Genomic DNA, 72089 nt, shown 5'->3' with positions numbered 1-72089 from the left:
ATTCATTTGGATTGGTTAATGGATTCATGTCAAGATTCCAACTATTGACCGATAGCCATTAAATGAGACCAAGCTAGTGAAAAGTTTTTGGGGATACTTTTGGAGGACTTTATGACATTATTGAAACTCCCATCCTCAACTCCTAAATAAGGAAAAATATGGAAAAGATGGCATGATCTTGGGTTGAAGCAAAATCTCAAGAAGTGATGCACTTAATGAGCCATAAGAAACCTACGTGTGCATTGCCCAACTTATCACGAATCATTGGATATAAAGGCTCTATATGCTGGCCCAAAAATGGAAGCCAAGGATGTAACCATGTATGTATTGGCATAGTCTCCTTGCAAGGATCCCAAGTATCTGTTGTTGTTATTAATTTGGGTGTCACTATATGATCCAAAATGTTATGAAGTACTGAAGCATATAGTAACTTCTCCTATGTCTCTAGAAAATGTAGCATAGGTTCAGGGTCCCTTGGCTCCCAAGAATTTGTAGTAGTTGTTCTCATTACTATAAGATTAACTTCAATGAAGAGTTGAGTGTAAGGAGTTGAAGAAGCAAGTTTTACTTCTGTGTAAATGCCAAAATCATGAGGCTCGTTCCCTTGCATAAGTCTTTGCCACAATGACAATATCTTGAAACCATGCAAAGGATGTTGAAGTGGTTCCCAACTTTGAAACACTCTTATAAATAGTGTCAGAGCTAAACATTATGCATAATAGAGAACATCTTATCTAGTGTAGTACAAGATTGAGTAATTCTACTTATAAAATTCTATCTTCTATAAGGTACAACATTGACCAATTGTGCATATAAGGAAATATATGCATTGGAATACATGTGAGTGCCCATTACAATTGGTATTCTATAATGGCAGATTTGACATATGGAATTAATGAAACCTTGAGAATCCTATTAGGCTCTACATCATAACTAAACCTTGGAATTAATGTAATGTATTGTTTTCAGTTTTAGATTTTTTATATGTTTGCAATAATAATTTATGATAAATGTTTAGATGCATAACATAGAAGGTAGACTTTAAACATGAACAAGAAGATCATAAATCAATATGACAATGACATAAATTGCAAATGATAAATTTTTGTATTTAACACTAATAAAGTTTATTGCTGATCAATATTGTATCAAAAATTCAAACTGATTAGGTGTTGAATTAAGCTTGATAAACAAATGATAGAGAAGGAAAACTTTAAACATGAACAAGATCATAAATCATATGACAATGAAATATTGGAAATGATAAACTTATGCTTAAACAGTGATAAAGTTTATTGTTAATCAATATTCTATCAAAGTTTCAAACTGATTAGGTATTGAATTTAATGTCATACATGAACATATATAATTTAATTTCATACACAAACATATCTAATTTAATATCATACATAAACAAACATATAATATAAAATGATAACCAATAATGTCATGTACATTAACAAACACATAATATATTATGATAACCAATAATTTCATACATGAACAAACATATCATATATTAACCAATAATTTCATAAGTCTAATAATGGCATGCATCAAATAAATGTCATACATCAAATATAAAATTTCATATATACATCAAATGTATATCGAGTATGTCCATTGACATAAAATCCAACATATATGTCCATTGATGCCTATACATGTACATGTCTATCAACTATATCTTCTCCTTCCCACGAGGGGAAGGAAACATATCTCTCGAGGTCTTATGTCATTGTGTGGAGGGAGACTGTGGTGATGATGGGGTCTTCCTCACATGCTCGCTCGTCCTCTTGTTGAGGCTCTTCTCTAACTTGAGCTGATACAAACAAAGTAGATATGACTTGTTATGGAAATTATCTCCTACTTATCAAAGTAGATATGAATCAATAATTATTATACATTGAAATCAAATATATGTACACACAAAATTAATTATTTTCTTACCACCATCAAATAGTCACTCTGCAAGTCCACCTCGAAGGCTCATGGATGATCAGGTGTAACAAGACCCTACAACAATTCAATCAATATAATCACTTATAAATAAAATTATAAATTTTGATACTAACTATTATAAACAATTACTAAAACCAAGAAAATTCTTTCACACCTCAATCAATGGTTGTGAACTAGCCATAGCTACAACCACTCCACAATTGACGGAGTGCTGGAGATGAGGAGTGTTTGATGTCAAGAGCTATATGCCATATAATACACATTAAATGTAACATGAAACATGAAACAAATATAATCAAATGAATTAAATTAACATGAAACAAATGTACCTCAACGAAGCTTGTATCACATCTACGCTCTGAGTTCGTAGTGAATGTTGACAGTCTTGTAGAGAATTGATGCACATGTATAATTTTTTTTGTCAATCCTTAATATGATTACTTAATAAATATATGTATTAATTTAAATGATTAAATCAATACATACTTGTGGATGAGACCAAAAATGGGGCCAAGGGATCGCTACTAGGCTTGCCAACACTCTGACCCTGAATTTTGAACAATGTCAATAGATGCTAATTAACTAATCATTCACAATACATATGAAATGTGATCAAATTAATAAATTTTAATTTTAATTTACCTGTGTGTCAATGCCAAATGTGTCATTCAGGAACTTATTAGTGATGAGTCCATCATCCACACCATCTTCAACATGAGTGCCAAATGTGCATAAGGATCCAGATGATGTGTACATGTGACCGTGATGCACATAAGGCTCCCCCTCAACTAATGGACTCATGCAATGAATGAGGGTCTACGTCAAAGCATTAATGGTCCCTAGAGCGTTGGCCTCTATATGTTCCTTCACAACTGAAGGAATAGACACATGCTCACCTTGTGGCTTGACCACAAGTGCCCTAACTACATTAGGGCCATGATGTGTCCCTGGCCTCTCAAATGATGATCCCCCACCTCTACCCTGGGAGTCTAATATATCAAAATAATTAGGGATCTCCCCAAGGATAGACTCACAATATAATTTCTTTAAGAAATACATGGGGAGCTTGTGATTTTTGCAAGGAGGGGCATCAAAAACCATCCACCATCTATCCCAAAAAATAATTTTTAATAGCATCGTGTATGCACCAGTGGATGAGGAACTGTTTAATACTCTCTCTAATAGTATTTTGTTCACTAGGTTTTCTAAATAATGCACATATTATACCTTTTGGTATATCTTTTTTTGTAACATCTTGATATGATAATTTATTTGAATAATATTTGTTTTGTTCTTCCCTCTTAACTTTCCAAACATCTAACTGACCACTAATAGAAGCTATGTGGGTCTTAATGGATTCGAGGGATGATGCCAATTGAGCTCTCATTGGATTGGTTTGTCCACATTCTTTAAATCGACCAATGAGTCTTTCTAATTCAGTTTTGCCTTTCTATTTCATTTTAATATTTTCTTTTGTGCTAGGAGGAGGTCTTGCAATTGGTTCAGGCTACGAAATTTGTTGTTCTTCTTGTGGAGGGTTTTGGTTTTGATTTTCTTGAGGGTTTTCGTTTTGATCTTGTTGAGGGTTTTGAGCTTCGTGGGGATTTGTTGGTTCATTAGTGACATTTCTTGATAAGAAATCAATTGAAATCTAAATAAATAAACAAATCTAAAGAAAAATTTTAAAAAACCTACAAAACAATTTTTAAAAAAGTATCAAACAATGCAAAAAGAAATTTAGATAACATACAACGTACTCATAATTTCGAACTTCGATGGTGAGGAGGCATATTGGCAAGGTGGGTGGTGAAAAATTTGTTTTGTTGCAATCCGTGTATGCACTACAATGAGGAGAAGTAGGAAAAACAAGTGAAAATGAATGTACTATGGGTATGCAACCCATTTATAATATTTCTTATTTTTTCAAAGTATGACTGTGGCTTGGGTTACCCAAGCCATAACGTGTGCACACTATTGAAAATTGAAAAAAATAAAATGTGTCACCTTTATGGCACCACAACTTGGTGCACTTACCCATTAACAATATGAAAGTGACAGTAGCCGACTTGGTAATAGTGACACTAATGTAATGATGTTATGACATTATTAATAACACACCTAAGATAGTACGCAAGTTGAAACTTGAAAGTGATTACTCAGCAGTTAGTACAGTCACTAGCCAATACATGTGCAAATTTCACTTTCAGATTAAACAATTTTTCAGTTTACCACTGAAGATTAGCCAAGACAATTATTATTCATTTTCTTACAAAACAAGTAATTCGCCTCTAACATTATTAATTCATTTTTGGCAAGGGAAAAAATAGCCATCATTTATATATCCCTCAGCAAAAAAAATATTAATTCGCCACATTTAAAATGATTTTTACGAGGGCAAGAAAAAAATCACCAACATATAATATTTTATTTTTCTATATGGAACAAAAAATCATCCTCAACATTAAAATTTTCCTACCCATAAAATGTTGGATTCGCTAGCATTTTAGGCTTTTTTTTCGAGAGGGGTTTCTTAAAGTAATCCCTGATGAGTTTTTAATCAAGTTCCTTTTGTGCCTGAAAGGATAAAAATACTTTTCCACAATGAGCTTGATTTTAAAGATTTTATTATTATTTCCAGTTGTGAAAACTAAATTTTTATGTAATATTTTTGGAGGAACTTTAGATATATTTTGATATATTAAATTTCTACAAGTTCACATGTTTGGAGGATATCGAGGACTAATGTTTACCCTTAAAAAATCATTCTCTTTTTTGGCATATGCTATGAGTTTTTAATCAACTTCCTTTTGTGCCTGAAAGGATAACAATACTTTTCCACATTGAGCTTGATTTTAAAGATTTTATTCCCACTTGTGAAAATTGAAGTTTTATGCAATATTTTTGGAGGAACTTTAGATATATTTTGACAAGTTCACATGTTTGGAGGATATCAAGGGCTATTGGAGATTATAAACCAATCTCTTATTGAATAATACTTTGACATTGTCTTTCTTTCATGGAAAAAACTATTTCATAATAACATTGCTAGAATAGCTTCCACTAACAACATATAAAATTTGAAGTAGGTTGTTTCATGTCACATATTACCTTAAAAATATGGAATGAACTTTTCTTTGTGAAGATTATTTCTATTGGTTATAAGGTACAAAGTCAAAGAGTTGTCCTATGAGTATAGATGAGTCTTCTAGCCACATAGAATGGCAGTGAATGTTTTGTACAGGGATATACATAACCAAGTCTCATATAGTAAATTTAAGTTTCAAACATGTCTAGATGAGCTTGGGTGGCCTATGTGTGTGAATAGGAAGTCCATGTAGACAAAAGGTTTTAATGCATATGTTTATAGTTCCCACAGGTACATTACAGAGTGATTGAAGATTTAACTTAATATTGTTACAAGATAGGGTTTCCTTTGCACCAAAAGATCAACCTTTCAATGTCTAATACAACCACTAGACCTATAGAAAATAGAAGGTAGTTAATCCATCTCACAAATCCTAAAGGGGGACAATAACGGTTTGTCATTAATAATTTCATGTACTCTTTGTAAAGATTAATATGGAATATTATATGTATATTGATAAATATCCATTATTGATACTATATCTTCATATGAATTTCATAGGTTAACTATATGTTTTAGTTAAGATTATTAGAACTAATTATTAGTTTCATAGATTAACTATCAATCTATTCATTGTTATTATTTCTAATATTGGTGATATACTAATAATATTTAAACAAGTATACATATATTGATATGTTTGTGTATATATCAATTATGGGTTTCTAACATTTTTTCTACACAAGAAATGTTATCGTGTGGTCAAACTCCTGTTGCTTATTCAATAGCTTTAGGAAAGGGATCAAAGATACAAATGAAAAAATAGATTATTATTTTAGAAGTTAATTCAATGTGTATGTACTATGAATCATCTCTATGTGATGATGTGATGATGATAAGAGTTGTTAGGTTGATACTATGGTTAAAAAGAATTAGAATTTGTTTTTAACATAATATCTTAACAAATAAGGGTAATAATTTTCTCTCTAAAGTTAATACACACTAGCTGGTTAAAGGGAATGGATGCTCAAATTTGAGTTCAAGTTTAGAAAAATTGGAGTTATTTATATTGTTTATGAAATTAACTTGATACAGTGCCAAAATTATACAACATTAAAATTTAGCAAAGTCCCTAAAAATGTTGGTGAAACATTTACATTAAGTTCAATTCATATTGATCTACTAATGTTTATTCTAGAATACACTAGTCATTACACAAAAATTAATCAAAATTATTATAAAATAACATTTCCCAAAAATCAATCTCTCTCCTATGAGTGTTACCTCCCTACTTCATATTCTGGAGGGAAGTAAACTGTAATGCTCCGCCATGTGACCCAAAACAAGTTAACCTAAAGTTTTACTAAGTTTGTCAAACATTTTTTTTTTTTTAAAGCTAAAGATAATAACCTAACAACAGTTATAGCATAGTGGAAGCAATTAACATTCCCATAAACACATACCATAAAATAGACTACAATTCTTAAGGGCGCCATGACGTTGAATCACATTTAAGTTTAATTAATAATAAATCTAATATATAATAAATCCACATCAGATAATAATATACCAGTATGAATCCATTCAAAACAAATTAGAAAAGTCAAATAGGGATAGGCATTACATAAACAACTTTCTTTTGGCGGTAAATGTATTGAGGAGGACGATGATAAGAAGGCTAATAATGATCGTTGTGGAAGGTGTGTTTCTAATGGGGAGGACATTTGATAAATATAAAATGACCTAGACATTTAGGATAAAAGATCATTCGCGATGGCCCCCATTTTTCTATGTAAGTCATGTACTCTTTGGCTATAACTATGAGCCTTTTGAAGTGGGACAAGGAGAATAACACAAACATTTGTAGGGATGCTACCAAGGAGCTATTTGAATTCCTCAAGGATGATTGGATGCAGTTGATGTTGTTGAAACCAAACATGGATGTGAAGAACAATTGACAATGTGGTGACTCATTTTTGTGTAGGACATTCTGTAGTTTGGTGCTCCAAGGATTTAGAAGTTCTTAATAGATTTTGGTTTTTCTTTCTTAATTTCAGTCGACTTTGGACGAAACCTAAGGATCTCTTTAAAGACTTCACCATGCATGACACCTTTTATAGTTTATTTAGTATTTAGGAGACTAATATATGTATGACTGGCCCTCGGGCTATTGATTTATGCTTACCTCTTTTAAGTCATGTGCATGTTCTACTATATTTACTTGATGTTTTAATGTCTAGATGGGTTAGTAGGAAGAAAGATGAGATTTTGTTAATTTCATCTTCCATTAACTCGTGAGAGGGGTGTTTGTTATTAAGGAAGAGAAATGTTGTTATATTGATAAGAGTGTATTGATTATTCAATATTAGTTTTCTTTATCATCATGTGTTGTAAGTCCTAATCTATAATTCAAAGACTCTGACATTGGTACTTAAAAGACAACCTACTAGATTTTTTGCTCTGCTAGGGTTCTCTTGCTTCATGCGAACTTGCAGTTTTTTTTGCATACGGCCTTTCGCTTGCACTCCCCTTCTGTCGGCACTTGTCATACTACATTTACTACAGGAGCTTTAGGTTAGGATATAATGGCTCCGGCCAGCGCTGAACCAGTTGTTTCTGGTGTTCACGCTGCTGCTTCGGACTGCCATGGCACCGCCACCGAACAAATGCCCGTGCAAGTTTGTCCCAAAGGTTTTCCACGAGGTAAGCCTAATATTGTCCTGCCTTTGCAAGAATTTGATGTCGCGTGTGACTAGTTAGAACAACATACCTTGATAGGGTATTTTGCTGGTAGGACCCCCCCTTGAAGCTATGCTAAGAGAATGGGTTAACAAAAGTTGGACCCCTCATGGCGTCCGCCTTGACGCTGTGCAAAACCTTACCAAAGATTTTTTTTATTTCGCTTTGCTAACCCATTGCAAGCTGACGCAGTTTTTACCAACGGCCATTGGTCTGTGCGTTCCTCTCTCCTTGTTTTTCAAAAATGGTCTCGAGACTTCTCTGTCTCGGATGATAAAAAGCTTAGGGTTCCTATTTGGGTTGAATTCCCAGGTCTACCCTTGCCCTGCTGGCGTTTTATTGAGTCTATTGCCCCAGCCCTTGGCAAAGTTGTTACCAAGGAGCCAAAAAAAAATTTTAATGCTCGCCCTCAATGGTGTGTTTGCATTGAAGTTGATCTTTCTAAAGATCTCAAGGATTCGGTGAAAATCAGAATTGGCGCTCAAACCTTCGCACAGAAGGTGCTTTACTTGAACCTACCTAACACCTGTTATAGGTGCCAGTCTGCGGAACACAAGATTAGGGACTGCCCTTTGGCCACGCCTAGGGTCAAACCCTAGCCTAAAGTGATGCTTGTCAAGCAGGTCGAAGGAAAAAAAGAAGAATGGGTTACTGTTGGGCACAAAGGCAAGCTTGCCTTGAATCCTTTGGCCCCCAAGCCATCCTATGCGGCCGTAACCGCGATTTCTTCTGCTTCCATCGAAGTGTTAGCACCTGCTAGTGTGGAGACACCAGTGGCTTTTGTTGCACCGATTTCGGTTCCACAGGTTTCAAACCCTGCTAGCTTGCAGGGGATTAAGGCAGCCGCCAGGACCTCATCCTTGGCTAGGGCTCGTTCTCCTCTTATAGTCTCTTCAATAGTACCACCAGCAACACGGTGTTCTCGCAGTCCTCCTGGACATGCGGAGATATCAGGGGTCAAACGACAAGCTCTAAGTCCAGAGGATTTCCTGTCTGACTTTCACCTGGTTTCTACCTTTTTGCAGAATAGTTACTCCTCTCTCGAGGATGAGGATGATATGGAAGAGTTTTCATGAACTTCCTCTCTTGGAATGTTCAAGGTCTTATAGACCTCCCCAGAAAATTCTATGTCCGGGATACCCGTCATAGACTTGGGAATTTAGATTTTCTTTGCCGGCAAGAAGTTAAGATTTCTGGTTTCATGCTTTCTGCTACATGCCGCGTCATTTGGCAGGATAGCGTCATGTTTTCTTCTCAGCTTGAAGCTGGCCAAGGTGGTGTAGTTACTCTCCTATCACCTCGCCTTCATTCTGCTATTATTTCACACGGTTCTGACGCCACACACCATATTATTTAGCTTTTGCTTTCCATCAACAATCATTCTTTTGGAGTAATTAATTTTTATGCCTCCAATGATGCTGTGGAAAGGGCACAAATGTGGGTTTGGCTTGCTGACAACCTACCGCCAGCTACTTGGGTCCTGTGTGGGGACTTCATTATAGTTGAAGTGGCCTCTGACAAAGATGGCATTCTACCTTTCCGTTGGACAGATGGGGAAAGACAAGCCTGGTTTTACATGCATCATAAATTGGGCCTCTTTGATCCCAATACTAGCTGTCGTCATGATAATGGGGCTTGGCACACTTGGTCCAATTTTCGAGCCGGTCCTAACCGCATATTGAAATGTCTTGATCGTGCTATGATCTCGACGCAATCTTTTTTTAATTTTTCTGAAGATCGTGATCTACCTGTCATTCCCTTGACAGATGTGACGTTATCAGACCACTATCCCATTTATTTTGGCATTTCTTGGCAAACAGCTGTCCCTAAAGTGGTTAAGTCTCAATTCTTCCTCAACACGTCTGTGTTATTGCATGCCTCCACTATCTCCCACATACAACGTGTCTAGAATTTGGAACCACATCCACATTCCCATCAAGGTTGGATTCAATGGTGGAATGATGCCATTACCAGAACGGCTCATTTTTTGCGCATCTACAGGCATCAGCTAGCAATTTTCAGAAAATGATCTTATGAAGCCAACACCCTTGCCCTCAAAAAAGCCTCTGAAGCGCGCAACTTCAACCCCTTTGATGTGGATCTGCAACTTCAGCTTGCCAAGCTTCGCCATGAAAAGAAAATTGCTGATAACTATGCTGCTCGAGGAGCTCAAATCAAAGCCCGTCTCCACTAGTTGGAGGTTGGCGAAAAAGCCTCGAAGGAGTTCTTCCAGGCTCTCCAAGCCCGTCATACCAATATTGGGATTAAAAAGATAAAACAGGAATTGATGTTCTTTCCAGTCTGCCAGACATCCTACAAGCTTTTTTTCTTCACTATGAGAACATTTTTGCTTCGCAGGGCCATTCGGTTGCTCAGGAGGAGGCTCTCAGAAAGTGTATTTCTGTTATTCCAAACCGCCTCGTGGTTGAGCAACGCGCTTTCTGTGAGCAACTTCTTTCCCTCCAAGACCTTAAAGAGGCAGCTTACTCCATGGCAGATGACAAATCCCCTGGGTGTGATGGATTTCCCTATGAATTTTACAAACATCTTTGGGAGCAAATTGGTCCTGATCTACACAAAGTCTATCTTGAAGCATACCATTCTAAAAGCTTAGGAGCGATCATAAATAAAGGCAATATTAAATTCATACCTAAAGCTGGTGATCCTGAGGACATCTGCAACTGGAGGCCCATCACCCTCCTCAATGTGTCTTATAAGATCATTGCTAAGTTGCTCTCTCTCAAAATCCGCCATATGCTTCCTCTAATTATGTGGCCTGAACAAACTGGCTTCATCAAATCCAAGTATATTCTTGACAACATCATTGCTGTCTGGGAAGGTATGGAATGGGCCCATAAGTCCAAGCAGTAGGCTATCTTTTTAAAGATAGATTTTGCTAAAGCCTATGATCGCATTGAATGGCCTTTCATTTTGGCTATGCTTCAGGCTCTGGGTTTTGGTCCCAATTTCCTTCAGTCCATGGAGATGCTCTTTGGTGACGCTAATGCTTGCATCACCATCAATAATTCACAATTTGAAGCTTTTGGACTTTTTTGTTCCATCAGATAAGGTTGTCCATTAGCTCCTGCGCTTTATGTCCTTGCTGCCGAAGGCTTTGGTTATTTACTTGCTCACTTTGTGTCTTCTGGGCTGGTCCGTGGCATTCCCTTGCCTGATTCTTCCTCCCAGTTAGTCAATGGTAATTTTGCTGATGATTCTTTTCTCACTCTTCTTGAAGATGAAGAAAATATCAAAAATGCGTTAGATTGTCTTGACACTTTTTGTCAAGCCTCTGGCTCTACCATTCACTGGCATAAAACGCTTTGTTACCGACAGTCTTTTTTCCCAGCTCCACCTTGGCTCAGCCAATTCCAATGGAAATGGGTTACTCATGGAGAAACTTTCTACTTTCTTGGCATTCCCTTTGCTTTCCAGGCTTCCCCTGTGGAACTTTGGAATGCTGTGCTTACAAAGATTACCAAAAAACTTGATTATTGGATCACTTAGCCGCTTTCTCTTGCTGGTAAATTCCAGATTTGTTCTAAGATTTTGGCTGCCACCCATGTGTTTTATTCTTCTTGTTGGGCTCCCTCCAAAGCTTCATACCTCAAATTAGAATGTTTGCTCAGAGATTTTCTTTGGGCCTCTAGTTCTGACCATCATGGTTTTCACAGAGTTGCTTGGATTTTATGTTGTCTCCCGAGGGAATTTGGGGGTCTCGGCCTACTTTCCACTCGGAAGCAGGGCCTTGCCCTCTGTGCTAAATGGATCATCAGAGCTATTTCTGGAGATGAAGCTTGGAAAATTCTTGTCAGACATTGCATCTCTTCAGGCTTCCTTGCTAACAGACCGGCCTAGAAGGGAATTGGTTTTCAGACCCTTCTCACTATGCGAGAACTAGTGGTCATACAGGGCTCTTTCATTATAAAGAGCATCTGGAAAGCCTGGGAAGCTGTTAAACCTTGGCTTCGTTGGGCTAGTAATGAGTTCCGCAATGGGCTATCCTTAAATCAGCAGAACATTTGGTGGTCTCCCCTATTTGCCTTCCAGGGTATTCCTCTTGCCAAGACTCAAGGTGCCAGTGCTCTGCGTTTCTATAAACGTGGCATTCGCACTACTAAGGATATTTTTTCAAGACTCACCATGAATTTCAGGTCTTGGGAGGATATGCAAGTTCAATACCACCTTGTACGTGCCGATCGTCTGACTTATGAACTTTTGTTGTCTTCCATCCTTGTGCACTTACTTCATAAAGTGGGGATTCAGTCTGTCCGACCTTGGTGGTATGATTGGAAGTGGTTTCTTGCCACTCCATTTACTAATTATAAGCCCAATATGGGATACAAATGGCTTTCACCCCACCTTCTGATGGTGGACACGCTTAATCAACAGTAGCATTTGCATTCTTCGCTTTCTCAATGGAGAAAACGGTTCGACACCATTTGGAGTGCCATTACAAAAGTTAAGATTGCTCACTTTGCTTGGTGCCTTGCTTTCCAAGGTCTTCCCCTGGGGCCTCGACTCAAGCACATTGGGGTTCCTAATCCCAGATGCCCCTTCTGTGGCCAACCTGAGTCCTTTTTGCATATTTTTTGGTTTTGCAAACGTGCTCAGAATTATTGGCACTGGATCCATGATTTTTTCAAGCCTTTCAGGCCCGAACCTTTTTCATGGCACATGATCCTTCTGGGTGATTCCCCCAGATTTGGCATACTTTCAGGATGGAAATTTTGTTTTTTCTATGGAAAGATAGGAATGCAGTTTTATTCACTCACAGTTTTCCAGATGTTAACGTTGCAATGTACACTAAGGCATGCATTTGTAACAATGTCATTATGCAGATACAGGTGCAAGCTAATAAAGTTGCCCTAGAGGTTGCCCACTTACAAGAATTGTTAAACCACTGGGGCAATGCTCCTTGTACCATTACCAGAGTGCCTCCAGATGCCTCGGCTGATGCTTCCTCATCTCGCGGTCGCTGTTCCAGACGCCAGTCCTCTGGCCGCCATTCGCACACGCCGCACTCCCAGGGTCCCCGCCATCGCTCTCTCAGCGGTGGTCATGGCGGTTGGAGGCACCGCTCTGCTTCCCCACCACGTGGTGGTTCTAGCTGGTCCCTGGCTCCCCCCCGGGCGGGCTTCTGGCTAGTCTCCGACTCCTCCCCCTGGACAGGCGCACTCTGGCAAGTTTCCCTGGCTGGCCTTGGCAATTTCTCCTCCGTGGCCAGACAAGAAGGATGTGGAGATTGCAACTACCTCAGATCCTGCGGATGCTGCTGACGGCTGGACTGTTCCTAGTCCGCTTCACAATCCCACTGATGCGTGGGGATTTCCTGATAAAGATGATCCTCCTACCTCTGCTGGTACTGCCTTGGCAGCATGAGGTTGTTCTAAATATTTTTTTTGATGAATAGTTTATAGTTGCTGGCTGCAGCCATGTTGTTTGCTTCGGCTTCGGCCGATTGAACTCTTTCGCGAGGTGATCCTATATCCCCCGACCCTTTTTTTGTGAATTGTAATCTTAATAAATTTTATTAATTGAAAATGACTATTCATCAAAAAAAAAAAAACAAACAGACAGCCCCTTTTTTACTGCTTTAATATAATAGACATTTCCAAAAGAATCTTTCCTAACCATTTGTACTTACATTCATTATATTTTCAATAAACCCGCATAAAAAAGGCACGATAATGCAATTTCCACATGCAAACGTTCTTCGAAACCGACAAGCTCACATGGGGTGATGCCCAAAATATGGGAGAGAATCCTCGATAAAACAAAAGAACCGCGAGTCAAGGCAGATGCACGTGACACAGATGGACGGATATGAAAGCACAGCATACTGCAAATTTCATTGGAATAAGAGTATAGAGTAAAGGAGAAAGGTCAAAAATTTATAAAATAAACATTAAAATAATTTTAAAGAGGCAATCATCACATGGGCCAGGAAAACAAAAAAGCAAAATGGACTGGGAAAGCTTCTCAGCAATTTCTGCCCACAATGTTATAAATTAACATCTTTCCCTGGAATAGGTACTCACGATCATTGCAGTTTAGGCTCTATTTTCCTTCTGATAGTTCGAATTGCTCAATAGCTCAGTATTACGTTTCAGTTTATCAGTTGTCATCTACAAAATCAATTATGGCATCTGTTGTGGTTGATGTTGTTCTTGGAAAGCTTGGCGGGATGTTGATAGAAGAGACAAACCAGCAGTGTGCACTTGTCTGTAACTTCAGTAGTGACTTTGAATGGCTGAGCAAGAAACTCACAGATATTAAAGAGTATCTCAGAGATGCAGATGCCCACAGTGCGCACAGTGCGGCCATGAGAAGATGGCTGCTGGATGTTGAAGAGATCTCTTGGGATGCAGAGGACATAGTGGACGAATGTGCTCTTCAATCAAAAGGTACGGATGATAATGAAATCTCCCAATCCTCTTGTGTCTGTGCTTTCAGCTATTCTCAATTAGTGTTTCGCTATAAAATTGCACGTCGGATTAAGGATCTGAAAGATAGAATGAGGTCCATTATGGAAAAGGCAACAGAGCTGAAGCTAGTTGGAGATGTGATTCATTCAGACCAACCCTCTACAAGTGCAGCGCAGACTGTAAATCTGAGGGGTTTAAATATAATTGAGAGGGAGTCGCATCCAGTGGCTATTGAGTCCAAGGTTGAAGAAGTCCTCCACCTGCTGAATGACCCCGCCGCGCCTGTCATTGCGGTTGTTGGTATGGGCGGCGTTGGGAAGACTTTTCTGATGCAAAATGTTTTCAGCAGAATAAAGGATAAGTTTGATAAGTCAATATGGCTGGCTATTTCTCAGATTTACTCCCTGAAGAAGTTGCAGGCTGCTCTGGCCATGGAACTCAATCTGAACGAGGTTGTTAATGAGAGGGTGGATGAGGTGAAGGCGGCAGAGCTCATTCATGGCCGTTTGGAAAGCACAAAATTCCTCATTGTGTTGGATGATGTGTGGAGGGCAAAGGAGCAAGACGACTTGGTCCTCACACTTGGCATTCCAAGGGGGAATAACTCTGAGAGCAAGATTGTTGTCACAACAAGAAGCAGACAAGTGAGCAGCAGCATGAATGCTCGTGTTTATGAGTTACAGCCATTGTCAGAAAAAGACAGCTGGAATCTGTTCTGTGTTTTTGCCTTTGAGGGAAACCAACCCCCGCATCATCTTGAACGGATTGCTCGTCAAGTTGAAGGGGAATGTGGGAGATTGCCCTTGGCTGTCAAAACAGTGCCAGCGTCTCTGGCGGGTAAGAGATTGTCAAGAGACTGGGAATTGAAATTGCAGCAGCTAAGAGAAGCATCTTCTACCGAGGATCCTATTATGCGAATTCTCAAACTCAGTTATGATTCTCTCCCTGCTCATCTGAAGCCCTGTTTTGTGTATCTTTCTTTCTTTCCAGAAGACGCGGAAATACAGTGCCAATATCTCATAAACCTGTGGATAGCAGAAGGCTATGTTCCTCATGGAGAGGACCAACTAGATATTGGATGGAATTATGTACGCCATCTTCAAAGTCTATGTCTGGTTGAGAGAGTAGGCGACATGTATGATCTGGATGATAGAATATTCAAAATTCATGATTTATTACTTGATTTAGCCATCAGCATAGCAAGAGAAAGTCAATGTGCATTTAGCGTGGAGGAAGATTTCAAGGAAGATCTCACTGTGCAAACGGGTAGGAGGTATCGCAGAATTTTAATGGGCAAGAGAACCATAGGCGATGGTGACGTAGATGCCATGGCAAGAAACAAGGTATATTCTGCGTCATATCTTCGCACTCTCTCATTTTCGAAAAATGGGGGCATTGAAAATGTTCCAGCAATCTTGCTTAACGGTGCCAGAGTACTGCGCGTACTTGACTTGAGCGGCACTGAAATCTCATCATTGCCAGATTGTGTTGGAAATTTAAAGCTCCTTAGAGTTTTGAATTTAAGGGGGACAGAGATTACAGAGGTACCAGAATGTGTAAGGAGTAATAAGAGCCTTCGCTTCCTCGACATTTCTGATTGCAGCAGTCTACAACAGTTCCCTGAGTGGATTGGTGAACTTAATTGCCTGGAACATCTGGGTATACGTCCACACATTTGGAACACATTTCAAGGACGAATGCCGCATGGAATATGTAGGCTTGTGTCTTTACAGGTACTGAAATTAGATAATGATAACCAGCTATCTGTGGGAAAGAGTGACTTCTTAAAGTTGGAACATTTTGCGAATTTGGTCGACCTCCGTGAAGTGCGGATAAATATCGAGCACGAGGCTGAATTGAAGAGTATTGAAGATGGGATCCTCGCCACGTTGGTGAAGATGCGTAATTTGACAATATTCAACAAGTCTTCTGGTAATCTTCCACCTCTATCGGAGAAAATGTTAGCTATGAAGGATCTTGAATACCTTTACCTAATTAGCTTTGCAGTGCCAAATTGGATCTGTGGCTTCTCAAATCTGATGCAGTTGAGGTTATGGAGATGCCATTGTGCTGAATATCCAGCACTAGAGATGATGCCCAACTTAATAAAGTTGGAATTGTTGGGTAATCATTCTTGCAAGGCGTTGCCAGAAGTGTTCGGTAAGCCTGGGGGATTTCCTCAGTTACGTTATTTCGAAATTGGCGGGTTTCCAGTGTTAGAGGAGTTCCCAGAAGTACAAGATGGAGCAATGCCACGACTTGACATACTAAAAGTAACAGAGAGTTACAGGTTGACTAAAATTCCACGTGGGATGGAGCTCTTGTCAAGTCTGAAAGAGTGTCACTTTTACAATACAGGATTGCCAAATGTGTTTGATGAGAGCGGAGAATTATGGATAAAAATGAAATCCAAAAATCCTAACGTCAAAATTGTGCAGGACTAGTAATTGATTTGTAAGCTAGAATGTTAAATAGTCAAAGTGGGAAATTGTCTCTATATAGTGAGACTGGGAAAATAGTGAAATACTACAGGTATATCTTTTAATTTTTTTAAATAAGATAGATGATAATTTTATTATTATATATATGTTTTTAAAAATAAAATATATTTATAAAATTGTTATAAAGTTTAGAATTCAAAAATAAATGTATAATATTTTAAAAATATATATATCAACAATGAAAGAATTTTGAGTAACTTTGTCCCTACCATCTTCCAAGGAAAAGGTAAAGGTGGGCAATCGGGGAAGGGTCTCATGAGGGTTGTTTAAGCTCTATTTCTAAGGAAGAGGGTGATCCCATGACTCAAATTCTATTCTGCCATGGGATTAATTAAAATCTTTCCCTTTAAAATAGGAGCCACTAGTTTTTAGAAAGCCGGTGGAAAAGGGGTGAGGCTAAAAATTTCTACACTAGCTTAGAAATTATTTTTGTCACTTGTCAAAACATTTAAATTTTAGATTTTCATTGAAAATTTATTTTAGAAAGAAATTAGGTTTTTACTTGTAAATTATGCATGAAAGATAAAAGAGGAGGAAAGTTATTATTTTCATGAGAGAACAACTTCCTTTAATTTTGGAGATTAACACATTTCATGAGACTACTAGCTTTAAAATATCCCTAAACAATAGAAAGAAAATCCAACTCTATTTCATTAAAATTATGAGAGTCACAGCGAAACAAAAGAATATGATAATTAAATGAAAGTTGATTTGAATAATGTCAACACTTAGAAACCTATAAATCCTTCCAATCTACTCTCATATAAATTTGTTTCTTGACCTTCTTTATTCAAAATAATTGCAATTTAGTATTTGAGAGACATAAAAATTTGTATTGAAGAAAGATCAAATAGTAAGAGTTTATACTAGTGGTTTTGGACTTTTTTGGGTCATATCTATAACACCCTTGAAGATGTGACCTTGGGTTGGAAGGATTTTTAATGCATGTTACCTTGTCTATAATATTCTCTCCTATTCTAATATTAAACTGTGCAATGCCTTGGATGCTTTGAAGGTGGATACCTATTAATATTGAAGTTGACTTCTTGGATTAATGATGGAATCATTGAGATGAGGTGTAGCACAATGCACACTTCTTGATGGCTATTTTGGAAATGCAAAGTCAAGGCAAGGTTGTGTATCAATTCGAGGTATTATCTTGTGGCTATGATGTATGATTATTCCCACTAGCATAGTTGTGATGTAGGATATTGTATGGGACATATTCGAGGTATAATTTGGGCTTGGGATGTTGGCAAGGTTGTGGGTATAGAGTATTTTCAGGGATATGATTCGAGGTGTAATATGGGGATATGTCATGGCTAACCCCACGAGCATAGTTGTGGAGTAGGTAAGGCTAGGAGCTAATCCAAGGAGCATTCAAGTGGTTTACGAACAAAAACCTAGGGTTTTGTAGGAGAGATCACATTGATTAAGACAGGGTTTCATTAAATATGCTACCTATAGTCTATGGTACTATTGTGAAGCATTTTTTGATATTGGCGATATTAGGTTGGTTTTTTGATGGGTTCTTCTAAGTCAACAATATGGGTTGAAAAGCTTTAAGAATCTTAATCATGACAATAGTCGTGCTAGTAGGATCTTGGAAGCATGCATTGGAGTAGTGGCTACATTGTAGGTTTCAAGGTCACTTCTCCATTAGCAGTGTCATGTCATCATGCTAAGTCATGCAATGATATCTTAAGAGTCGGGCTTGAGGATATAGATTTAGGTTTAGGTACAGTAAGAAAATGCTACTTGCTAAGGTTCTCATGGGAGAAATCTAGGAAATGTGTTCATAAGGGGTTATTTAATGAAGGGTTCTCAAAGTAGAGCTCATGTGGCATGGAATGCAACCAAGTTTCCATGGTATAACTTGGTGTTATGTTGGTCTCTATGGAATAATCCCTTGTTGCATGGAATGTGACAATGGTCTAGGATTAAAAGTCAGGTGCTTTCCATGATAGATCATCATTGGACTTCATGGTGAGCTTAAATGAGGGTTGTAAGTGTACAAGGAGAAAGAATCCTTATATAGGGTTCTTGAGTGTATCAAGTTTATTGATAGAGCTTAGGTAGTCAAGTTAGTGGACAATGAGCTAATTTAAAAACTACCTTGGACTTTAAGACATATTGGGTGTGAGTTTGTAGGAGGTTTCCATGATATTGGCTTGTGTAGACCAAAAATCCACCCTATACCCAAATCTACCTTGGATTGGCTTGTGAGAGATATCTCAAGGATAAGAAGTCTTGAAGCTGAGTACTTGATTATTTTGTTGTGTTGTAATGGTTTAAGCATCTAGGCTTTTGCATAAGTCTAGTTCATGCTCTCTTGGTGAGATAGAAGCTAGGGATTTAACTAATGTATACTCCTGAAGCTTACGGGTATAGTATAATCATCAGTGCGACATGGTTCATTACTTTGGACCCATGAAATCTAGTATTAGAGCATGTTTTTTTTATAATCAAAGTGATGTGATGATCTAGTATCTGAGTAGTGTTGTGATCAGGAGACAAGATCATGGATCTGGTATATCAAAGAAAGTTTGACTAGGAATATAGAATTGGGCTACACTAACTCATTGAGTTAGTATATGGGAGAAGGTTGCATTTAGTTTATGGGCCATACTAGATTGGTAATCATGTATCAAAGTTAGTCATGTGACTTATCAGTTTGATTTGGTGATCTAGTAATAGAGCATGTTGTGATTGGGATTATCAGTATATGGCTTATCAGTCCATGTGGCCAGAAGGGTACTAGATTAGAGATCTTTTTTGATGCATTTTTTGTTACTTGTCAAATCTATGTTGGTGATTAGATAGGTGACCGTTCATTCTTGGGTGATGTATAATGTTGGTGAGAGATTAATTTGAGAAGTGAAAGAGAGTTGCAAGATGATCATGGAGTGGTCTATTCTCTTGGTACTAGAGAGGTACATCCAAGTAGACTAGATTGAAACATTCTCTCATATGTAGATTATTCCTTATCTAGAGTAATTGAATTTAAGTATTAGCACAAGGTGGAATTTTTTGCTAATGATTTTGGTAGAAAGTAATACTGGACATCTCACTGCTTAGCCATCTAGGGTTCTTTGGTATAGCTCTTATCTTGAGAAATGAGTTTGAGGTGTTGAGTTGCTCGTAGGAGATATTAAGTTTTTCTAGTCATTCTTATGGGGGGATGTAAAAAAGAAGAGATTCATTATTTTTATTATGACCTATCCAATTTGAGCATCTCCTTCTCTACGTTGTCTACTCTTGTTCTTCACTGTTGCTTATATTTTACATGAGTTCTTCATATTGGGGTAGTGGAAACTGTAATCTTTAAAAGGAGACTTTGAGGGTAGCAATCTGGTGATCCACCATCAGATCTCAATGTGTAGTGTTAAGCTCAATTTATTCTTTGATGGGGCTTAAGGACCAAAGCTACAAAGCAGGTATACCTTCATTAATTTTATGTTGGTGGGTTTAGTTAGTGCCTTAATTGGTGTTTGATGGTTATCGATGATGGATTCATTTGGTATAGTTCTCAATTGAGGTATTAGATGAGTACTAGATACTTGTTCTTGTCCTAATGCAGGTTTGTGCTATGTCGATGAAGATGTATGTCCCAATATGTTGTAATTGTGATGCACTTAGGTTCAGTGTAAATCAACTTGGAGTTTAATGTTTCCCTAATATAGCCATAGTTACAAATTTTTAGATCTCATTGCAACCTAGTGCATCAAGTTTTGCACAAATGAACTGACTCTTAAAATGACTAAAATCTAGAAATATGGAGGAATATTTAGTAAGTAAATATTGAAGTTGGGCCACATAAAATAGTGGGATACTTTATGATTTGGGGTCATTCAAAATTGATGTGTAATGCATTTGGAAGGTAATCTTGATTTACTAGTTGCAACTTAAGATCAGTTCAAAAAAAAATTTAGAGGCATGTTGCCAATGGTTAAGCTATATCATTGAGCTTGGTGGTTGTCTCATTTGTTGGTGCTTTATTCAGCTAGTTATTGAGCTAGGTGGTGGGCTCATTTTCTTGTGCATGATAATTGTGTTAGCCTTAGAAGTATAAAGCATCCTTTCCATACTCCATTATTGGTTGGAAAAGTTTATATGGGGTATTTGGGTATGCTATCTCTATGGTCTTTTAGCCACAATGGAAAGTAATCACTATGCTTCATGCCAAGTCTTATGACTTGATGTAAGGTGTTTTGGTGAGATTTGTGTCTAGGATGCAAGTTCCAGGAATTTACTCAGTGCCAAAATACTCTCATGTAAGTTTCTTTGGTGCATATAAATAAGATGATTAATAATGGTTCAGTTATTAGTGATCTCTTTGACATGGTGATATATTTTGGTGTTACGAAAGACACACTCAGATTCCATGTTGGTGTCATTCTTGAAGATTTCATTAGTTATAGAATCCTAAGAGGAAGGTTGGGCTTCATACTCTATCAACCTAAGGTTGTACACATCTTTCTCCTTTAAGGATGTCAAATTCCTAGTGAAGTCACTTATGCAGGTGTGACATAATTATGAAAAGAGGCTGAAATTATTGCTTACATGGGTTTGTTGTACAAATATGATTTTGGATTAATGTAGGATTCTTTGTACAGTATTGGTGCATCAATCTAGGATCTTTATTGAGTAGGGTTCTATCTATTAGAAACAATAGTCCACCAAGATAATTGAGAGAGGGAGGTGAATTAGTTAACCAATAATTAAAACATATATCTTCATTAACCAAAATTAACCATTCAACCAAAGTATACATCATCCATAATAAAGTGCACATAGACAATTACACTAGATATGTTAACTAGGGAAACCCTTGATCAAAGGGAAAACCCTAGTGGGAATGATGCCCACAAGATGATGTACTAATATAAATATTCCTTGTTAGAGGATGGACCCTATTAGGAGTCTATTACAACATTTAGTTAGAGTCCCTATTAGGAGACTTTGAATCCTTGTTAGGAGATTCTAATCCTATTAGGAGTTATGGTATAATGTATGCAAGAAGAGCCCATTGCCCAAACATGTAATTTCAACTACAAGAAGAGCTCACTGCTCAACCAATTAATTTACTGCTATGTTCCTCTCTCCTCTTCTCTTTCCTCTATCCTGTCAACTGAACTAATCACTATTAGACCTTGTAGACTAGGTTACAAACCTCATAACCAAATACCAAACCTTGGGTCACTTAGCAAAACCTTGGCAATGAAGTTTCCTTCACTTTCGCATTGCTCTGCTCAAATTCGCATTTTGTACCCTCTGCCACTTATCAATCATTCATAATCCACATTTACATACACCATGATAAAGGAAAATGTCTGTCCTTTATACCAAGTCCATAAAACAATTCCCTAAGTCGATTGTTAGACCTTCTCAATTAATTATTACATGACCACATTAAGATCACATTACACTTAGCGATAACATAAATCTTCTGCCTTGAAATTTGAATAACTTTCTGTACATGCAATATTATGATGAGAAAGCTTAGCAATGTCATCATCAACATGTCTTCTCCATGTCCTCAACCCTTGTCCTCAAGATATCAACTCTGCTAAGAGGTATAACAAGTTTACTAGAACATGCCTCTGTAAACTCTATCTCAGAACATACATCACCAAAATTTACATAACTTCTTCTAGACTTATCCTTTCTCCTTCTGGCATCAATTGCATATACCGGATACTCAAAAGTATCTTCCATAACCTTGGGTGGTTATAATACTCAACTAACCATCCATACCAACTTGATCTTTTCGTTCAATGACAAACACAATCATGAATGCAACATATCATCATAGTAGTACTCCCCCATAGGAATATCATGAACATTCATGCTTCCAACCAATCTTCCAACAATCACCCAAATCTTCCAACAAACTCCCCCTTTTGCATTGATTGAAATATAGATGAAAAACATCTAGTTCCAAGAATACCAACAAAAGATTGTTCATCTTCAAATCTACTTCATCAACCATTCTCCCCCATTGATATACCTCAGTGTTCTCTATACGAAATTGTTATTCCACATACTGTGCTTATGCCAAACATATTCCTTGGCATAATTTTTTTCACACCAAACTTCTCCCTCATTGACATCAATGTCAAAGGTTTTAGCAACCAACATCACTGCATCAAACTCTACAACAACTAATACTTACTTAGCTTGAGTGTCAAAAGACATCGTTCAAAACAACAACAAAATTAACAAGAGTCATAAATGACTCTATCCATCACATATACTCCCCCATATAGGAAGCGTCAACATTCAGTCTAGACAAGAAATGGTGCTCTGTTACCCTATACTAATGCACTTTTGCATCTTCTACTATGATGTAGGAAGGGGCATAACCCCAAGCATACCTTGCAAATACTCAAAAGTCTCTTTGGGAAGAGGCTTAGTGAATATATCTACAATCTACTCTTTAGTGCTCACATACACCAATCTAATTTCCTTTTCTACAACTTTTTCTCTCAACATATGATACTTAATAGAAATGTGCTTATTCCTTGAATGCAACATTGGATTCTTAGACATATTTATTGTGCTTGTATTGTCCCAATGTATAACAACAGGTTCACTAATTTCTATCATTATATCCTTTAGCATCTACATCATCCAAATGACTTGATTGCAATTATTTGTTGCTGCAACATACTCTACTTCTGCTATACTTTGTGATGTACAATCCTACTTCTTTCTTAACCAAGAAACCAATCTTCCTCAAAGAAAGAAAGCTCATCCACTGGTGCTATTTCTATCATCCATACTGCCTGCCCAATCTGCATCAATATAAGTACATAGAGTAAAATCATTGGTTTTGTCATACTATAATCCAAACTTAGATGTTCCCTTCAGATATCTAAATATCCTCTTGACTGATGCATAATGTACTTCATTGGGATTAGCCTTGCAACAATTCCAACTGCATTCGTTATATCTGACCTTGTGTGATTCAGATATTGCAAACCTCTGATCATAGATCTATACTTTTTCTCCTCAATAGTAGGTGTCTCATCCTTTGTAGATAACTTGTGTCCAGTTACCAAAGGTGTTCTAATGGGTTTACATGTTTCCAAACCAAACCTTTTCAGTAAATGCTTCAACTAATTAGTTTGAGAAATAAAGATTCCTTCTTTATTTTGTACAATCTGCAACCCTAGAAAATAGTTCATCTCTCCTATCATACTCATTTCAAATTCTTTCTTCATCTCTTCTGCAAACTTCTCATTTTCTTCATCATTGCCTCCAAATATGATGTCATTAACAAATATTACCTAAAATCATTAAACCATCATTAGTTTCTTTCCAATACAAATTACTATCTGCCATAACTTTTCTATATCCAAGTTTGGTCAAATGTTTGTCCAACCTTGCATACCAGGTTTTGGGTGCTTGCTTCAATCCATACAATGTTTTCCTTAGTTTGCATACTATGTCCTTGTCATCAATCAAAGGACATCCTTCAGGTTGCTCAATTTACACTTCTTCAAGTTCTCCATTTAGAAATGTTGACTTGACATCCATTTAATACACTTTGAATTTCTTTTGTGCTGTATAGGCCAAGAATAATGTCACTACTTCTATTCTAGCTATTGGAGCATAAGTCTCCTCATAATCTATTCCTTCTTGCTATGAGTAACCTTTACATACTAATCATGCTTTGTTTCTTACAACTTTGCCTTGTTCATTCATCTTGTTCCTGAATATCCATTTATTTCCTATCACATTCTTGTCTACTAGTCTAGGGACCAATTCCCATGTCTCATTCTTTAATATCTAATCTAATTCCTCTTTCATAGCTTGTTTTCAATAGTCATATTTACATGCTTCATCTACACATTCTTAGGCTCAACTTGAGATATCAAGCATAGTTCTTTATTTACTCTTCTTCTTGTCATCACACCTTTATCTTTGCTTCTGATGATCTGCTTAGATGAGTGAATATTTATCATATTCTTTCCTAAAGTAGGAGTTGCTATTTCAACTCTTGGCTCTACTGAAGGTTTCGAGCTTTGTTCCCACCTTGGCTATCCTTCATTTTGCAAATCTTTGTTAGTCTCAAGAAATATCTCATCATTCCTTGGCTTAGTAACAACATCATCATCAGAATTGTAATCAACTATTCTCTATTGTATCGTGAATTTCTCATCAATTCTAACATCATAACAGTGTTAGTTATCTGATTATAACATCTATAAGCTTTTCTTTTCAATGAATAACCAAGAAACATACCTTCATCACTTCTAGCATCAAACTTACCAATATCATCATCTCTTTTGATATAACACTTGCTCCCAAAAATTTTGAAATACTTAACTGTAGGTGAGTGACCAAATCACAGTTCATAAGGTGTCTTGTTTGTGTCTTTCCTGATTTGCACTCTGTTCATAGTGTAGACTTCTCCAAAATGTCTTGGATATATCATTCTCTACTAACATAGCTCTAGCTGCTTATGTAACTGACTTTTTCCTTCTCTCTGCAATACCATTATATTTAGGGGTTCTCAGAGCTGATAGCTCTCTTTTAATTCCATTTTCTTCACAAAACATGTTAAACTCATTTGAAGTAAATTCTCCTCCTCTATCTGATCTTAAACATTTAATCTTCATACCAGATTCATTCTCAACTCTATTTTTGAATATCTTAAATTTGTCAAATGCCTAAGATTTCTCATTAAGAAATGCAACCCACATCATTCCAGAAAAGTCATCAACTAGAATCATTAAATACCTTTCACCATAGAATCCTTTAGTCTTTGTAGGACCACTGAGATCTATGTGTATGTAATCTCCAACTTTTCTGTAGTGGTGAACCTCTTACTTGGAAAAGAAGTTCTGTTATGCTTAGCCAAAACACATTCCTTGCAAATTGTGTTTGTAGGCTTTACAATCTTTAGTAAATCTCTAACCACAAAGACTCTACTAGTCCTCACAATACTATCAAATTTTATATGAAATAATATCTTATGCCATAACCAACTGAAATATATTACCAATAAATTAGGTTCTTATTCCAATTACCTTTCCATCTTTATCTCTGATCATGCATGTCTTTTCTATGAACTACAATTGATAACCTCTATCTACTGGTTGTCCAACACTCAAAAGATTGTGCTTTAAACCATCAACAAAGTATACATCATCAGTGTTAGTTTTACCATTAAGAGTTATAGATCCAATACATTTAACTTGGAATGCTACATTGTTTCCAACTCTGACAATTCCTTCCTCCTAACTTTTGAAGTGAACAAACTTGTTCATGTCACCAGTCATATGATGTGAACAACCACTTTCAATTATCCAATTATATTTATCTCAACCTATGATACCAGAGCTACCTTCTCTGGGATTTCTTCTTTAATTGCCACAAATCTAATTTCATCGTCACTAGCACTTAATGCTTGTTCATCGAAATCATTATCTTCATTTACATACGAACAGTCTCTATCTTTTCTAGATTTGTGATTTCCCTTATACTTTTTCTCTCTTTTAGGAAACTTAGATGCATAATGACCATGTATTCATCACAAGTCCAACATTTAAAGATTTTCTTACCTCCTTTTTCCCTTCTTACCAGAAGGGCTACTCCTTCGATCTTTCTGTCTTCCTCAGATCTATTGTTGTTAGAAAAATATCCTCTAGTACTTGTGCTCCTTAATAAATTAGGTCAAATGTTCAAGGCACTGAAAGTTGTCTCTATTCTAGTCAATTCTCCAAACTATCTAAGTTCATTCTCAACTACTTCAAGTCTTCCAAGTAATGTCTCCTTTGTGAAATCTTTGGTACAAGATATTAACAACTGTATCATTTGAACTATTGACTTAAATGGTGGTGTTAGAGTCTTTAATATCTTCCATATAACCTCATCATCTTCTTTAGTTCCTCCTTGAGCTTTAATACCTACAGTAATTTTTGATATCCTGCCTATATATGTTCTTACAGATTCATCTTCCATCATTTTAGCATCTTGAAATGCACAAATCCAACTTTGTAGCCTCAACTTCTTAGAATGTGCATCACCTTCAAAAATATTTTCCAAAGTTTTCCAAATCAAATGTGAAGTAGCAAATGATTTTACCTAATTGTACTCAATTTTAGGAAGTGTAGTCAATAGTGCTTCTCTAGCTCTCATGTCACACATGAAAAGATCTCTTTCTGCCTCGGTACAAGTTTCCAAATCTTCTTCAGTAATGATTGTTTTCTCAAATTTTGTCAAGATCCAATATCCTAGACCCATTCACAACAAACATGTCTTCATCTTTTCCTTCCAGTTGTCATAATTTATTCCATCAAACTTTGGACTATCTTTCCTGAACATATTCGCCATGGATCTCCCAAAGCTAAACTTTTTCTTCAAGGAGCTAATGCTCTAATACCAATTGTTAGAAATAATAGTCCACCAAGATAACTTAGAGGGGGGTGGGGGTGTGGGTGAATCAATTATCAAATCAATTATCCAATAGTTAAAACATATATCTTCATTAACCAAACTTAACCATTCAACCAAAGTAAATAATAACCAGATATGTTGACTAGGGAAACCCTTGATCAGAGGGAAAATCCCAGTGGGAATTATGCCCACAAGATGATATACTAATATAAATATCCCTTTTTAGAGGATGGACCCTATTAGGAGTCTATTACAACATTTAGTATAGAGTCCCTGTTAGGAGACTTTGAATCCCTATTAGGAGTTGTGGTATAATGTATGCAAGAAGAGCCCATTGCCCAAACATGTAATTTCAACTACAAGAATAGCTCACTGCTCAACCAAGTATTTTACTATTATGTTAATCTTTTCCTCTGTTCTTTCCTCTGTCCTATCAACCAGACCAATCACTATTAGACCTTGTAGACTAGGTCACAAATCTCATATCCAAATACCAAACCTTGGATCACTCAGCAAAACTTTGACATTGAAGTTTCCTTCACTTTCATACTGCTTTGCTCAACTTTGCATTTGGTACTTTCTGCTTCTTATTGATCATTAACAATCCACATTCACACACACTATGATAAAGGAAAATGTCCTTCCTTTATACCAAGTCCATAAAACAATTCCTTGAGTTGGTTATTAGACCTCCTCAATTAATTATTATAGGACCACATTAAGAACACGTTACACTTAGCGATAACATAAATCTTCTGCCTTGCAACTTGAATAACTTTTCGTACACGCAATATTATGACAACCGAGCTTAGCCATGTCATCACCAACATGCATTCTCCATGTCCTCAACCTTGATTTTCAAGATATCAATTCTGCTAAGAGATATAAAAGTTTACCAGAACATGCCTCTGTAAACTCTATCTCAGAACAAACAACACCAAAAATTACATAACTTCTTCTAGACTTATCCTTTCTCTTTCTAACGTTAATTGCATATACCAGATACTCAAAAGTATCTCCCATAACCTCGGATGGTTATAGTACTCAACTGATTGTCTGTACCAACTTGATCTTTCCACTGTTCTTCTGTTAGAGACCACAAAAAACTACTATATTGACATCAATGATAAACATAGTCATGAATGTAACATATCATCATAGTTGTACTCCCCCATAGGAATATCATCAACATTCATGCTTCCAACCAATCTTCCAACACTATCCATTGCTAAATTTCTTCTAAGTTTGGAAAAATATTATAAATAGAATAGATTTGTATTTTGTGTATGCATGATGTTAGGGAATGACTATAAGGGTTAGTGTGGTTGCTTCGCAGTTATCTTGTGTAGCTTTTTTTTTAATTAGTGCATTGAGGATACAAAATTCAATGTGTAATACTTGTTAAGTGGTGTACCTAAGAAAGGGTATCCTCATGAGTTGGAATCGTATTATCAATGTTAATGTGGAAAAATATTTTAAAGAGATTGGTTGGGAGCTCCAGTCATGATTTGAGGTAAGACTTTAAAAATACTTTATTTGATGAAGCTTTCTTCTTAAGCTTTTTTATATCACACAACTGGCCTAGGGTAATGGGATTAAATGACTTGAGCTAGTGAAAAGTATGGTGGATCCAAATCTTGAAACTTACTTTGGTTGTTAATATAATGGTTATCTAGGATAACTAGTTGCATGGATTGGAGCTAAGTCTTTTGGTGTCTTTGGTCCTACCCTAAACCCCAAGATAGTGATAAGTAATGTCCAACTTAAAGAGCTAGACCATTCAAAAATTATTTGAATAAGTGGTTATTTGTGATATTATCAATTCAAATTACATTTGATGATTAACTTGTATAGTTCTTGGATGATATTTTGCTATCGCTACATTCGCAAAGTAGCCACTAGGACTATTGCTTGGTGATAGGTCATCTCAAGACTACTACAAGGGTCCCGACATGGATTGTGAAAGTGTAGATGATAACTAAGAGTTTGTTTCAATGGTATACATGTTTTAATTTCTAACGCGAGCCATAACATTGTTGGTTTATTAATGTATGCATGGATGAAACCAAATCTCTAGGTGTGTGTACCAAGATAGTGTGAAAAAAGGGGGGTAAATATGGACACTTTTTTTAAAATCAAGTAAACCTAATCTTGGAAGACCCATTTGAGGGCCATGCACTCAAAAAGTGAAAATGTGTAGAACACAAATAATCGTACTACTTTGAATCTATTTTCTAAAATAATAAGGTTTTTGAAAAATGAATAAGATTAAGAGGGTCAAACCTCGTGCACATAAAAAATTATTCTTTTTTTGTTGAAAAACATGGCATAGTTGTTTATGTGCCCTCAACAAAACATATAGTTGTATTTAGTATTTTGAATAAACCTTTGGTAGGGTGATAGGTAAGAGTGAGATCTAAAATTTGTGTACTTTTTCATAAATCTTTGATTAGTAGTATTTTTCTATGATTTTTTAAAGTGACTCCATCCTTAATTATGGTACCTCTTCGTGCACTAGGCATAACTTGCATCAAAATACTCTAAAATCTACACTTAAAAAAAAGTGTATAGAATCAATTGTAGAACAATAATATGTAATTCATTTTGCATTTGATTAATTGGATCAAAAGTTATTAAAAAAATGGTAGATATATGTTTGAGAGGACTATCAAGACACTAACATAGAAAAATCAACTTCACAATGTTAATCTTGTCCAAAAGTTAAGAAAATTATATGGTTAGAAACATCAAAAAATGTGTGAGATTATGATGGTAATTTTAGAGCTACACGCTTCACCATTTGCAAACTTGATGAAGTCAAAGATGAGAATTGATCTTAGAAGTTGAAAAACGTCTAAAGCTACTAAAAGTTGAGGGAAAGCTTCAACCCAAGCCTTTGAGTAGTTCAATAGGCCTATACCGAGCCTAAATATGATCGTGTATTTATGTTGATAAAATATTATTGTGTTATTCTTCATATGACTAAATTTTCATACTAGTTATAATGTGATCATGTTATGTCTTGTATGTCTATAATAGACATAACACGATAAAGTTATGTGGCCAATCAACTTAATACCTTAGTAACAAAGGATTGGACACCCTTTCACTGTGATTTTATGGTTAGACAACATCATGTATTTTACTTAAAATAGTACACTAACTTCATTTAATTTGTCAACCTGTAAGTGTAAATTTGAGAAGATGATTACAAAATATATGCTCTAATTCATATTTAAGTCATTAAAACTAAAGTAAAGGAAATGTTGAAGGAAACCTATAATAGAATTATTATCCCCACTATCAAAAACAAAGAGAAAATAAAATCGACAGTAATAAAGCGAAAGTGATTTCAGTAACTTTGTCCCTACCATGTTCAAGGCAAAGGGAAAGGTGAAGAAGAGAATAATTAAAGAAAAGGTGATTAAATAACTTCTGCCCTTGGAAACCTGGGAATCCTTCCAATCTGCTTTCTTATAAATTTGTTTCTTGACCTGCTGTATTCACATTCATTGCAGTTTAGTGTTTGGGCGACATAAAACTATCTGTGTTAAAGAGTCATCAAACTGTAAGAGTTCATAGCAGTGTTTGAGAGTTCATCAAGTCATATCCGTGTAGTCTGTAGGAATATCTGAGAGTGCTTCTAAAGTGTTAGAAACGCCGAATTATTTCTGTCTAGTCCATACTCCATAGTAATATTTTCTTAGAGTCCAAGTTTAATCTGATTATTGGTCAAATTTTCAGAGTTGGTAATAGCGTTTGATTGTGCTTCAAGTTTTATCTGTGTAGTCCGCCATAGTATTTGAGAGTGCTTAAGTTTCTCAGTTGTTATTTACAAAATCAATTATGGCATCTGTTGTGGTTGATTTTGTTCTTGAGAAGCTTAGCGGGATGTTGGTAGATGAGATAAGGGCGCAGGTTTCGCTTGTTTGCAACTTCAGAAGTTACTTTGAATGGCTGAGCAATAAGCTTACAAAAATAAGAGGGTATCTCAGAGATGCAGATGCCCAGAGTGCACACAGTTCGTCGGTGAGAAGCTGGCTGTTGGATGTTGCAGAGATCGCCATGGATGCAGAGGACATCGTGGACGAATGTGTTCTTCAATTAAAAGGTACGGATGATAATGAGAACTCCCAAGCCTCTTGTGTATGTGCTTTTAGCTATTCTCAATTAGTGTTTCGCTATAAAATGGCACGCCGTATTAAGGATGTGAAAGATAGACTGAGGTCTATAATGAAAGATGATGGAAAGGAGCTCAAGCTTGTTAGGGATGTCACTCATTCAGACCAACCCTCTACAAGTACAGTACAGACTGTAAACTTGAGGGGTTTAAATATAATGGAGAGGGACTCGCATCCAGTGGCTATTGAGGCCAAGGTTGAAGAAGTCCTCCACCTGCTGAATGACCCTGCCGTGCCTGTCATTGCCGTTGTTGGTATGGGCGGCGTTGGGAAGACATTTCTGATGCAAAATGTTTTCAACAAAATAAAGGATAAGTTTCAGAAGTCAATATGGCTGGCTATTTCTCAGACTTACTCCCTGAAGAAGTCGCAGGCTGGTCCGGCCATGGAACTGGGTTTGAACGAGGTTGTTAATGAGAGGGTGGATGAGGTGAAGACGGCAGAGCTCATTCATGGCCGTTTGGAAAGCACAAGATTCCTCATTGTGTTGGATGATGTGTGGAGGGCAAAGGAGCAAGACGACTTGGTCCTCGCACTTGGCCTTCCAAGGAGGAATAACTCTGAGAGCAAGATTGTTGTCACAACAAGAAGCAGACAAGTGAGCAGCAGCATGAATGCTCGTGTCTATGAGTTACAGCCATTGTCAGAAAAAGACAGCTGGAATCTGTTCTGTGTTTTTGCCTTTGAGGGAAATCAACCCCCGCATCATCTTGAACGGATTGCTCCTCAAGTTGAAGGGGAATGTCGGAGATTGCCCTTGGCTGTCAAAACAGTGGCAGCGTCTCTGGCGGGTGAGAGATTGTCAAGAGACTGGGAATTGAAATTGCAGCAGCTAAGAGAAGCATCTTCTACCGAGGATCCTATTATGCAAATTCTCAAGCTCAGTTATGATTCTCTCCCTGCTCATCCGAAGCCCTGTTTTGTGTATCTTTCTTTCTTTCCCGAAGACGCGAAAATACACTACCAATATCTCATAAACCTGTGGATAGCAGAAGGCTATGTTCCTCATGGAGAGGACCAGCTAGATATTGGATGGAAATATGTACGCCATCTTCAAAGTCTATGTCTGGTTGAGAGAGTAGAGGACATGTATGATCTGGATTATAGAATATTCAAAATTCACGATTTATTACTTGATTTAGCCATCAGCATAGCAAGAGAAAGTCAATGTGCATTTAGAGTGGAGGAAGATTTCAAGGAAGATCTCACTGTGCAAACGGGTAGGAGGTATCGCAGAATTTTAATGGGCAAGAGAAGCATAGGCGATGGTGACGTAGATGCCATGGCAACAAACAAGGTATATTCTGCGTCGTGTCTTCGCACTCTCTCATTTTCAGAAAATTGGGGCATTGAAAATATTCCAGCAATCTTGCTAAACGGTGCCAGAGTACTGCGCGTACTTGACTTGAGCGGCACTGAAATCTCATCATTGCCAGATTGTGTTGGAAATTTAAAGCTCCTTAGAGTTTTGAATTTAAGGGGGACAGAGATTACAGAGGTACCAGAATGTGTAGGGAGTAATAAGAGCCTTCGCTTCCTCGACATTTCTGATTGCAGCAGTCTACAACAGTTCCCTGAGTGGATTGGTGAACTTAATTGCCTGGAACATCTGGGTATACGTCCACACATTTGGAACACATTTCAAGGACGAATGCCGCATGGAATATGTAGGCTTGTGTCTTTACAGGTACTGAAATTAGATAATGATAACCAGCTATCTGTGGGAGAGAGTGACTTCTTAAAGTTGGAGCATTTTGCGAATTTGGTCAACCTCCGTGAAGTGCGGATAAATATCGAGCACGAGGCTGAATTGAAGAGTATTGAAGATGGGATCCTCGCCACGTTGGTGAAGATGCGTAATTTGACAATATTCAACAAGTCTTCTGGTAATCTTCCACCTCTATCGGAGAAAATGTTAGCTATGAAGGATCTTGAATACCTTTGCGTAGAAAGCTTTGTAGTGCCAAATTGGATCTGTGGCTTCTCAAATCTGATGCAGTTGCAGTTATGGAGATGTCATTGTGCTGAATATCCAGCACTAGAGATGATGCCCAACTTAATAAAGTTGGAATTGTTGGGTAATGATTCTTGCAAGGCGTTGCCAGAAGTATTCGGTAAGCCTGGGGGATTCCCTCGGTTACGTTATTTCGAAATACTATAAAGCAATAGAAAAACAACTTGACCAGAATGAGATACCTGCACTTCTTTTTAGGAAAAAAAATTAAGAGGGTTGACAAAAGAATCACATTCCATATAGGTTTATCTACATACATTTGCAAGTTAAACGAAAAGAGGACCATGGGGATGCTAAATGAATTGGTGCAAAAACTTATAAGATAAGCAACCTATATTGTAGAGTGCTTTGCATTTTACATTAGGAACCATATACTACACTGATAGGTTAAAACCTACAATAGGTTCATCGAATAAGAGGGGTCTACCATGTGGTGTCAAACTAAAGTTTGGAAATAATTTATAGTCCAAATTTATTACACATGGTATAAAAAATAAAGAGAAAATCAACAATGAAAGTAATTTGAGTAACTTTGTTCTTACCATCTTCCAAGGAAAAGGTAAAGGTGGGGAATAAGCAAAGGATCTCATGACAATTGTTTAAGCTCTATTTCTAACGAAGAGGGTGATCCCGTGACCCAAATTCTATTCTTCTGTGGGATTAATTAAAATCTTTCCCTTAAAAATAGAAGGCCCTAGTTTTTAGAATGTAGTGGAAAAGGGGTGAGGCTAAAAATTTCTACATTAGCTTAGAAATTGTTTTTTCCACTTGTCAAAACATTTAGATTTTAGATTTTCATTGAAATTTTATTTTAGAAAGAAATTAGGTTTGTACTTGTAAATTATGCATGAAAGATAAAAGAGGAGAAAAGTTATTACTTTCATAAGAGAACAACTTCCTTTAATTTTGGAGCTTAACACACTTCCTGAGACTGCTAGCTTTAAAATATCCTTCAAAAATAGAAAGAAACTCTAGCTCTATTTCATTAAAATTATGAGAGTCACAGTGAAACAAAAGAATATGATAATTAAATGAGATGAAAGTAATTGCTGACAAGAGAATACTAAAATTCTTTAGAGTAACTGAGAGGGGGATGAATTAGTTATCTAAGGTCCAGATGTATAAATAAAAATTTTCATAGCTTAGTGAGCCCATATCCATAAATGTGTAAGTTACTATAAAATTAATTTTGTAGAAATGTGAGCATGAAGCATAATAGATTCAATAACACATTTGACATAATAATTTAAAATAGAAACCCAATTTGGGAAAAACCACCAGTCACATGCACCTCATTCTCACTCTTTTGAAGTGATGCCTTGTGAAAGGCCAACCTTGTTAAAGGTTACAATGTACACTGTTAAATATGACCTGGTTAGAGGATTTCAATCACCCTGTTAGGACTGAGCTTTTTTAGAGGACTTTAGATCATTCACTTGGAATGTCACCCGGTTAAAGGATTTATAAATGACTGTTAGGTAAACCTTAATCCAAAGGATTTACCCTAGACTGATACAATGATTAGAAAGTAATAGTAAGGCTTGATCTGATAACAAATTACAACTTACTTTGTAGATTACAAATCTCTATTTTAGTCCTCTATTTCACTTGGCTTTCACAACACTTCAGCTCTGATAACTTGTTCATCCTTCAAGCATCCATACCCTTAAGCCTTCTTTCTTTGCTTTCCAATCGCAATCTCTTCTATTTGGTCACTAAATGAAGCAATACCCTAGATTCCTTGTCTTTCTTAGGTTTTCACACATGACAACCTTTGCTTCTAACCGACCATCTCTATGATTATAAAATTAAGATATTTTTCCATTCAATCTCTATTTTCCCTTTTAGGATTAGGTAGGATTAGGTAGGATTCAATAAATCTAACCATCTTTTCATTTTATTCCCTTCTAAAAACTTCTATTCAATCCTCTTTGAATTCATCTAAAATGTTTTACCATGAATTTTGTGCCACCAACTCATCATAGTTATCTTTCACACACTTCACAAAACTCAAGAAAACAAAATAGTTAGATCAAACTCATCAAATCCATGATTTAAAATGAATACTGGCACTCGATATCAATATGCTATCACTCAGTTTCCATAATTTTCTTCCACTCGTCATCAACTAGATCACTCAGCAAACACTAAAGTTTACTAGTGCTCGACATCAACTAAAATTTACTCAAATTACACTATATCACTCTACATACACTAGAATTTGACTTTGCTCAGCTCTAACTAATTTTCTTCTCAGCTTGCACTAACTTTATTCGACACTTACTATCTACTCGGTCAAGCTTGGAAGACTCAATTCTTCTTATTTTCTCTTCTAGACTTTGTCAGTGTATCCAACCTTTGCAACCTTAAGAAAATAATCAATGCACTGTAACATCACTGTCTTAAATGATCTTTGTATTCCTTTTTCATAGGTACATAACTCAACCTTTTCCCTAGGTGCTATTGTTATCTCATTTGATCAAATCCTCTTCATTAATCAAGCAAATGATAGCACTCAAATCATCTAAGTAGTTGTCTTACCAGTAAGTAGCAGGCTTGACATTAGTGAAAAAATAATGATTGAAATACATTCTCATACTTGTATAAATCTATTTTCACCAATCTCCTTATTTGGCATTGATGGCAGACTAATTCAACCAGTACAACCAACAATAATATCAAAATGGAAATAATTCCTTGTATTGAAATCTCTCCCTCTATCAACAACTTTCATCTTCTCTATAGGTTACAAAGTTCTGTTATAATCAACAAATAATCAACTCATCCTTATGACTCCCTCTTGATCAATTCTTATATCTCCCTCTTACTAGGTAGGTGTAATCATTTCTTACTTTGTAGTAATCAGTAGGTACACTATCTCCTTCTGAGTAGATATTCCATGTTCCTTCTATCAGTATAATATTTCCACTAATATCTCCCTCTTTAACGAAAATGTCAAAGAATTGTCATCTTATCGTGTAGATATGAAAATTTATAGTTTCTCTCTTTGTCACCTATCTTGTGATTAATTTTTAGCTCCAACTCTTTGATTACTTTAGGCAGCTCCTAAAGTAAGATCCACTACATCAATGTGTAACATATGTCAATCATCTCGTTTGATGTTGGGAACTTCTCATGCTTCTTAAATAGACTTGGATAGGGGTATCACCCCTAGATTACCTCTTAAATACTCATTAGCATCTTTAGCTAATGCTTTTGTGAAGATATCCACTATTTTTTCATTAGTATTCACATATTCCATCTCCACCTCTTTGTCTTGAACTAATTCTCTCAAGTAATGATTCTTGATTGCAATGTGCTTAGTCTTTGTATGTATCACATGATCCTTTGATATATTTATAGCACTTGTGTTATCACAATAAAGTATCATAGGTTCAATGATTTCCTCCTTCATAACTTTGAGTAGATGTTTGATCCATACAATATTTGTATGATTTTACTGCAACAGTAACATATTGAGCTTTAGCAGTAGATTGAGATATGTAGTTTTGTTTCTTACTAGTCCATGCAACTAGCCTTTTTTCTAACAAAAATCTCCTCTAGTAGTGCTCTTTTTGTCATCAATATTTCTAGCCCAATCACCATCAGTGTAGGCTTTCAACTCAAATTTTTCATTTTTCTTGTATTATGTTCCTTTTAGATATCTCATTAGTCTCTTAACAACAATCAAATGACTCCCCCTGGGTTTAGCAGAGAATCTTGCAACTATCTCAACAGATAATGCAATATTAGGTTTGTTATGTACTACATATCATAATTTTCCAATCATAGACCTGTACAATATTTGATTCACCTCAGCCGAATCATCATTCTTTGACAATTTATGTCCTATCACCATAGGTGTGCTTACTGGCTTGGAATCTTCCAATCCAAAAGTTTTTAATATCTCCTTTACATATTTTGACTGAGTGATGTATATACCATATTACATCTGATTGCAAACCCACAAAGAACTTGATCTCTCCAAACATAGACATCTCAAATTCTTTCTTCATTTCATTTGCAAAAGCTTCACATAAAGTATCCTAACCTCCAAATATGATATCATCAACAAAATATTTAGATAGTAAAATACCTTTGCCTTTCTATGTCTTTAAGTACAAATTACTATTATCATCATTCCTCTCAAATCTAATTTTCACAATATAATTGTGAATCCTTTCATACCGTGCTCTTGGTGCTTGTTTCAAACCATATAAAGCTTTGTGTAGTCTACATACCATGTTTTTGTTGTTAGCATTAGAAAATTCTTCTAGCCATTCAAAATAAACCTCTTCTTCCAATATGCTATTCAAAAATGCAAATTTAACATTCACTTGATAATTTTTGAAACATTTGTATGTAGAGTAAGTAGGTAGAGTTCTTACCCCTTCCAATCTTGCAACAGGAGTAAATGTTTCTCTATAGTCTATCCCTTCTTGTGCATACCCCTTGCAAACTAATCTTGCTTTATTCCTTGTGACTTTGCCATTTTCATCTAACTTGTTTTTGTAAACCCACTGTTGAAATAATTATTTAATTTTGTATTGTCTTTGATGTTACACAAAATGTCATATTTTTATCAATCAGAATATACTGAGGTCACTCGGGCATTGAAGATAGTTTTTTGTGGTGATCGAGCATTCCAGAGTTTGCATAGTTTAGAAGATAGTATAGATACTAAGTTCACTTGAGTGCCAAAGGAAATTTTGCAGAAGTTGAGTGTTAACGGAGCTCACTCGGTTAATGAAGTGTTGGATGAAACCCGTGGTAACCGAGCTTACTCGGTTACCTAAAGAAATTTATGAGTATGCAGTGTTGACTGAGTTCACTTTGTTAACACAAGAAAATCAATTCTGAGTTAGTGTCTACCAAGTAGGGTTGCCTAACAAAGGATTTTCTTGTTTTGGCATATTGAGTTCAATTGATTTATTTGTGGGTTGTAGCTGACTAAGAAGATGAATATTAATTATTCTAAGTTTTATTCTAGCTGACTTGACAATATGAAAGATATAAGGTCAAGTTGTGGATTAGAAGTGTGTGTGCATGGAAGACAAATAAAGATTTGAAGATGTTAAGAGGAAGTGAATTAGAACGATAAGCCGAATATCCTTGAGATGCTAAAAATATATATTCAATTAGGAAGGATCAAGTATAAGCCAAAATTGAGATCTATAATAAAAAATTTAGTTGCCTCCAAATTAGGTCATCTCATTGATTTGTAAATTAGGATTTAAAATTTCACAACTTAATCCAAATTATAGATTTAATTCCCAATCCAAGCAGTAATTGCATGGCTATGTTTCTTAACCATTGAAATTACAAGAATATTTATGCTTAAAACACTTAATTAAATAATGTGTTTAATGCATATAAAAGAGAATAATAATGGATGAGAGAATAAGAAAGGGAATAAGGAGACACAAACAATTTGATACGGAGTCCGTTCAGGTAGGACTATGTCTTCGGGTCTACTTCTCAATCAAGGGACTGCTTTATTAATTATGCCAAGCAAAACACTTTGTTATAGAATCCAAGCTTTGAGCCTTCACAGTCTCTCCTATGCACTTGAAGACAAAACACAATGCCTTCGTACTTACAAATCCTCTCACAAGGAAAAGTTATTCCTTTACAAAAATGCTCTCTCCAAAATTTCTCCAAGACTATTATTTTTCCCAAGGACTAATTCCCGAAATTTAATTTCTTGCCACAAACTAATTCCACTTCTAAGTGAAAATAATCCCCCTTTTATACAAGTTTATTTGCCTATTATGGTGAAAACCATAATAGTTGCATATCTCCCATTTTTATATAATAATGTTCCCGTTAAAATAATATCTTACAAAAATATACTTTCAAAGGAATGAATGATTTATAAGTTGATCCTAAAATCCTTCTTGGAATTTATCTAAAAAAATTATAAATCATTTTAATATTTGTTTGGCTCTCCTTAAAAATAGCTTTAATATTTTAAAGATTTGTATCCTTAATTATAGTGGGGAATAAAGCTTGCTCATTGAATGATAAATATGGCACATCGACTAGATCTTTTACATTCTTTATATATTTTTGCATAACCTTAATGTTAGGTAATAAAAAAGCTTGAATCTCATTTAGTTCAACTCTCATCAGATCTTCTTCTTTCTTAAATCATGTTGGACCCCTAGAAAGTATTTCACCCTAGAATAATGAACTTGAAATGAAATTGGGTCAACAATCAGATCATCTGCACTATTCATAAGATCTTCTACTATTTTCCTCATCTTCTTTATTATATCCTCAAAAAAGAATGAAATATTACACAATTTATGAAATAGATTAAGTGCAAATTTTGTGAGCTCTTCCAACTCGATTACTATTATGGATAGTTTAACTTGTTGGATAGCAATAGACTATCAAACCTTCTCCACAACTCTATGTTCAAGTTTCTTCTATGTATTCTCTGTCAACTTCTCTTGTGCGTCTATGTAAGGTGCATTCACCTTTTTCACAAGTAATGCCACTTGTTCCAAGGTAGAGACCAATACATAGTAGTAAAAAGACCCTAATTTAGGGACTTTATGTTTCTTAGACTAAGACCTCCCATTTTTTGTTTTGCATAAAAGCCTTATCCTAGGCTATCAATGACATCATTTTCTTGTCATTCACACCTAGCCACAAAAATTACTCCAAAATCTTTTCAATAGAGCTAGCAAATTTATTAGGAATTATGAATAAGCTAAGAGCATAAAGAGTAATCACTATAGATATTTCTTGAGGAGTTAAACTTTACCATCTTGACTTAAAAGAGAACCTCTCCACCTAGCAAGTTTCCTACAGAATCTTTCTACTAGACTATTCCAAAAAATTTATGGAGGTTTCTAATATAGTGAGAGGCCCGAGTAGATAGAAGGAAACAACCTGATTTGATAGCCTAAACACCTTTTCCTCTCCTTTGGGGTATTTATGAGGAAAAAAGAACTTTTCTCCCAATTAATCAACCAGCCTTGAGAAAGCCTGTAATGTTTTAGAGCATATTTGAGACTTATAGATTCCATATAATGGCAAAAGAACTAATTAAAATAGTGTCATCAATAAATTTCTAGAGGAAGGAAATGAGGTTAGAAGTTGAAGGATAAACACTAGAGAGGTCACCCTTAGAGACAAAGTTATAAATAAATATTCTAAGTTACTCTATCATGGTTTTTAAAAAATTAGGGAAATAAGATCGCATTGTTTGATGCCTATCAAGGTTAAAAAAAGAAGGGGTACTAAGATAACCATTAACGATGATTGACAAAAAAGGGGGCATAAATTATCTAGGATATGTACACTAAGTAACTTCACAGTCAAATCCAAAAGGCAAGAGAACCCTCAAAAGGAATGACTAATTAACTTTTTTTTTAGGCCTTAGATAGATCTGACTTTATAAAAGAAAAATCTTTTTTAGAAGACACATCTAAAAATTGAGTATTTTCATGCACGATAATGATAGAATTAGGATCTATCTTCTAAGCACAAACCCATTTTTTTGTAGAGAAATAATATTTGGGAGAAAGGGAAAAAAATCTAATAGTGAGGAGTTTGGAGATGATTTTATATAGGAGTTGCAAAGGTTGATTGGTCTAAAGAGACCCATAGAGTTAGAACTTAAAACCTTCGGGATAAAGGCAAAAAAGTAGTATTCAATTCCTTGAGAATTTATCTTGAACCAAAAATATCTTGTTCACTCTTAATCACATCTTAATGAAAAAAATGCTAGAAGGACTAAAAGAAGAACATCAGGAAACATATGGGCCATGATACTTATTACTTTCAAAAGGAAAGATAACTCTTTTAATTGTGTCTTAGGATGTGACAGCTAAAAGAAAAAATTTCTACTCAAAATTAGTAGGGGAAGCAATGTAAGCAATGAGAGACTTCCGATCCTTACCATTCAAGTTGTTGTTACTAGAAAGAAGTATAGATAAAAATTGTCTAGATTCCTTACAAAGTACCCATCAACTTGAATTTACTCATAGAATATAGTCTTCAACTCTTCTTGAATGGTAGACTTGATGTTCTACAATGTTTCATCTACTTCTACTATATGTTAGCATTCTTTTATCTATTTCAATTCAAGGTTAAATTTGTCAATTAGAGCTTGAATGAGGCAAGCTCCTCCAAACCAAAAAAAAATCCCCCTCTTATGTATGGGTGTAGGTTTATAGGTTTTTAGATCAAATTTGTGCATCTAGGGTTTCAAAATTTTATCAACTTTTTGGATTTTAGAATTCTATGTAGAGCATGTTGAGGATAATTGTGACATTGACCTAGGTCGACATTGATCTTAAGTGGACCTTACAAAAAAATTTCCCCCTGTTGTGTATAGGTGTACGTTTATAGGTTTTTAGATCAAATTTGTGGATCTAGGGTTTCAAAATTTTATCAACTTTTTATATTTTATAATTCTATGTAGAGAATGTTGAGGATAATTGTGACATCGACCTAGGTCGACCTTGATCTTAAGTGGACCTTAATCCATCATCTTAACCTAGGTCCTCCAAGTTGACCATGACCTGAAGCCCCCAAATTTTTAGTATTTATATATTCCAGCTTACAGATTTCATACCTTTCATGGTTGTGATTTCTTTTGCAGTTTGATAGTTTGTATTCCTATCTAAATTGACATTCTCTACTATTAATTAAGTAGATTATATTCCCCTCTTTTTTATTTCATAGCATTTAGTTTCATTACATTATGATTCATTCTCTTGGGGAAAGGAGGAACAAAACCCTAAGGACTATCACATTGATAAGATCACGCATTAACACTTCCTTTTGTTCCAATCAAATTCCTTTGTACTAGAACCTTAGACCTCTTCCTACATTTGTGATTGTGTATCAAAATTTTATTATTATTGTCTATAAAATAATTATAGATTGTCAACACAATATAAAATGATAACATAAAAATTCAATATCATTAATATTATATATATCTTTAAAAATATTTAAAGTATTAATAAAAAATTAAAATTAAAATGAATGGAAGAAATTAAATAATTTTTATTATTAAATAAGTAAAAAGCTACACTTACTCATTCCCCCAAAGAAAAAAAAAAGCATAAAAAAATAAGAATGAGAACAAAACATGAAAAATAAAGTTTATGGAGCCATACAAGCATAAGATTAACTTTTGAGAAGAGGTGAAGTTTGTAGAAGATGAGAAACAAAATGTGAAAGACAAAGTTTATGGAGTCATACAAGCATAAGAACAACTTTTGAGAAGAGGTGAAGTTTGTAGAAGATGAGAAGTAATGGAGAATAATTTAAATGACTTGCTATTTACTCGTTCAATTTTGTCTTTAGTCTCTGAGATGCTTGATCATTTTGTTCGCCTCTTTCTTAATTTAAAAAAAGGCACAATGAAAAATCCAATAATAATATTAGTTACAACTAAAGTTCTAAGTTGGGAAATAATTTAAAGAAGCCATAATTATTACAAGTGTTGTGAAAAGGTTATTAAAGTGAAAATGATTCGATTATCATTGTCTCTACAATGTTCTAAGGCAAAACTAAAGCTGGGGAATAATTCTAAATCAAGAATTATTTGAGTCCTCATGAAAGAGAGGATAAAATAATTAAATGAAAGGTGTTTTGAATAACTTATGTCCTTGGAAATCTGTGAATTCTTCTAATCTATTTTCTTATAAATTTATTTCTTGATTTGTTGTATTCATATTCATTGTAGCTTTTTGAGTGGCATAAAACTCCCAGTATTAAAGAGCCATCAAGTGCAAGAGATTATAGTAGTGTTTGAGATTTTTAAAGGAAAAATGAATGGAAGAAAATAAACAAATATTAAATTATTTAAATGTGAAAAAGGCTATACTTGTTCATTTCCTAAAAGAAAGAAATCATAACAATAAGAAGGAAATTTGAACATATGAAATTGATGAAGTTACTTAAGCATAAGAATAACTTTTAAGAAGAGGTGAAGTTTGTAAGAGAATAAAGACGAATAACTTACATCACTTTGCTATTCATTCCCTAAAATGCTTTGTTATTTTGCTCCCCTCTCTTCAAAGCACTTGAGGGGTCTATCATGTGATGTACAAATAATATTATCACCCTCACTGTCAAAAACAAAGAGAAAACAAGGTCACATAGCGTCAAGTTCCTGCCACTGAAGAATAAATATAGTATTTTATAGGAAAATTGATAATCAAATTAGAAAGTATTTGCAAATTTTTTATGAACATAGTTTTTGAAAAAGAATTCTTAGATTATTAAGCTTTATTTTTAAAACCATTATTTCTTTTCTTCTATCATTGTGTGGTCAATTAACTAAAATATGATTGAATTAGCTTATTTTGTTGTATGTTGAAGTGACTAGATCCCAATATATTTTGTTTGGAAGAATCTATTTTCTTTAACATTGTTTTATTTTGACTAAACTTTATGTATTATAATATTTTTCAAAATATTAAATAATATGTAATTAAAACCTACAGTATACAAATAATAAAATTTGTGGTGATATTATAAGAATTGCAATATTTATTATTATCATTATATAATTTTATTGAATATATTTATATATTTGTAGTTTCATGTGAAAAACATATTAATATTATCAAGCTTATCATAATAAATGAAATTGAAAGGTTATAGGTGAAGATTCACCCAAATTCATGTAAATCAATCCTTTTTATTTTGTCAATCAATTTTGTATTAAATAACATGTACAAGATATTTATAGTTATTGTTAGATTGGTTGACATCATTTATTATTTTATTTGATCTCCAAGAGTAAAATGTATAAAGTTTACAAAATCATTTAAAAACTAATCAAATCTCAAATAAATAATTTCTTTTCAATCATTAAAAATGCACCATATATTAGTACTTTATAGATGGAAAAAAGTAGTTGAAAAATAAATTGATATGATTAGATAACTAAAAATTCAAAATTCAAAAGTTGCATTTTAACAAACGCTACAGTATCTGCCTATGCAGGAACTAACAAGGACGCATCGTGTCAAGTTCCTACCATTGAAGAATAAATATAGTGTTTTATAAACAATTAATAACCAAATTAGAAACTATTTGCAAATTTTTTATGAATATAGTTTTTGAGAAAGATTTTTTAGATTATTAAGCTTTGTTTTGCTTAACTCTTTTTTTTTCTTCTACCATTGTGCGGTCAATTAACTAAAATATGATTGAATTAGCTTATTTTGTTGTACGATGAAGTGGCTAGATCCCAATATGTTTTGTTTGAAAGAATCTATTTTCTTTAACATTGTTTTATTTTAACTAAATTCGATGTATTATAATATTGTTCAAAATATTAAATAATATGTAATAAAAATATATACTGTACAAATAATAAAATTTGCGATGATATTATAAGAATTGTAATATTTATTATTATCATTATATAACTTTATTGAATATATTTGTATATTTGTAGTTTCATGTGAAAAATGTATTAATATTAACAATTAATATTAGCTAGGTTATCATAATAAATGAAATTGAAAGGCTATAGGTGAAGTGTCAACGAAATTCCAAGGTTATCATAATAAATGAAATTGAAAGATTATAGATGAAGTGTCACCCAAATTCATTTAAATCAATCCTTTTCATTTTGTCAATCAATTTTTTATTAAATAACATGTACAAAATATTTATAGTTATTTCCTTTTCATTTTGTCAATCAATTTTATAGAAGGCAAGGAACTAATGTTTTTGTTCCACCCCCTTTCATTTCTTTTTAAAGATTTTAACAAACATATTTCTAAAGTTTGTGGCTATATATTTTTAAATTCGTTTATGGGAACTAAATTCCTTTTTTCTCATTGGTTGAAGCCAATTTTCCTGGGCATAAAATCTTTTTTCCCAATTAGAAAAAAAAAAAAATAGAAAGGATAAGAACTTAATTAATGATTCTATCAGAGAATTTCCTATTGACTTTTTTCAGTATCAAATTTTTAAAAAGGACACGATTTAATGCATATTTAATATAGAAAAGTTACATAGTGTTTTCATTCCACCACCACAGTAAACTTTATTTCAAAACAGAACTACCAAAACCATTGGTGGAAAATTGTAAAATTCTATTTTCCCAAACTTATTCCAGCTAGAAATTCTATTTCGTAATCTTATTGCAGACCTCAACAACATTAAAAAATGGGGTGTGTATTTCCCTTTTGATTTTACGTAAAAGGTTTGTTTATTATATATCAAGAATTCTGGATGCACTGACGTTGATTCTAATTTTTAATTACTTAATGAATATATTAATATTTTATTTTTCAATAGATATTGTTGCGTGATTTAAAGCCAACTATGGTAATTTGTTTCGTACGTACACCATATACATTTTAAATAATTTAATTTTATACAAGTATATTTATTTAAATAAGTTAAATTGGTGAGTTTCATTTTTATTTTTTGCTGAATTGGATGATTTTAATAGATCTCTATCATTAAAATACAAAATCACACAAAAATTATGGATCTAAATAGAAGTTTTTTGAAGGATAATATTAGATGTAATGTGTGACACCTAATATTTGACATTGATTGTGTTAAACATCCAATTTGAAAACTACATATACATGTTGAAGTCTAAGAAACCTTTACTGACACAATAATTTTAAATTAAAATAATTTTTTTCAAACAATTATTAAATGTTTTCATTTAAAATTAATATTTTACTTAAAATTTATAATTATACATTTATGAGATCAATGTAACATTTTCACAAGCTATTTTAGCAATTTGTACAATAGATTTAATGTTTTTCCTACATTCTCAACAATTGGTCATAGCTACAATCCTCACTATGAGTCCTCATAGCTACAATCTCCACTATGAGTCCAAAAGGTAGGGACTCCGCTCCCAAAGAGCTCTTGTTAGATTAGTTGGTATTATTTATTATTTTGCTTAATTTCTAAGAGTGCAATGTATAAAGTTTGAAAAATTATTTATTGAATTTTGTGCACAAAAAGTTAAAAAGTTAAAATAACAATCAAATTTTAAATAAATAATTTCTTTTCAATTGCTAAAAATATATCATATATTAGAACTTTATAGATGGAAAAAAGGTAGTTGAAAAATAAACTGATATGATTGAACAATTAAAAATTAAAACTTACAAAGTTCCTAGTATCGTCCCTATGGTAGGAATCGACGATAATAAAGCAAAAGTGATTTCCGTAACTTTGTCCCTACCATTTAACTATGAGTCGCCGTGAAAGAAAAGAACACATTAATTAAAGAAAAAGGTAAATGAATAACTTGTGCCCTTGGAAACCTGGTAATCCTTCCAATCCGCTTTTTTCTTGATCTGCTGTATTCACATTCATTGCAGTTTAGTGTTTGGGTGACATAAAACTATCTGTGTTAAAGACTCATCAAATTGTAAGACTTCATAGCAGTGTTTGAGAGTTCATCGAGTCATATCTGTGTAGTCTGTAGGAATATCTGAGAGTGCTTCTAAATTGTTAGAAACATCGAGTTATTTCTGTCTAGTCCATACTCCATAGTAATATCTTCTTAGAGTCCAAGTTTAATCTGATTATTGGTCAAATTTTCAGAGTTGGTAATAGCGTTTGATTGTGCTTCATGTCTTATCAGTGTAGTCCACCATAGTATTTGAGAGTGCTTCAGTTTCTTAGTTGTTTACAAAACCAATTATGGCATCCGTTGTGGTTGATGTTGTTCTTGAGAAGTTTGGTGGGATGTTGCTAGATGAGATAAGCACGCAGATTTCACTTGTTTGCAACTTCAAAAGTGACTTTGAATGGCTGAGCAATAAGCTTACAAAAATAAGAGGTTATCTCAGAGATGCAGATGGCCAGAGTGCACACAGTTCGTCGGTGAGAAGCTGGCTGTTGGATGTTGCAGAGATCGCCATGGATGCAGAGGACATAGTGGACGAATGTGCTCTTCAATTCAAACGTACGGATGATAATGAGAACTCACAACCCTCCTGTGTATATGCTTTTAGCTATTCTCAATTAGTGTTTCACTGTAAAATGGCACGCCGGATTAAGGACGTGAAAGATAGATCGAGGTCCATAATGAAAGATGGAAAGGAGATGAAGCTTGTTGGGGATGTGACTCATTTAGACCAACCCTCTACAAGTTCAGCGCAGACTGTAAATCTGAGGGGTTTAAATATAATTGAGAGGGAGTCGCATCCAATGGCTATTGAGTCCAAGGTTGAACAAGTCCTTCACCTACTGAATGACTCTGCCGCGCCTGTCATTGCAGTTGTTGGTATGGGCGGCGTTGGGAAGACATTTCTGATGCAAAATGTTTTCAACAGAATAAAGGATAAGTTTGAGAAGTCAATATGGTTGGCTATTTCTCAGAGTTACTCCTTGAAGAAGTTGCAGGCTACTCTGGCCATGGAACTGGATTTGAACGAGGTTGTTAATGAGAGGGTGGATGAGGTGAAGGCGGCAGAGCTGATTCCAAATGTTCGTGTAGGAGAAAACAATTTTCTTTTTGAGAACCATTTTTTAAAAAGATGGTGCCCTGTTTTAGCAATGGTAGCATCTCTAACCCAATTCCCTCTATCATATAGCCCATCTACAATCTTGAGTCTAGGGTTTACAAAAATTAGCTTTTTCATTTGGGCAAACTTGTTTGTGGACTCAGGCAATAATTCAAGAAGGTCATCCTGTAAATTTTTGTTAGCATAATCTAATTGTCCCAAGAATACTTTCATTGGAGGCATGATGGATATAAATTGTAGAATACTAGAATACTTTGATATATATGGTGAATTGAGAAACTTACTTGGCTCTTCGCTACTCTTTCACTGCAATTCTACAACACACTGTGAATACTAGAAATCCTTTCACATTTTAATCACACAAGGCACAATTCTTCAATGGCTTTGAGCTCTCTGAAAGCCTGAAATTTGTTTGCGTAGAGAAGAAATGGTGAGATCTTTGCAATATACTCTATTTATGGTTCACACGAGGAGCCTTCAATCTTTTTAAATGAATTGTAAGGAGAGATAGGGTGGCATCGCCTTTTATTTTCAAAACACACCATCGATTTCAAAAAATTCAATGATCCGAGAACAAAATCGTGAATGACTGACTTTCCACTTGCCAAGTTGGTAGTCAACCCAATAAAATTTCTCAATGTAAGCCTTTCTCTCTACTATTGGCAACTCGATCTAGAACCACTAGCACTCATGAACATGTGTTGCACTCTCGGTATGCTGCTATGCCTAAACATCGAGCAACTTCCACATGCGACATAGCAACCATCATTGATTCTTCCCATATCTGACGATGTGTATTTTACAAGTGTTTTAATTTAACTGTGGTGGGTCCCTTTGATTTTCCTTTGGTCACCATGTCAAATGAATTAAACATCAAGTAGGTTTCCATAGTGACAAGATGACCACCATTGATGCATCTTCAATCTAACGGCTTTAATCAACATGTACCTTTTTATGAGTGCAGGTCCACGTAGCATGTGACATTAGATTTCCCTTGACACACTGCCATAGTCATTTATAGCTATCAATCCTTTTGGTGCTACTGTTTCGAAATCAAGTCCCACCGTGTTTTATTTCATGGGAAGTTGCTATGTCATTACCGACATAAATCCCACATATCTTGGTCGTGACATAATGACCACAACATTCTTTGAAAGAATCTAGCACATAAAATATGCACATTCTCATTACTGTTACTCCATTCATTGCTTCTAACATTCCATAATAATCATGCGGCTCATTGATGACGAGAAAACCTTTCGATGCCCTCTTTTCAATGTAAACCTCATCATGTTCCATTTTCCTAGTAAGTCACCATGTCGCAACTAGTGAAACTCTTACACATTCTAGTGGTGACATAGCGACCACCTTAAACCTTAAAAATCATGGCGCTATGAAATAACACACATTCCTATTATGACACTTTATTTATTGCATCTTTGACATATCCGTCAGTCCGTTGAGTTGACATGGTTTGTTAATGATAGGTAGATTTTTCGATGCCATATTCACTTTTGGCCCGCCATGTTTTCCTTTTGTGGGAGGTCACTATGTTGCTACTAGCAGAACTCTTACTTTTTCCAGTGGTGACATAGTGACCACCGTGACTTTATAAATATCGGTGTCATAAAATAGAGCATTTTCCAACCAGTACCTTTTATGGTGTCTAAGATTTTTGACATCCCATTGTGTCATTGAAATTAAAATTCCGGTGCCCATCTTTTGGAATTTTATCTCACCATGTTTTTGTTTTGTGATGGTCATCATGTCGCAAAGGATAAAAACCTTACAACTTTCCATAGTGACATGATGACCACCATAGATTTGAAGGAGGATTTGATGGTAGGAAACAATTTCAGGAAAAACGAAACCAAAAATGAAAATTTTGAAAAGCTTCCTAAAAGCATATACCTGTCTCAAAATGATTCTCCTACTCAATTTTCAAAGTAAAGGCATAAGACCTAAAAGGTCCACTGAGGACACAAATTTGGTTTTTAATAGGGTTTTCCCTAGGGTTCACAAACTTTTAAAAGACCAAAACCCTAATTTGCAGGATACATATAGATCTATCTGATTTTCATACACATTTTTAGAAAAATTTTGCATTGTGGAAAATTAGACCATCATGTGTTATTTGAGAAGAGTATATCATGTTACAATAACCATGATCATGGTAGATCTAATGTTGGAAAGACAACTTTGTGAATTTTTTGCATTATTCTTTAAAGGGTACTAACTCAATGGAACAACACTTGCTTTATAAGAAGGAGGATGGTGGTTCAATTCCATCATGCCCTAATATGACTAAATTAATGATTAAATAAACTACCAATATACTACCAAATATACTATCAAATAAACTACCAAAATTACCAAATAAACTACCAAGTAACAACAATAAATGACTAAATCAATGACCTAATAAATTATTAAAATAGTTTAGTCATAAATTTGGTTGGGAGTTAAATGTTCGGCAATAAACTACCATTGGTCATGTGATCAAAATTAGTTACATATCTACAATTTTTAGTAGTTTCTTTAGTAATTTATTATTGTTTTTGTACTAGTGAGACATTATTGTCACACTTCTATGAATCTGTAGAAAGACATAATACTTAAGTACATAGCTCATACAAAATTAAATGTTAGTAAACCATACAACTAATAGGAAGCTTAAAGCAAGATTGAGATACCCCAAATGCTCATGCATAATGCCACAATGACATTTACTATCTTTACAACACCAAAATATGATCGCATTCTTAAGATCTAATTAATTAAATAAAATTATTTGTCAAATATGTGGCCCCAATACTCTCTTTTTTCCTCATCAATTTTATTTACAAGTTTCAAAGTCTAGTAGACTTAACCAAAAGTCGATTTCCACATAGGAATGAAAACCATCCATCCATGTAGTTTATGTTGTTCATTCTTTTGTTATCGTGAATCTGTAGGTGCTCATACACTATGTAAGAAAATATGTTCTGCATTCAATGTTAGGCTTCAGATTCAAAAAGATCCCATTACACTTGAGAATCTTTGCTCTCATCTCTATTGCTTGCCTCCAAGTTTCTTGTCTCTGTTCAATTGATTTTTTGTCTTTCTCCTTTGCTTTCCTTTGGTCATTTATGTCAATAAGCTTTCATAAAGGGTATGTAAATCTGTTGAAAAATGAAATATTATATTAGTAGTTCTATGAGATACCCCCTTAACCAACCTACTCCTCTTGCCAAATCCAAGTTTTTAAACCATGCATTGAGGTATATTTGTATTAATATTCACTTTCAATACAAAAATCTTAAATTGCTTGGAATTAAACTTATCATCACAAATAAACTCAGTACATACTAGGGCCCTAACATCATTTTCTTCATCCCCTTCTAACATTAGATTATGGCTAATCTATTCTTAGGTTTCCACTAAATTTGCACTCTCTCAGGAGAAGGTATGATCTGATATATGACAAAATCCTCAATCACAAAAGATTTCCCATCTAAAGCTACCTCATTTTTATCTTGAACCTGATGTTGGATTGACAACTCCATCTTAAACCAGTAAGAGATGTGTACCACAACAAGATCAGGTTATATCTATAATATTATCTTAATAAGGGTATTTAACATTTCAAATTGGATCGAATGTGGAAGGTCCTTTAAGTATAGCCTTTGTATGTCTGGCTTCATCTCTTGTTGATGTTGCTCATTCAAACAATAATGTTATAATTTCATTACAGTGAAAAATAAGGCAGAGTATTGGTCAAACAAAAAGCATGCCTTACAGCATAAATAATCACAATGGTATTTTAGGTCATTTGAGAAGTTACTCGCCTCAACAAATGGAAATGCTACAGTATCAACGACCACTTCATCTAGTATTTTAGCTTCTAGAACAAATATTTCAAGACTTCCCCAATAATAGTATAGCTCAATTGGTTAAGTTCATGGGTACAACACATGATCCCAGATGCCAATAGGGCCAAGACCACAACCAGTACAAAAAATTGGTGTTTAGTGGTAGCCCTAACAATCGACATCTCAACAAAAGTGACAACATCAACAAAAAACTCACAATGGGATACAAAGTTATATTCGTAATAGTTTAGGAAATGGATATATTGACCCTCCATCTTTTGGACCATTGTACATGAGAGTGGGAGCGGTATCGAGCTTCTATATCAAGGAAGTTCTTTATCTAAGATAGGTGATCTACATTGTAGCCCTATGCATATGCACCATATTGCATAACTAAGGCTAGCACATGTTCAACATTTTCTTTGGAGGTGTTCACAAGCATCAATTATCAGATCTTCTACATGCAATATTTTTAGGATTTTTTGCAATTACAAAATGTTGTATTTTGTCATTCTTTGTATTTTAAGTTGAAATTAATTTGGTCAAATAAGAATTGTGTAAAGATGCACCTTTTTCATAAAGTTGTATTCTCGATTGGATGCAAATTGCATCAAGCTAGGTGATTTAGTGGGATTTTGTTTTAGAAAAAATAAAAAACATTAGTCTATGTAAAATTATACATCAACAATCACACTAGTGCAGAAAAAAAGTTTCCATATTTAGAGGGAGTCAGGATTCCTTTGTTGGGCTATAGTGCACACTTCTATCAAAATATGATTTAAAGCTAAACTTGTGTGAACTAATTATAATGATGGCATTATTGGGTTCTGAGTCAATTAAACCCACCTTTTTGGTCAATGTGTTTGGATCCCAACAACTAGCAAATGCATATCACAATCCTTGGCACATATTGTTGACATTTAGATGTGCACTCTTGTGAAAACCTATGCTAACATGGGAAGCCTACAAGTATAGATGTGACTTATAGAGTAACCTCTGGAATATTGGAAATAGGATTTTTGTAGGATATTCAATAAGCTATTTTCTAACTAATTTTAATAAAAAAATGTTAGAAATAACACTAAAATGAATACCTACTTTAATTTGGTAATATGTCAAACCAATTTCATCTATCTACATAGGTTTTAGTAGTTGATGAAAAAAATAGTCCACAGTCTATAGTTGATGAAGTACAAAGTTTGCATGGTCATTGATTTGCAATAGGTCATGCAGCATCAAAGATATGAATCAAGGCCATAGATGCAAATAATAGGTAGATTGAATATCAACATATGTATAAAACGGTACATCTTTTAGATATGGTTAACATAAATGGGACAGTGTGAGGCATCAGGAGACTTTCCCAAAATTTCTCATCAGTATTTCCATTTTGTCCCTTGTGGCCCCTATAAATGGAAGGTAAACCATTAAAGATTCAAAGGAGGAGAACTCAATGAAAATAGTTTTCAAAATAATAATAAATGATCTTTGCAAAACTCTATGGTTCAGTTAGTAAATCAGTAAGAGTCTTAGTATTTTCTTAGGCTTACAATAATGTCTTTTTGAAGACCATTCATTATGAATGCTTGAGCATTGAATCGAGATTGTGTTGGTTTTGGGAACAACCCACTCTGATACTGTGTTAAATTCTAGTAGTGCTCGTTAACCACAGGAAAACCATCAGATCTCTTACCTTCCCAACCATAAATATTAAGGAATCGTGATGCCGAAATAGCATTTTCCCTATTGAAAATGTTGCATCCAAACAACATTGAGACAGGAATCAATTTAATTTAATTAAGAACATATAACTCCCTTAATAAATTTTAAAATAACTAAGAAAACATCAAGGCACAAAAAAGTGGAGGATGTTATCAAATTCCAAAGCCATTAGGAAAAATCAAAGTAAAGGAGCATGTATAGACCAAAGTGTTTCTATTTAGGAACATTATGCTATCACAACTTGTTTTTCTGATTTTTTAAAATATTAATTATTAAAAAATACTACGATCGTCTTTGATCAGTTTTAATTGTAAGATCTGAATTTTAAAAATAACTTCCTTACATAAAAAACTTGATACCAGATAGAAAGTCATACCTGAATAAGCATTGACAATGCAAGGTAAATTCAGAAGCAAAATCATGCCCTGTTGAACAGTAGATTAAAAGAGGTGAGAATCTTGTGACAACAGTTTGAAATGATCATCAAGTACATTGTTTTTTTTCTTTCTTCAATCACTGGCAATTAAAATTTCAACTTACATATATAACCTTGAACCGCAGCATGGTCTCTCACATATCTTTGTAACTCTCACTTAGTGCGAAAAATCCCAAAAGGAGTTAAAGGACAGTTGGTATGAGGGTTAACATAAGAATAGGCTTATTCACATCAGGTCACAAAAACACTTCATAAACCTGCAGAAAAAGAAATTCAGTGTCTAATTCAAATCCTGCAAGTGCAACAAAGAAAAGTTGAAAGAACAAAGTATGAACCAAACGTCAATATGCTTTCTATAATTATATGTGGAATGAAGTCCAAAAGAAAAGGCACGTGTTCACCCAAGAATGATGAGAAACAAAGAAAAATGAAAGTTTAAATTGTATAGATATGACAATGGATCAGAATTAACTTTTTAATAAGTCAGATCAAAACGATGGCCAAATTTTTGTTAGTGAATATATCAACAGGAAGAATGAACCGTAGGCAAGCATTGAAGGAAATATTTTTTACCTAAAATCGGTGCAGAGAAGAATTGGAAATGATGCAGTAAAAATGCTCAGAAAAATTAATCAAAAACTGCTCTTAATGAATTTATACATGAAATCATTAAATAGTATTTAATATTATTTTAGGCTTTAGCATTTTTCATAATTTTTTAATTTACAATACTTTACCACTTCTCTAAACGTCCTTCATTAAAAGTTGTTCAGAGCAACATGATTCTTACAGTCATAAACATGGCACCACTTAATCCAAGTTGAGAATTTAGTATGATTTCTATAATCTTCCACATGCAATAAAGACCCAAAATTAGTATTATAGTCGGGGGAAATATGCATCATATGTTTTTAGTCCATGCAGGCTTCCATGCAATAAAAACCATGTCTTGTCAATGGAGAAGATCACTAAACTGATGTATCAGACTGCAAGAGCAGACAACTCTCGGGTTGAGGTATGTATTCAATCAAAGTGAGTGCTTGCAAAGGAAGTAATGGACTTAGAATGCCATTTAAAAAAATAATTGAAATAAATAAATAGTGGGGTTTTAGTGATCCCCAAACACTTATATGATGATCTCTGTCACTAATTACAAACCGTGGATGGATTTTATTGTCATCATCATTATGGCTATTATTAACACGATAGGCATTCTCATCTGCATCTTCCTTACATAATTTATCTGAGTCAAAAGCAACTGGCCCAAAACAGGGGACTTTGCTCTTGTTTCTCTCTTGTCTCAAACTTTCTTCATACCTCTCATTCCAAACTTCTTTGGAATTGAATGCTGACCTCTGTCATCCATTGCCACTTGTGGATGTTTTTTAGTGCTATCATCATTATGATTATCAACACAATCTGTCTCCTTCTCGACATCTTCCTTACAGAATTTCTTAGGATCAAAAGCAGTTGATCCAAAATAAGGTATGGTTTTCTTTTTTTCTCTCATCTCAAGCTTTCTTCATACAGTCCATTGTTCTGTGTACTGGAATGTTGACCTCTATCATTGTTTGCAAGTTGTGGGTAACTTTCATTGCCATCATTATTATGGCTGTTATGGAGAAGAGGATGTATACACACACTTTTCTGAGGTTTGAAGAGAGCCATAAAATAGGTGCTAGTCAAAGATGGAGCTTAATCTGAGGATCCAAGAATGAAGCCTTCTTTGATAAAAATATAGAATCTGGTTTTAATTTCCTGTAAACTCTTCAAATTTTATACTATTTTCCCTATAATTGGATGACTTTTCATAAGGACTTACTTCTTACATGATTATTCAGATGGGCTGCATAATTTTTTCTGTGGTTGAGATCAAGGAATTTACGAGGAAAGAGCATGATGTTTATCATTCAAAACTGATCTGTTCCAAATAAAATAGAATTTTGTTAGTTTTGGACTTCTTTCTTGAAACTAAGTGCTCCTGATCAGCAATGTGCTTCACACATTTATTAAAATGAATAGGTTCACCTCTAAGAGAGTGGAGAGTCTTCTTGTTGTTCATGGTACCTTTGTGTCTTATAGACTGTGAAATGACTCAATATAGAAAGAGCCCGGCAACATGGCAAATGTTGAGCCAGAGTAGATGATACAATTTAATGAGAACCAAGATGTGGTCCATTGCAAGAGACAACTGAATCTATAACTTTTAGTGATGATTAGTAGCATTCAATATATAAATTGATGGCAATTTTACCTTAGTTTATTCATTCTTTTGAGGTATGGGTATGTCATATTTGTTCATATAACTACATTTGCTAAGCTTGTGGTGGATTGATGAGTTAGTTACAATGATTTTTTAAAGGTATAATCCATAGAGGAGACCTAATTACAGAGGAGAAGTAATAGGACACCACATTACTATGTTTTTGTTATAGATGTGTTGTTTATTTAGGGGATTATGAGATGAATGAGAGGTTGCAAAAGTTACATGTCTGCTGGCATGCCTTTCACTTTGAATGCATTGATCACTTGCTTGTGAACAACATCACATGCCCACTTTGTGGAGGTTCACTTCTCTATGCTAGTAAAGTTGTTCCTTTGGATCCACAAGCACATATTATAACACTCCAGCAGATGCATGACTTTATAACAACTTCATCTTTACATCAAGGGTTTCCTCTTCAGGAAGAAGCTGATATGCTCAGTTTACCAGTTTCAACTTCACAACAAGTGTTTCCTCTTCAAGAAGGACCTGATATGCTCAGAGTACCAGCTTCATCTTCACAGCAAGTCTTTCCTCTTCACAAAGGGCCTGATATGCTTGATGTTCCAGTAGAGGAACATAATAGAACCATTATTGGTAGGTTGTCTGGTGAAACAAATTTGAGCTCTTCGGACATTCATGAAGGTAAAATTCATGTTTTGGTACCCCAACATGATCATATATTGTTTAGAGTAGATGTTCCGATAAATGCAGAGTCTAAAGAAACATGATTCTACAATGGGGTTTGCCATATCATTTTCTCATCGTGTTGGTTGTTATTGTGAATGGGAATCACCTATAGTTTTGTTCTCACTAACTGTACAAAAATCCAACCAAACAAAAGTAGCAATTTTTTTACTAAAAATTGATGGGAGAAACATAAATATATATAACAGAGCTGAATATGTTGCTTGTGATATGATATAAATCATTTGCATCAGAATTAGGGAAACCTGGGTGATGCATCTATGATTCTTGGTTTCTTTTCAAGGTTTTCTTAGTCATTTTCTCTTCAGAAAGAATGATATTGGTACATTCAGCGCCATCAAATATGTTTTGGGTGCCTCTTAAAAGGAAGAAATAAAGATTAAGCTCTCCTAAGCTTGCCTCAAAGGGATTGTATAGCAGGGGGAGGCTCTGTGGTAGGGATGGCCATGCTTAGTTATAAAGACCTCCAAAGAATACAATATCTTGTAGACGCTGAGTTGTTTGAGAGAATACCTCATTGAAAGCTTCGTCAGCATAACAATTCTGGAATCATCGACAGCGAACATAAACTGTTTGACAGAATGCCAAAGGGGATATCATCTCACAGAATATCAAGATTGATTGAGAAAGAAGCCTACCAGAACTTTTGAGTCAATGGAATCCATAATGAATACATTAATGACTTGCAATAATTAGATATGCATTCACACATATGGAATACAGAGCTTAACCAATACATACAATTTGTTTGCTAAAATGAAGGAAAACATGTGTAAGATACATATTTGTGTAGAAATATATGCAAGAAAACTTCTTGACAATAAGATCTTACACAACACATATGAGCAATGACGATTTACCTTCTGTAATACCTACTCGAAGGCTGGTTTCTGATTAAATGTCACTTTTTTTTTGCCGATTGGATACAGAGGTGACGAATATCTCCTCCCTTGCTCATTCAATGTTAATTGGACTTCATTTCCTTCACTAAATTACTGAGATCTTCGTGTCTCAATGTCCTTCACTTAGATAAATGAAGATGTTGATCCTTCTAATCATTCTGTTGAACATTTGATATATATACATGATTGTTCATGTGGATGCCACAATAGATTTCTATGATGCGAAGCCCAAATAATTGCAACACTATATATTGATCATCCTGTCTCTCATTCCATATTCATTCTCCATTTGTATCTTATTTGTTCAAAATGTGTATTCGTATCCTCTTCTTCTTTATTCGTTCCTATTTCGCATTCTCCCTCCTTCCCATATTCAGTACTAATGATGATATGGGTCGATTGATGGTCGCTTTCCTCCTAGTTGCGACTCTCGGTCTCTAAAAGCTATTTTTATCATTTAATATAAATATTATGATCTAAACATTTAAAAGTTTCATTGATCCATTTAAACCACTAAATAATTCCATTAGTTACCTCTAGGAATTAATAATTTTTTTTTAATATGTTATAAATATAGTATATAATAGATATTTATATAATATCTTAATAAGATATATCTTATTGGTGTTATCTTTGTATATATATATATATATATTCATTTTTACTATTTTTTAGTGAAATTGGTTTTAGAAAGGAGACATTGCAATAAACCATTTCTCTATTGCATAGTAGAAGATTGTTAATGTATGGTTAGAGAAACAATAAGTATTGAAATATAGGATGTTAACAAACATCTTTGAAAACACTCCCAAAATTGCACATAGATGTTTTTATTACCTTATATACTACTTTTATCAAGGATGTATTTGCATTTGGTCCAATTTCATAATCTCAATTACTTGGTCAGCTCAACATTATTTTTTTGGCTAGCAGTAAATAAAACAAATGTTTTGATTTATATTTGGGGTCTTCAAAACATAGATACCACCATCTATCAAAACATTTTAAACTATTGAATTCTATTAAATTGGAAATGTGAAGGTTGTATACAGATGTAGTTGATATTCATGTTAACATGGATTGTCCCAAGTCCTTTTTTTGATAAGTGCATTATGCCTCACCTAGTGTTCTTTGTTTTGCAAAGTAGAAATTACAACTCTAATTAGTATTATAAATAGTCACAGCATAAATGAATCACACTAAAACTAATAATCAAATGCATTGATTAATCTACCTCTTAGAGATGTGGTTTGCTGGCATTGATAAAAATGTAGAAATGGTGAGTATAAGTGTCGAACATAATGAAAAAAAACACAAAATGAAAATGAAAGAGATGAATAATGTGGTAGCTGAAGAACATACATTTAGGGCTTGATCACTTGGCACATACTTGGTGAACTGAGCTAAAGGCAAGAATGCAAGGGTTTGATGTCACAAATATCCAAAATGTTGAAAGATTTTTCCCCTAATTTTACAAACACAAAATAAAAAAGGATACCAAGAAAAGGGTGGGTGACGAATTAGAAGGAAAATTATAAAAATGGAATATTTATTTAAAGAGATATTTTTTTACATAAGATGAGATGAATAAGGTGATCTCAGCTATAAATATATTTAGTAGGCATATTTTTATGTTGGATAAGGTCTATTAATAAGCCATTTGTTAGATCATGTTTCTTTGTCAAACAAATATGTCATTGGAGAAATGAGAGCTTGAATGTAACAATAATAACTTTAAATTAATTATGAATCCATATATAGAAATCAAAATATTAATATATTTGAGGAAGAGAGAGAAAGAGAAATAGAGAAAGGAAATATTATAGATAAAGAGAAAGAGACTGATACATGAAGATATGGAGATCAATCTCTTGCACTCTTAATTTAAACTATTGTACTTATATATGTTCATTTAATTTCGACTCTAAAATACTTAATTATTATTTATAATCATTTTTATTTCCTTTCAATATTTTGTCATTGTGTATAATATTTAACAGTGTGTATATAAAAAAGGAATTATATTATATATAATATATTTTGAATTAAAATAAATATATATTATATATTAGTGTTGATTGTATCTAGTACAACAATGTTCAATATTGTTATTACAAAACCTTCTTAAGACATTGATCTTTATTTGAATCCCTATAACCCATGTACATATGCAAGTAAATACTTTCAAAGGAGAAAATCATGCTCACACAAGACACATGTTGATTGAGTTATACTGTAACCACACAATCTTAGGTGCAATGATTTACCAAAGGCTTGGTGGATGCCTTCATTACAAATTGGACATGGAAATCAAAGGTAGTGGTTGCTCATGCAACCATACGAGGTTGACATAGATGTTATTCAAGGGTCCATATCACTTGATGTATATTTAGAGATACTAAGAAGCCCCTAACTAAATTAGCATAATTAGATCAGTTGAGTCATAAGAAGTTTTAAAAAATGGAGAGACAAGATTTAGAGAGAGAAGAAGAAATAGAGAAATAAGGGATCAAAAGAGATGAAGACATATGGATAGATAAATATGAATGGGAGGCATAAGGAATGGAGAGACAAGGAGGTCTTAATACATAATGAAAATATTAAAGCTATTTTGTATCTTGGTACAATTTCTAGGGGAAGAGACCCAATAGCTTTCCAGGCTAACTTTGAACACCTAGAACTCTTAACCCATACATCAAATTTTGCCATTTTTTTGGGTGAATCTCTATAGTGACTAAAGAGCTTAAAGCTAATGTTTAAAGGCATTTCTACATTTCTAGAGCTCTCTATTGAAGTTATAGAGTGCAAAGTGGTTGAAAAGTACCATATTGAAATATTTACCAAGAACCTATTATGTTCATCCCCTAATGCTCACTAAAAAAATTAGTACTTTTTGCACAAATGGAACAATCAGTAACCAAGAAAGCCAATAAATGATCAACTATTAATACATGTGTGATCACCTATTAGTACATGTTTAATTGAATATTAGTATATGTGTTATCATTTTTTGGGGCTTTTTAAAAGTGGTAATTTGTAATAACCCCAACACTTTATAACTTCTTCAAACACTAAGATCTTCTCTAGTTTAGTTGTTCAACATTTTATCAAACACTTTTCAAGCAAGCTTTGTTACCAATGTGATATCCTCTTACAAGGGACTAATATGCAAGTGCAATTCTTTTGGTATTTTCAATACAAATACATGGAAGCTAGATATGAAATGTAAAACAATTGACGTACAATAATGAATATAGTAATGCCAAGATTTTATTCTGAATTATCACAGAAAAATCATATGTTGATGAAGTACAACAATAACTACTAATAGTTACAAGAGGAACTTGACAATAGTGATGCCCAAGAATGGAAATGAATCAAACATAGATACTGCAGTGTGGCATCGTTCATGTGTAATGTAGCAGCCAAAATCTATTCTCCAATTTAAGCACAAGTAAAACTCCTAAATTGAAGCTCTCCTGAATACCAAATTCAATGGATATTTCACCACCTCAAATGGTTGCAACACGGAAGAGTTGATGTTCTCCAATGGCTGACTGAAATTGGAAACCTTAGTTTCTTCTCCAAACTTAATATCAAATGCAATTCACAATAATCAGACGATAAACAATGAAGCTCTCACCTCTATTTATACTTTTCTTTCACCCTTCTAGAAGGAAATAAAATACTTAATAATTGCATTCTCTAGAAGTTTCTTCCATTCCAATAATTAATAAAATATTTAATAATTAAAATCACTAGAAGTTCCCCCCTTCCAATAATTAATACACTCTCAATTAACTAAATTAATTAAATATAAAGTCATTTTTTAAATTTAATTTATTTAATGACTCTATAAGAAATTAATTTAATGAATCTCTCCTTATTTCTCCACTTAGCCTTCAAAGAATGTCAAGGCTAAGAACTCCACTGAGATGCTAAAATGATGGGGACATTACATAATTGGTGGGATTTATAATGATATTGTATTAGTCATTGGATACTTGAGCAGTTGTTGGGTATCTTTCCCTAGTTAATAGTCAAAATTATATTTGTAATAAAATATGTTAAGTAGAAACAATTTATAGGAAATTATTAAATTTATAATTTATAATAATATATCATTAAAATTTGACCTTAAAATTAATAAAGCACAATAATAGAAAAAAGTCAAATTAATAAAATAATATTATAATTATTAAAAATTAATTATTAGTTAAATATATATATATAAATAAATAATATTATTATTATAAATTTTTAAATATTATTTATCTATATCATAATCATTATTATAATATATTGAATAATTTATTCAAATATTATTAAACATATAATGGATTAGTTGTATATTAGAATATTTTTTGTAAGTAAAATATATTGATTTATTTTACTATAATAATAATTTAAAAATTTGATAAGTAATTGGTTGAAGCCTAGATTATTTATTATTTATTTATTTATTGTTGTTAATATTAATTATTATTCTGCATTAATCTTGGATAAATTTGAACATAAGACCTCCCTAATGAGAGGTTCACAATTTACTGATATGTTGTAGGCTCTTGCCTAATAAAATGTTTATTTTAGAAAATGAAAAAATGTAGAAAAAAAAATCAATTCTCTTCTTATCCTAGGGAAAAAAATCTTCATTTCTAGTTCAATATCAATTGAGAGGACATTTAAGAAAGTTAATTGATAATCATGCATTGATGTGACAAAAACCACTTTAATGAGTAATAAAAGTTATACAAAACTTAAAAGAATGTATTAATACAATAATTTTTTAATCTATCATCAAGTAATTTATTTGGGTGACCATTTTTATTTTTTTTGATCGGTAAATTGCCAAGGCGTTGATTATTTTATTAATAAAATAGATAATTTACAGTAGCGTTTCTCCATTCAAACATGCACTAATAAGAAAGAACGGAGAAGAAAACATCCAGTCTAGCTCGAGACCAAAGTCCTTTATTATTACATCATAAAAGGGGCATACCCCAGTCAAATTGCTTCATATTTTATGATTACAAAAGAGGAGATTGTAATACAAATTAATACAATCATCGAAGATACTGAAATGCCGCTAAGACCAATAAAGTTGAGCCATTCCAGTCATTGTATTTTAAACCCTTCCATTACTAAGCTGAGCTCTCAACCCTGCCTTCTTGTCTTAACAATCAGATGGTTAGTTATAGAAATGCATACATCTTTTTAGGTAATGGATCCTTGGTAAAAAAAAGAAGTTGTTACTTTCCTTTAATTGTTTGAGCAATTTCCTACAATACTAAAAAAGGCATATGGTGCAGGAGCACCCTTTCAAGGCTCCCACCATATCAAATTTTGGTGTGATGAACTTCTTCTAAGAATTATGTAGATAGAATAAGAGTTTCTATCTCATTTGGTGTGTTTTGCTCTAGTTTAGGCTCTTGGTCTAAGTGATTGACAATGTATCGTCATGTTGTGATGTTTTGATTTCTACTGCATAGGGTGTTCCTAAAACATTGGAATGGTGTATTGGGGGAAGTTTGAATCCCAAGAGTTCCTTGAGAAGACCCAAAAATGGTCTTGGTGACAAAATTGCAAAGAGAAAAAAAAAGAACTAAAAATTGCTAAGTTGCTGGTCACTTATGTAAAGTGTTAAGCAACTTGTGTTAGAGAGCAAGCTAACTTGTTTAAGTGGCTAAAAATGCCCTAACTCAATCCATACACCATGGGATATCCTATTTAAGTTTGGAAAAACACGAATCAAGGGTTGGAAGTCATTTTTTTGTATTGCATTGTGCTGCTACAGCAAACTGTGACTAGTTTTTAATACATTTTGACTGGTTTTTGGTGTTGTTTGGCAGCAAATCACATTTTTAATGTCATTTTTTTGCATGTTCTAGTTATTATCTTGTATATTCTCCATTATCCATGCATTATATTATATTTCTAAACACGTTTTGGAAGGTTTTTTTAAATTTCTTTAAAAGTAAGAGTTTGCTGTCCAGTTTTGAGTTGTCAACAATGAATGGGCTGTAGCTCTTGTTTCCATCGTGGGATTTCCATGGCCATTTGGATTCCAATACTAAAGACCCTAATGTGTAACATATTGCAAGAAAGGGCCTAGAAAATGTGTGCAAGCATTTGTTTGACAAAGCCCTAGGCGAGCTAGGCAATGCCTGGCTAGGAGCAAGCATTAAAAAATTTGTTCTCAAGAGAAAAGCATAAAGATTCAAGACTTTCCCTTTGGATGGATTCAAGATGGATATAAGAAGGTTCTTTTTTGTATAGGAGAAGTTTCTATGAGTTGAATAAGGTGTTTGAAAGTTGAGGACAGCAGACAGCTCTCAAAACCCTTCAAAACCCTCATTTTTACCATTATTGTTGTACGGCTTTTTGGTGGCTTAAAAACTCAAAAATATTTGAGTATGTGATGTATGAAACAAATTTTATTAAGGCAAGGTCTGATGAATCCTTAAGGGTAATAAGTTACTAGCCCTACAAATCCGGGTGGAGGTCTAATTTGGGGCTCTTCCAGTAGCCTTTTTGTGAAGAAACCAAGAAATCAGGTATGAACCCATTGTTACCATCTATTCAAGCATACTAAAAGTGTTAATAGCACCTTAAAACTCATCAAAACCTTAGTTGGATTAGGTATTACCGTGGAACCCTGGTAGACCTACATATGCATTTTGGAAGAATTGCACTCCTAGGAGGATAAGTGAGTCATGGAGCAAGATTTGATTATTTCACCTGGTGGGAAGGTTAGGGAAGGTCAGGGGATGTTCTAAGTTGCAAGAAATCCTATAGACCATATAGGTGTAGTGAAAACACCAAGATCCTATTGTTGGATGAGAAGCATAGACTAGCTAGTCTATCCTAGCCTTCCCCATCAGCATACATCATAATAATTATTTTTATTCCTATGCTAACATAATCCTTAAAACATCAAAATTATTAATATTGAAAGCATGCCAAGTGGTATCTTTAACCTTTTATTTTAAAAGAAGATTTTTAACTTTTGACTACTGTACTATGTTATTTTAGTTCCATACACTCATTAAAATTCCTTTGATATTCAAGTACCAAAATGAAAACCTACATTCCTCTGAAAAGCCAAATGAGTTAGTCTCAATCTAGCATGAAGACACAAACAACACCAGCTAATCTTGAAAAGAATCATCAAACTTAAATATAATTAAACAAAGACATTACTACTTAATACCAATCGACACCACTGAACACAACACCTCAGACCCAAATGCCATTCCTAAATTATGACATTTTTGCTGACCTAGCTTCTGAATCCTAACCTGAAAGATACATTCAATTATGTCTAATAGGCTTAAACATCGGGATTAGTAGTTTTAATACTATATTCATTCAACTTAAAAGAAAATGACTATATTATTACCTTTTCCTATTGTAGTATTGCTCCCTTCTTCAATACTAAAATAAAATTTATTGATTTATCTAAATGAATAATTCCCCTACTTTATAAACTAAATCCATAATGTCATCAATAAAAGTATCAAAAACATTTAAGAGTTCTAAATTATGATTTTATCTAAAATCTACCTTATTATACTGAGCTAAATCTTAATTTTAAATTTGAGGTCTCATGACCATTCATATGGAGATCAAAAACCATTATAATACCTAAGCTGCCTCTTGTAATCCACATGATAGAGTTTTAACCAAAAATGATAAACACCTAAAACAAGGTTGGCTCAAATGCTATTAATGCCCTCCAAGCCCTCAAAAACACAAATCATATGCTCATTATACCTTTCTCAAGCAACCAGAAATCAAAATGAGATGATATAGAAATCCAAACCAGCCAATCCCCTCAAATTAAGCGTTTTAAAGCCTAAAGCCCTACCGAGTGTATAGACTCATTTTACCATGGTGCTAGGTAGTTTTGAGTAAAATATGTAATCTATAATTAGGAAACCGAATGCCATACTAGTATTTACATAATGGTTCTACAAAGACTATAGTGTGAAGTGTAAATATCATACTTATAACAAATTAAAAACATGATACCACAGAGACTTGAGGTCAGCAAAAAAGTAACAAAATTCAACCTATTTGTTATTATAAACTCTGAAGACAACCATACCTCAGGCTAACTGAGAGCAACATATGTAGCTGAGACTAGCCATGGTTGAAAAGAAAGTTGATCGTCAAACTAAACTACTTTGCTATGATGTCGAGAACTCTTGAATTTTCATAATGATACCATCAGACATGGTTAGTCATCTGTTAATAAAGTAAATAGAGCTGAGTGAACTACAAAAAAATAAGGAAACCATGCATCATATCAATAAACATAGGATTTCCACCGGTACCATAAATATCACTTATATATTCATAATTGAGATGATTACATTAAACATTAAGTAGTTTGTAGAAAAAGACCACATCCCTAACCCTACTCTAGATACATACAAGGAGCCAGTTATAAACCAAACTATTACAACAAGATCGTCAAAAGGCAAGAAAATATTTGAACAATACTATATGGCTATAATCTACATAGTACTAAAGATATGAGACCACTAATGCAAAAAAATTGGTAAGAAACCCTCAAAATTCATGCCAGAGGAGTTGATAAGATTAATCTTAGACAACAGTGTAAACTAGAGCATGCATAGGTATTCGGCAAAATTGGAGCTATCTGACTTTGGCCAGGAACCATTATTTCTTCCAAAACACCATTATTACTTCTACAATGTCATTAGGATTTTTTGATTGAAAGTGGGGGGAATTCAAAGGAGAACCTTTGCCTACTGGACTTCTCAATATTAGGTGTGCAAAATTCTAGTGCCTCCAAGTTACCTAAACCAACCCCCAGATGTATATATGCATTAAACATACCCAAGTAATTTATGAGCCAGCCAATACTGTTATCTATCTTAATTCTTTGCCATCTAAGAAGAAATTGGAAACATGATTCCATCTTCAGCCATTCCTTATTGAAAGCTACCTAGTCCCTGATCACCATTGCAGGTTGCCTCAGTATGTTTTCTATGACAAGACTTCCTGGTGGATGGTTCATGTACATTTCTAGAAGGGGCACACATAAATCCTCATCCAAGCTCATGACTGCTTCAATCACACCATTACACTAGGTAGATTCAAATATATCCAAACACAGTCTTATCATGTCCAATTTGTTAATTTAGGATTTCAACATGCACCCAATGTTCGGACCCTATTATGTCTCTATTCATCCTCCAAGTGTGACCATAATTGAAAAATCCTTCACCTATTGCCCTACTGATAGCTATGCGTGTCATACCATCAACCAACCTCAACACCCTATTCCACCTCTCCGATTTGATATTGCCTTAAAATATCATAGTGCAATTCTCAGAGGTGTGAGAGAAATAGATAAAGGTATCCATTTCAATAACTTTATGTATGGTGGCAAATCATGAGAAAACTTCTACAAAAGGGCAAAATAGATACTCCTCGAACACTCTAGAAACTCCTCGATACTTCCTCCACTTACTAAGAGGCTAGACATCGCTTAATCAATAATCATGTAACAGATGGTCCTTGAAATATACCTACAAAAGGATTATTGAGGCGACCATACTACAACTACTAATGATGAAGTGGATCAGAATAAAGTTCCTAGCATAAAATACTTCAAATCTGGTGACTAATTAAAATACTTATGATAAGTTAATGAGATATATCTATGTAATAAAATGGCTTACTCATATACCCGCTAACCAAGCTAACAAACCATAAATAGAAGACTTAATGTATTCAAGCTAATATATTTCTATATCCTTGATCCTAATATATTACTATACCCTTTATCCTTGGATAGAGACCTACCCCACACCATCCTTGAAAAGAACTACAACATGATTGAAAGAGCCACACCTAATAAGAGTGAATGTAGTAGTTAAAATAAAAACTATAGTTGGACATATTTATAGCTCATCTTTGATGAACAAAGTATTAATGCCATCAACTATCTTATTAGCTAATAATCTACCTTTTGATTACCTTCTCAGAAAATATGACATATCTGAATTCCTACAAACCGATCTAGAAGCCTAAGAACTTCTTCTAGCATAGAGTTAAGAATCTAATTGGGGGTGTCTTGTTTCCTAATCATGTTTAAAACAATTTTTGAATCACCTTCAATGATGATATTAGTTAACCCTAATTTTTGATAGAGTTGTAGACCTTTTTCCAGTGCTTCTAGCTTTGCCAAATTGTTGGAAGTAGGGTTAATAGACATGGCTTTTTTGGCAATCCATTTACCTATATCATCACTAATGATATAACCAATACCTACCATTCCTGGGTTGCCTCTTGCGGCTCCATCAAATTAAGTTTAGCCCATCCTTTCGGAGGTGGAGACCATTGGCACCTTTCCCTTGCCTCCTTACTTTTTTTAAATAGATGAGCAAAGGATTAATCAAGTTCCACCAGTTCTTTTTCATATGACCATCCCAAATGGAGAAGGAGCCTTCTTCTTTTCTGGAATTTCTGAGATGGGAATTGGTAGTTTCAACTATACTAGCTTCAATTTTTGATATTAACTCTTCTAGTTTCAACTCCGAGTCACAAAAAATCCATCTATTCCTTTCTTTCCAAACTTCCCACACTAGGATAGAAGGGAAAATATTCCAAAGTTTATTGTAAATGCCTTTAACCATGATGGTAGGCCACCCTTTGAGGAGATCAATAAATGACTTTGGCAAAGGTGAAGACCATCCTAACATATGCTTGAACCATTCCCAACATGCTTGGAAAAAAGGATAGTTGTATAATAGATGACCTAAATCCTTGCTATTCTGCTTACATAAGACACATCTAGAAGGACTTTCAAAGCCTAATTTACGAAATATATCTACCATCAGAATCTTGTTTTGAAATGCTAGCCATAAGAAAAATCATGCCTTTGGCAGGCACATAGAGTCCCAACAAAGTTCAAGTGGAATTTCCACTTCAACCCATCGTTGTGAATGTATCAATGCTTTGTATCCATTTTTCACACTATACTTACTGTCATTTGAGGCTTCCCAAATAAGTTTTTCATTTCTCTCAAGCTACTTAATTTTCCTATCTTGTCTTATCTCTTTGTATGACTTAATAGCAGCTGGATCCACTTCTATACCCTCCAAAAGTTTCCAAATCCATTTGGAAGTCCCTCCCGAAATGATCTTTGTCTTGTAGTTACTAACTTTACTTCCCCAAAGGTTGACTAATTTTTCTTTAAGATCCACAAGGAAGTAGCTATTATCTATTGGTGGGTGCCCATCCCAAGAATTCTACTAGAATAGAGCATCATCACCCTTACCAACATCCCAAGTGAGGTACTTGTTGACAAGAGGATGACACTTAATCATAAAGTTCCAACTTTTAGACCCTTCAGGAAGGGTTTTCATTCTAAAAATTGATAGAGGATCATCAACATTAAGATACTTATTATACATAATCGTAGCCCACTTATGATCTTTTTCCTCATAGAGATTCCAAATCAATTTAGCTCCTAGTGTTTCATTCTACCATTGTAAATTCTTAATTCCTAACCCTCCCATTTCCTTAGGTTTGCAAATATTTTCCCATTTTATGAGAGCCAATTTTTTCTCTTCCTTGCAATCATCCCAAAGGAAATTTGTGAGTTTCACCTCAAATTTGTGAAGAATGCTCTTGGAAAAAGGAAGGCAGGAAAGAGGATAGGTAGGAATGACTAACAAAATAGATCTTATCTTGGTAATCTTACCAGCCTTTAAGAGCCATTTATCTTTCTAGCTACCTATCCTAGCCTCCAGTTTCTCCAGAATGTTGGTCCAAACCTTACTGGACCTCATACCTTTCTCTAAATCAATGCCCATATACTTACATGGAAAGAAACCTTTTTTTGTATCCCATAATATGAAAAATCTGATTTTCCACCTTAGGTTCAGTATTCATAAAATAAATCTTAGACTTTAGATCATTTACTTTATGTCTGAAGGTTTCCATATATAAATCTATGATAGATTTTAGACCATGTGCCTCTTTAATAGAGCTTTTGCCTGGCAGAATTGTATCATCTACGTATTGTTGATGAGTAATGTTAGGGATATTCTTAGTGATAGTAATACCTTTAACCTTCTAATTGTTATAAGCCTCGATAATAGCTCTCCCAAAAGCTTTTTGCATAATCATATAAAGGGAAGGAGATAGAGGATCTCCTTGTCTAATGCCTCTAGAGGTTTTAAAAAAACCTTCAGGAGTCCCATTAATAAGGACAAAAAATTTGGGAGATGATATGAATTTAAAAATAAGATTAATCCATTGATGAGAAAAGCCAAAGGCTTCAAGGGTCTTATAGAGGAAACACCAATCAACCATATCATATGCTTTTTGAATGTCTAATTTCATGAATATACACACCTCTTTGTTCTTGTAGGCTAAATGAATTGTTTCTTTGATGGTGAGAATACCATCAAGAATGGATCCACTTGAGATAGATCCTATCTATTCATATGATTTTTGGTAGGATACCTTTTAATATATTTTCTAAAATCTTGGAAAATATTTTATAGATAGTATTACATAATGTAATAGGTCTAAAATCTCCTAGAGTTTAGGGCTTTTCCTTTTTAAGGATTAGAGTGAGGAAGGAATAGTTGATTTTTGATAGCAGGGCTCCACCATTCCTTGAAGCTTCAATAAATTTCTAGAGATCTAAACCAATAATATCCCAACACTTCTAAAAAAAGAAGGCTTGGAAACCATCTGGACCTGGAGATTTATCTAGATTCATATTGAAGACCACTAATCTAACCTCTTCCAAAGTGATAGGTCTATTTAGAACTTTATTATCTTCAGCTATGAAAATTTTGGGAATAACTTTGAGCAAATTAGTTTGAACATCTCTATTTGACCCCTCCAAATTATTTAATATTTTTTGGAACTAATCCACAAAAATTTTCACAATTTCACTTGGTTTATTAGTTGTGATACACATATGATTGTTGATATTGTATATTTTACTCTTAGCTCTATTATAGAGGGTAGAGTTGTGGAAGAACTTCATGTTTTGATCCCCCTCATCTAACCATCTCTCTCTTGATTTTTGTCTCCAGGAAATTTCCTCTTTGGATATTATATCCTCTTGTTTAGCGAGTAACTCTTTTTTCTAATAAATAGCTAGCATTGTTCATACCTTTCTTGATTACTTCTAAATTTAATTTCTTTTGTCACTCTTCAACATCATTTTTTAAAAAAAATGTTATTGAAGTGTTCTTTATTTCATTTGAGAATCTTTTCCTTAAGCATCTTCATTTTAGAAACAAAAATAAACATCTTATATCCTTCAAAGTTTCCTTGCATCCACAATTCTTTGATATTTCCTATAAAGCTTGAATCTAAAAACCACATTTTTTCCCATTTAAATGAGTTCCTAGTAGGTTTATGGGCCTCAAAGAATTCTAATCTAACTAGGAAATGATTAGACCTAGCAATTGGAAAAATAGATAATTGGATATTCAAATTGTTAACATCCAAATCTCCTTTGATGAAGATCCTATCTAATTTTTCAATGATATAGGCAAAATCCTTCCACCTATTAATATCAATTAGGTTATGAAAATTACACCACTCTTTAAAATATTTAGACAATGGAGACATCTGTTGGATTCCACCTACTTTTTCATTTAAATTTAGAATACTATTAAAATCTCCACCTACTAAGATCATACTATCTAAGTTATAATTGTTCATAAATATGTTGATTTCTTCCTAACCTACTTTTTTCTCTAGATTACATATTGGACCATAAACATTTATTAGAATAAACTTGAGATCGAATTTCAAACTTTGGACAAAGCCATTAATCTAGTTATTCTTTGTGTTTAAAATATCTATTGTTACTCTCCTAGGATTCCAAATAAACCCTATACCCCCTAATGCACCTAAAGACTCTTGGAGGGAGATATTCTAGAAGCCTAACTTTTTGCCTAATTTAGTTCCTTCTTGCAAGTTTAGTTTTGTTTTCTGTAAAAGAATAATTTCAGATTTGAATAATTTTAAGTTTTTTTTTAATAGTCTTTTGTCTGGGTGATTAATTATTAGTGACTAGTTACTTAGTCATGTATTTAGTCACTGATCTTTTCCTAGCTTGTGATTTTACTCGATGACCAAATTAGTCATTTGTTTAGTCACGTATACTTAGTGTTAGGATAACCTACGGACATAAATAAAAACTACATGCAAATATAACCAATAACAAAAAATAATAGATCACATAGAAATGAACATAAGGCACCAAGATTTAACGTGGTTCACCCAATCCCTGGGCTACGTCCACCAAACAGCAAGTCTGATCCAATTACAATCCAGTGATTACAACTTGATTATAATCTGTAATCCCTTATAGCTCAATACCACC

At 34.2% G+C, this 72089-nt stretch overlaps 4 protein-coding genes and 2 long non-coding RNA genes across 6 annotated transcripts; 4 read left to right on the top strand and 2 right to left on the bottom strand.

The window, feature by feature from the left end:
• Positions 1-1672: 1672 nt before the first annotated feature.
• LOC149560603 (uncharacterized) lies at positions 1673-2505 on the bottom strand. Its single transcript, XR_016363358.1, has 5 exons — positions 2449-2505; positions 2292-2346; positions 2117-2203; positions 1951-2016; positions 1673-1822 (listed from the first exon to the last, which is right to left on the bottom strand). It is a non-coding gene; the product is annotated as an uncharacterized LOC149560603 (long non-coding RNA).
• Positions 2506-13928: 11423 nt separating this feature from the next.
• Positions 13929-16795, top strand: LOC149560602 (disease resistance RPP13-like protein 4). Its single transcript, XM_089823632.1, has one exon. It carries the CDS (start codon positions 13929-13931, stop codon positions 16656-16658), a length of 2730 nt encoding a protein of 909 aa, XP_089679758.1. The 3' UTR covers positions 16659-16795.
• A 14173-nt stretch (positions 16796-30968) lies between these two features.
• On the top strand, positions 30969-33464 carry LOC149560601 (disease resistance RPP13-like protein 4). The gene has a single exon (XM_089827652.1). It carries the CDS (start codon positions 30969-30971, stop codon positions 33462-33464), a length of 2496 nt encoding a protein of 831 aa, XP_089683778.1.
• Positions 33465-46985: 13521 nt separating this feature from the next.
• On the top strand, positions 46986-47994 carry LOC149560600 (disease resistance RPP13-like protein 4). The gene is made up of 2 exons (XM_089827651.1): positions 46986-47846; positions 47956-47994. Exons 1-2 carry the CDS (start codon positions 46986-46988, stop codon positions 47992-47994), a joined length of 900 nt encoding a protein of 299 aa, XP_089683777.1.
• Positions 47995-53792: 5798 nt separating this feature from the next.
• Positions 53793-57829, bottom strand: LOC149560598 (uncharacterized). The gene is made up of 3 exons (XR_016363357.1): positions 57653-57829; positions 53926-54078; positions 53793-53810 (listed from the first exon to the last, which is right to left on the bottom strand). It is a non-coding gene; the product is annotated as an uncharacterized LOC149560598 (long non-coding RNA).
• On the top strand, positions 56101-56835 carry LOC149560599 (uncharacterized). Its single transcript, XM_089824155.1, has 2 exons — positions 56101-56104; positions 56274-56835. The coding sequence occupies exons 1-2, from the start codon at positions 56101-56103 to the stop codon at positions 56813-56815; spliced, it is 546 nt and encodes a 181-aa protein (XP_089680281.1). The 3' UTR covers positions 56816-56835.
• Positions 57830-72089: the final 14260 nt, after the last annotated feature.

Source organism: Cupressus sempervirens, chromosome 4 (genome assembly GCF_028749045.1).
Source record: "Cupressus sempervirens isolate cs-2001-9-10 chromosome 4, ASM2874904v1, whole genome shotgun sequence".
Lineage (NCBI taxonomy): Eukaryota > Viridiplantae > Streptophyta > Pinopsida > Cupressales > Cupressaceae > Cupressus > Cupressus sempervirens.
This window is presented reverse-complemented; position numbering and strand designations above follow the sequence as displayed.

Excerpts from the sequence above, each read along its gene's own strand:
- LOC149560602 (XM_089823632.1), top strand. The coding sequence starts at position 13,929 with ATGGCATCTGTTGTGGTTGATGTTGTTCTTGGAAAGCTTGGCGGGATG.
- LOC149560601 (XM_089827652.1), top strand. The coding sequence starts at position 30,969 with ATGGCATCTGTTGTGGTTGATTTTGTTCTTGAGAAGCTTAGCGGGATG.
- LOC149560600 (XM_089827651.1), top strand. The coding sequence starts at position 46,986 with ATGGCATCCGTTGTGGTTGATGTTGTTCTTGAGAAGTTTGGTGGGATG. Across the intron at positions 47,847-47,955 it reads GGTGCCCTGTTTTAGCAATG|GCAATAATTCAAGAAGGTCA; the intron begins GTAGCATCTCTA and ends TTGTGGACTCAG.